Here is a 60948-nt window from a genome sequence, read left to right on the forward strand (position 1 = left end):
CCCAGGCCGCCACACAAACACACAGTGACAGAGCAGCGAGTAGGAGAGGTGGGGAGAGGTGGTGGCCCAGGCTGGTGGCACATCTGTGGAGTCCAGCAAAAAGAGGGAGTGTCCCATCAGGCATGAGGGAGTGTAGGATTCTGTAGACTGGGGTGGAAAAAGAGTCATTCAGGCAAACAGCTGGTATCAGTTAAGCTGGGGAACTCCAGGCCAGAGGAATGCAAAGATTGGGGTAGATGGGAGAATAGACTAGCATTGAACATCTGTTTTCTACAACATTTATAAAAGGAAGCATTATTAAACACTCCTATTCTTTTTTGGAGGAAGGAAGAAATTGTGGCTCACAGAACCTAGAGGTCTAAGACCAGGTCTGAGAACTGAGCAGGAACCAAAGCTGGCTCTCAGGCAGGGAGAAGAATTCAGAAGCCAGGTGCCTTTCTAGAAGTGAGCACAAGGGAGAAACAGACTGGCAGAAAGAGGACTCAGGTTGACAGGTGCTGGGGTCTTGGAGCCTGGGTGGGGCTAATCCTGAAGGTGGGGGTTAAGGAAGTTCATTTTGAGACTGAAGAGATGGGGATAAGGAAAGTGCAGTCAGGACATCATAACACCGGGGCCAAGATTAAAGGCACTATTGTCATCATGGAACAAAGGAAATCTCCTGGATCACCTGAAGTCTCAACAGATTGTGATCTTACTGGGGCTGAGTGCCAAACTATTGAACTAACCAGACTACCCAAGGCTACAGAGTACAAAGCTCACGTGGAGAGAGCAGGAAAGGATTCTGGGGTCAGAGTGAACATTAACCTGTAGCGATGTCACAGTACAAAGCCTTTGTTTAAATAGGAAAAAGCATAACAGAAGGGAGCCCTTAACCCTCTTCTTTATATTGCAGAGAATGCAGTCCACATCAAGTTTCCCACTTAAGACCAATAGCACAGATGAAGAGTCTCAGGGGAAAGAGAAGAGAGGCAATAGTATCAGTGGTGATGATAAAAAAAAAAAAAAAAAAAAAAAAAAAAAGACCAGGGAACAAGGTTGTGGTGAATTTCTACCATGGTGAGCCCTCTTATACAGAGGTTAGGGGTTGGCTGTTCTCCCAACTAAATGGACACATGTTTCTGGGGAAAGTGTGAGCCAGGCATACATAGGATATGCCCATAGGGCAGAGCACTGAGACCCAAGCAGTGGACACCTGCCTGTTCCACTTAGATCAGAAACTCTCCTACATCAGAGCCGCATTTGAACATGCCATGCCTCCACTGAAGCACACTGAAGCTTTGTGAGGGGCCCCACGGCATGCACCTTTCTGTTCCCATCACACCAAGCTGAGGATCCCAGAAGAGCTGGCGTTTCAATCCATCTGTGTTAAATGAACTCCACCTATACTCATGGACTGGGCACAACAACCTCTCAGAGGACACAGAGTGACAGCCACGTTTCAGCCTTCACATCAGTATGACAGCACTCTTGAGGGTCCTCCTCAGATTTTACATAGCACCTGTAATTCAACTTGCATCCCCAGCTGCCTGGTGGTCTCTGCTCTCTCCAAAGCACCACACCGCCATCTGCTGTCAGATGCACAGGAGGTGCAGCGGGGCCCACTCTGCAGGAGTGCTTTGGATCTCCAGCGCCTCATTCCCTGAGCTAGCCTTCTTCACCCCCGCCTGTGAGGCTGTCAGCTTTGGAAACCCCAAGTTCCCTTCCTTATTGTTCTCCCAGCATCTCCCAGAACTCATTTCTCCTTTCCTCAAAAATCTGTATCTTGTTCATAAATGCATGTCCTCCACTACCCCACCTAGGCGTATTGTGGGCCCTTCTAAGGCTCACGTGAACAAGAGCGAGCCTGGGATACTGGAATAATAAGCCAGACACCTCTCTTTCCACGACTCAGCCCACCTCCACTTTATTAAACTACATGAATTGTATGGCATGTGAATTTTATCTCAATAAAGCTGCAATTAATTTTTCTTTTTCATGTCTTGGCTTAGGTTGGAAGACATGGACATAAAGAGCTAACATTCAAGAATACTATCTACCTGAGCTCTCTCATTGAGCCTCACAATCAGGCAAGGGGGAGAAACCACAACCACCCTCACAATAAGAGAAGGAGAGGGGAGTTCAGAGAGGTAGTGGTGCCCAGAGACTCATAGCTGGTATACAGTGCCATCTGCTTTGGAACCATGTTTCTAACCACCATAATACTCTCCTTTAGCATGTTATTTCTATAATGGAAAAAATAATATTGAATTTTCCTTAGTAAGAAAATAAAACTTTTTGACTTAAAATATTGGAATGCTGATATAATGTAACTTGGTGGTGGAGTATTTGGCTGGCACATGCAAGGCCTTGGGTAAAATCCACATGTGTGTGTGTGTGTGTGTGTGTGTGTGTGTATATATATATATATATATATATAGAGAGAGAGAGAGAGAGAGAGAGAGAGAGAGAGAGAGATCTCACACATGTGCATGCACACACACACACACATATATATGTTATGATAGAAAGCAACCAAGATTTCCTTCAATAGGTGAATGTATACACAAACTGGTATATCTATACACTGGAATATTATTCAGTAATTTAAAAAAAATAAGCTATCAAGCCAAGAAAAGATGAATTTTAAATATATATCACTATATAAGAGAAGCCAGTCTAAAAATCTACATGCTGTGTGATTCCAATTATATGACACCTGGAAAATACAAAATTATAAAGAGTAAAAAGATAAGTGGTTGCCAGGAACTTTCAGGAAAACAGGGAGGAGACTTGTACAGGTAAAATTCAGGGGATTTTTTTTTTAAGTTGGTGAAACTATTCTGTATGACATTATAATTGTGAACAGGGAACACTCTTCATTTATAAAAACCCACAGAACCTTACAGCATGAAGAATAAAACTCAGTATGCACAATTTAAAAATAAAAGCATTTGGGGGTTGAAGGAAGCCCAAGAGGGAATGCAGAATGTGACCTAACTCTATTAAAGCATATGAAACAATCTCACTGAAGAGAGAGAGGAGAAAAGGAATTGACCTCAGCAATTTAGGAAATAAGTCCATGGAATCTGAAAAAAAAAACAAAGCAAAACCAAGTGCACGTAAGCACATGTCCTTCCTGGAGTCCTCAGAACCTTGCACCTAACACCCAGGTACTAAAGTGAGCAAGTCAGTCAGGGGCTGAGGATGTGGCTCAAGCAGTAGCGTGCTCGTCTGGCACGCGTGCGGCCCGGGTTCGATCCTCAGCACCACATACAAACAACGATGTTGTATCCGCCGATAACTAAAAAATAAATATTGAAAAAATTTTCTCCCTCTATCACTCTCTCTTAAAAAAAATAAATAAATAAAGTGAGCAAGTCAGAAAAACAAACTCAGTTTCCTTGTAGTTATTCTATAATTTATCATAAGCCTGTTTCCCCACTCCATACTATCTTGTCATTTATTTAAAAATGAAGAATAATTCTTTTGACCCACGTTTTTATCCTGCCATCTTCCCTCTGATCTCTGGAACATTTGAGTTTCATTCTGGTTCACAATCATTATGAGACCATCTTGTCCACTTGAGGTCTCTTGGACTTAATGCTAAGACAAGGCAGCCCAGGCAGGAAGCCAAGCACCTGGTACCTGTTAGCTCTGCCTCTCAGGCTGGAACCAATTAAATCCAACTGCTCTGAGGCTGCCTTGGGAAGTGACAGGCTTAACAGTCTGATGAGCAAACAGTGGAGATGCCGTCACACTTGAATTATGGTCTGTTTCAACTCCAAGTCAACTGCGATTCACAGCTCCCATTTCCTTGGAGAGAAGCTTTCAGGACATCAGAGGAGATGACAGCCTGAGTCCTAGGGGGAGGCCTCCTGGCTTCCACAGGGATGACAGATGAGAAACATGAGCAACACATTCTACCATTTGGGGAGAGATTTCTTTTTAAAGTCCAACCTTACAGTACGTATTAGAAATATGAGCAAGCACGAACAAAAGACATTTGAGAATTGAATCTTCAGGGGATCAAAACGTATCCTGTTATTGGGAGGCTCTATTTCTATGCTTCGCTGACCTCACTACAAATATAACCTAAGAAGCAGTAGCATGTCCTGCTTCCTCCCACACAGCACATTGGAATCAAGGATTCTTGAATAAGAAAATATACAAAAAAAAACTGTTGGCCAGTTTGTTTTTAAGTATTCTCTGATCTTAGGCTCACCCTACTAGTAAAATTTTCCTGCTGCTTCTCAATGGTAAGTATAAATTGGATCTTTTATTTTCCACTCCCTCAACTGGAAAAGTAATGAACAATGCAACCATGTGCTGATTAGTGGCCATAGTATACTCGTATTTATTCATCAGTCAAAGCATTCAAATTAAAGATATGGTGTAAGATTCTGGGAAGGTGGCAAAGTAGGAAGCACCAAGAATCTGTCTCCGTACCTGAACAGTAATTGTTCTGGCAGAATCTGTCTGTTTTAACTACTTGGCACCTCTCTGAAGGCTTGCAACTTCCAGGGAAAAGCTGACAGTAAATTGAGGTTAATTTTGGTCAATTTCAGCTCTTAGCACTACCACAGCAAGAAAACCTCACTTCTAGCTCTTGGCAGGCAGCTGTGCATACACCCCTGAAGCAACATGCACAGAACTTGGGGGGGGGGGGAGGGTTGTGTGGGCAAAAAGACCTTGCCAAATATAGGGGACGTGTGCTCTGATTGCTGGTCACTGCTTCTAATCACAGAGATACAGATGTGGACATCTATTGTCATACCTCCCTGTGGATAGATGCCCTCCTCTATCCAGCTAAAGCCACTAACATCCAAAGGACTGAAAAGACCAGTATTCTTTGAACTTCCTTCATTTTTCTTTTTCCCTTTTTGGGAGCCAGGCATTACAGACAAAAACATTTAAAAACAATTGTGTACACAGGGGAAATGAGAAAGTGACACACTTGCCTAGGAAAAGGCTCAGATTCAGAAAAGAACTGAAAAGACCTTAATTTTTTTTACCACAAACTGATATTTGGCATAAAGATCACTACAACAATAAAATAATAATAATCAGTAACAAAATAAATAAACTCCAGGAAAGCATGTGATTTGCAGAGTTACCACATTATTAATTTTCAACAAAAATTCACAAGACAGTGAAGTGAGGTTGTGGCTCAGTGGTAGAGCACTTGCCTAGCATGTATAAGGCACTGGATTCAATTTTCAGCACCACATATAAATAAATGAATAAAATAAAAGGTCCACCAACAAATAAAAGATATTTTTAAAAATTCAGAAGACAAATAAAGAAACAGGAAAGTACCATCCATTAAAAGGAAAAACAAATCAACAGAAACTATTCCTGAAAAAAAAGCTGACAGGAGATATACAATGACTTTAAAACAACTATCTTAAAGATGCTCAGAAAGCTAAAGGGAAATGTGTAGAAAGTCAAGAAAATCATATTGTGACAAAATAAAAATAACAGTAGAAAAAAAACTAAAAAGAAATCATGAAGCCAAAAAGTATAGTAACTGAGATGAAAATTTCACTAGAGGAATTCAAAGACAGGCAGAAGAGTTGATAAACTTAAGACAGAACAACAGAAATCATCAAGCCTAAGGAACAGAGAGAAAAAAGTTAAAGTGAACAGAGTATAGGGACTTGGGGGATACCATCCAGCAGACCAACATACACAACTGGCAGTCCCAGAAAGAACAGTGCACACACTGTTTCAGGACAAAGAAGTGGAGAGAATGTTTGAAGAAATAATGGCTAGAAAATCCCCAAATTTGATAAAAGACATGAATATAAAATCCAAGTTCAATAAATTTCAGAAAGACTCACACCGAGACACATTATAGCCAAATTTTTAGAAATCAAAAACAAAGACACTTGAGGGCAGCAAGGGAAAAGTGATTTATCACAAACAAGGGATCTTCAATAAGATGATCTCAGATTTCATATCAGACACTTCTGAGGCCAGAAGGCAGTGGGGCTGAAATATCCAAAGTGCTAAAAGATAAAAACTGTCAACTAAGAAGCCTGTATCTGGAAAAACTGTTCTTCAAAAGTGAGGGGAAAATTAGGACATTTTCAAAAAACAAAATCTGAGGAAGATCATCAACAGTGCACTTACCCTGCCATAAATGTTTAAGGGTTCCTAAAATGTGAAATGAAAGGACAAAAGACAATAACTTGGAATCATATAAAGAAATAAAGACCTGAATAAAGGTAAATACATGGGCAATTACAAAAGCTCCTGTTTTAACAATGGTCTGTAAGTCCATTTTGTTTTCTACTTTTACTTTTAAAAGACCTGTACTTTTTAAAAAAAAATTATTCTAAAAGTTAACATCATAAAAGAGAAATTTAATCAGACCAGTTTTTAAAAGAAGAGTCATACTAAGGACTAGTCATTAAAAATAACTAGGTATATATGTATCAATATGCAAAAAAATTGAATATATTGCCAAGTTAAAAAAGCAACTGTATAATAGGTATAGAATGATCCAATATTTGCACATGCGGAATACATGTTCAAGTGTATGCACATATATCCTTTTATAAATACATATATACAGATTCAATATTTTGTTAAATGATGAATACAAAGAAGTTGGCAAAAATATGTAGCAGACAGTAGTGGTTATACTTAAGGATTATATCTTCGGGTTCCTAAAGAGAATGCATTTGGGGGGAATACTAGGAAACACTAATGGGAGACAGGGAAAAAAGACACAGAAGTGAAAGAAGAAAACACTGAGTCTATTACTGAACAAGTTACTCCTGTGGGGCACCTGAGACTCAATGCACCAGGGACATCCAGAAAAAATGTAGGACAATATCCCAGCCAAGGGATGAGGAAGTCTGTCTGCCCCTAACTATGATAGTGTGAAGTCACGGGAACACTAACTCTAGGCCCATGGGGCTTTCTCCACATGTGCATCAAGAGAAAGTCAAGGGACACTGATGTAAAATGCTATCTACAAATAATGGGATGATGAGAACTGTGGCTCTGTAAACATGAATGAGATAAATGAGATGCAGCAACTCCTATAGGACAGATTAGGGAAGACCGTCACTTCTGACATAATTATTATTGTTTTCTTTTATGTTCATATCAATGACACATTTAAAAAATTTTTAATGAGATAATAAAAATACCAAAATACTAGGTTTTCTAGAGGAAAGAAAAAATAAAATAAATGGTCACAATTAAGGCAGAAAATATGCAGCGAGGCCAGGGGTCTCTCCTAAAGGGGCCTCCACCTGGAAAACCATGCCTCAGAGGCCAGCAGCCCTGGCAATCAGCTTGTGACATGTAGCAGGCAGCACCCTGAGGAAAGAAGACAGCTGAGACAGAGCAGAGATCTGACATTTTTATTCACTGATCATAAATATAGTCCCATGAACATCAAAGTGATCATGAATGATGGACTAGCACCTGGAACATGACCATCATGGAGCCCTCGATGATTCGCCATCACTGGCCAGAGAGCTCAGGGTGTCTCCCCTTCACTGAGTCTTCAGCTTAGTGGGGACCCTCTTTCTGGGGTAGCAATTTTATTCCTGGCTCATTCTCAACAATTAAAAAGTCATAAAAGACTGTTTTCAAGAAAATATCAAAGAAGAAGATTTTCAGTTCTTCTTAGAGTCTAAAAGTAAAAAGGGGAGTTAGGCAAGGAGAAGAGGAAAGGGGAAATATGTCAGGGGTCTGCCAAGTTTCTTCTTTCCCCAGAGAATTTTACAAAAAATAAAACCAGGGAGGTATTAATGCTGTTTGGAGATGGGTTGCGTCTCTCTGATGAGCCACTCCAGAGCTTCCTGTCTGCCCTGTTTCTGCAGTTCCTTCCCGATCACATCTCTGCAGGTCAGGTGGTAATTGTTGAGCCAGTCACACTGCAGGGAGGAGAAGAAGGACACCGTCATTACACTATTACCAAAAAGCTATAGAGACCAAAGGTGACGGACTCACGAACTGAGAGCATAAGCTGGGGGTCAAGGTGCACAAAACCCTTTCTTCCTGCTGACAGACAGCAATTCCTCATGCCTATTTCCCTGGAAATAGATGGGACCAGCTACAGTGCTTATGGTGAAAACACTCCCTGAAGAGTCTATCCTATGGACTGACACTGTCTGCAAGGGAACCCCAAATACCTGGTGGTAAGTCATGGCTTTGGGCTTCCCTGAGTGTGGTGCAACTTGTAATAGGCAGTCCCCTACTGGAAACGCCCCAGAAGTGATACCTACAGGCCTTTACAAAGAGAGATGGAGCAGGGGCCACTAAGCTGTAGCTGCTGCACCCACCCATGTGGACACATTCTCTTTCATCTCGGCTGTCCTGAGGAGGTAGAAAACTCCTGCTAAGAGATGTGCCCAAAGCTGTCCTGCCGATACAGTGGGTTTCCCATCCCATATCTACTAACAGAGCTGAATAAACTAGATCGGCAAAGCCCAAGTGGGTCATGTGTGTGGCTGTCTAGATGATCCAAAATGTGCCACCACACCAGAAGATTAAAAAAAAAGAAAGAAAAAAAAGATTACAAGGAAGAAGGTGCTGAGGGAACTAGGTGCCTGGGTGGGGACTGATCCACTAGAAATGAGAGAGGGGGAAAACTCTGTGGCAGGTAAAAGGGTGAAATCTCCCTCTTGGTGGGGGTGCAGGAGAAGATGAAATGAAGCAAATTTTGCTCTCTCCACATCCCAGGGTGTACACCTAGCTATAGCAAGGTGGACAGGACCCCACTGCCACTGGAGTGGCTGTAAGAAATGAGCCACACTCATTCGTGGAGGCAGTGGTATTATTACAAAGGAGCTGGCTTCAGGGAATATAGTCAGGACCAGGTTCCAAAGCCCAGCTGAGGAGACAAGAAAGCAGAGAAATGGGGGTATGACATAGCCAGGGCCCTGCTCCCAATAAGAGCCACCAGCCCTACTGGGAATTAAGGAAAGCAGGGCAGGGGCAAGAGCAAGTGAACCACTGTCTTCCCTTCAAAAAGCCAGATGGATGGTGGGACCTCTTGCCACTTCACATGCCAGGTTGTTTTCTTGTGTTGTATGAAATCTTAAGGACATGAGAAACAAAGAGAGGCCAGGCAAGGTTACAAAGCTGCCATCCAAAACAACTCACAGTGAAGGTGGTGGTGGCCTGAGGAACCCTGGGGTCCCAGGGACACTCACAAAAGTCCTTTGCTAATGGGGGTAAGGAATAGGAGATACAGATAGCCTCAGAGGGGCCTGAGCAACATCCCAAGGCTCCATCACTGCAGCTGCCCAAATTCACTTCTAAGGTCCTCTGGTGCCATCTGGTGACAAATGATAGAACGCAGACCAAACTGGAAAACTTCAAGGCGACTGCTAAAGAAACAACTGGGAGAAGTAGCAGGCAATGGCCAGGTATTTTAAAAGTCCAATGGACAAAATCTTGTTGCAGGATTTGATTGTCCCTTCAGCCAGAATGAAGCCCCAGACTTACAAAGAAGTATGTAGAAAAGGGAACTTTTGCCAAAATATAATAAACGAAATACTACTCAGGATGTTAAATATTTTTGCATGCTGTTATTTGCAGAAATTGGTTTATGATCCCCAGAATAAGAAGACATTATTTGGGGGCAGGGGATCAGTGGCAGAGCACTTGCCTAACACATGTGAGACACTGGGTTTGATCCTTAGCACTGCATAAAAATATAAACAAAACAAAGGCATGCTGTCCATCTATAACTACAGAAAAAAAATTTAAATATATTATCTGAACTACAAAGCATAATCAGCAAAATAATTTTTCGATGATTCTGCTAGACCAGGTGCTAAGGTGGGATCTGGATAAGATTGATCCCACTGGTCTATGTCCAGTATCCTGGGGAAATACAGGTCACAGGTTGACAAAGCTTTCTCCTTCAAGGAAAAGCGGCCTTGCTTAACACACTGCTTTCCTAAGTAGAACATCATATGAGGCAGATGCCTCCTGATTCATACATTTTGTGTAGACAGGAAGGACTGCATGTCACAGAATTAGTTGATAAGAAGCCATAGCCTTGGGCTTCCAAGAATGCAAAGTGATGTATCACTGGAGAATCTCTTGCTAAGACCCTGGAAGCTGTGCCCAAGGGTCATTGTAAGAGACACTGGTTCCTAGTGGGCACAGGAGTCCTAACCAGGATTGGCTCCTAAGTGGCCCATGACTGCCCCAAATGAAAAATCTCTCATTCCTAGGTATCCTGCCACACTTATCCTGCCTTTGGCTTCCACCAGTCATCTGATCCCCAGCCTTGCTCTGGAATTTGTGTCTGGCTTCTGGCTTCCTGGTGTGAGAACTGGTTTGTCTGTCAGGTGCTAACTGCTCCTGCCATGTTTCTTTCTACTCTGATCTTAATCACCTGTCTGATCCCTCAAGCCTGACTCCAAGTCCCCTAGCCTGCCACCTCACCTGGCCTCAAGAGCTGGGAATTCCTCCACAATTTAAAAGGTATTTATAACCTGTAATCCACCAATACTATCATATCTCAGGTATTATGAAGGGCTTCATAGCCCCAGAGTGACCACAAAAGTCACAGAAAGGCTGGTACCATCTCTCCTGATCTGGGTGATGCTGGGCATATAATAGACTTTGTTTCTCATGTCCTTAAAGTTTCATACAACACAAGAAAACAATCTGGCATGTGAAGTGGCCAAGAGGTCCCATGATCCATCTGGCTTTCTGCAGGGAAGACAAATAAACCCATGTTTGCTAAACACATCTCAGTGCATCTATGGCAGAACAGTACAGCTATTTCCTCTAGAAAAGCAATGGCTACTATTCCTACACACAAATTCTAGAGCCCTGCATGGCTGAGAGAACAGGATTGCCTCTGCCTGGAGACTCAACAAATACAGGAAAAGCTCCTAGGTCCTCAGGGGACTTCTCAATTAAAAAGTGAGAATGAACCAGAGAATTTAGGGAAGCTCTCATCTCCAACTACTAACACTTCGCCCCCTCACCAACACTTCCCCATTACCTCTTTGTCTGTAAGAGAATCCACATCTATCATTTTGGTCTGGATCGGAACCAAAGTTAGAGGCTCAAAGGTCAGGCTTCCCCGGTTATTGAAATTATACTGTGGGAGAAGGAAGAAACAGCAGCTTTCAGCCCTCTTTACCACCATGAACTTGCCATGAGGGCTCTCCAAGCCCTGCACCTCTCAGAACCAAATGTAACTGGGAGCTGAAAAGTGCTTGGCTGGTGACCATTTCTAATAGTTACATGAGGCACAAGAACATATTTTCTAAGAGTGGCCCCAATGGGTATGTGGCTATGTCATCAGGAATAGCCAAGCCACAAACACTGAGGGGCTCTCAAACAGCAGGTCCATAAGGTTGATGTCCTCTGTGATGGAGGAAGCAGGGATAGGGCGTGGGGTGTCTGCACTGAGTAGCACTTCTGGTTTTGGTTCTCAAGGTTCTGCTAGGGTGTAGGCTCTCAGAATCATAGTTTAACAGTCATCTGTGTGACTGCCTTGACCCATCAGGTGACAACAAGGTTGTCCATCAGGGCACACAAGAGCATACTGGGACTCTGTTCACTGGTGACACTTCCAAGAATAGTGACTTCTGCAAGCAGAGAGATCCCCAAGGTCAACCTCCTAGCAGACTTAGGAGGCTACTTCCCCCTGGCTATTCATCTGCATAAACATCAAAGGGGGAGGCACAAACAGACCGGTGGGGTGGAGCCTTGTACCTAAAATCCTGCAGCCTCTTAGTAACTCCAAAGGGGAGAAAGTGAAGTGCCTGTGTCTCATATTGCCTGGAGCCCTAACCCACCCTATAACTCAGGATTCCTCCAAGGATTCCTGGGGGTGTAGTGAAATCATAGCTTCCAGTTTCTGGCTTCCAGTAGGAACAAGCAGAGGGGACTTCACCACAAGCCACCTCTAGTAAACTCAAGCTTAAAACCACATCAAGCGGGGGCCAGCTTGGGAGGCCATGAGTTCTAGACCCAGTTCATTAGTGAGTAGGTTTTCTTACTAGCTTGGAAGGGGAGCAGAGTGACCTCCAATAAAACACCCTGGTATGAGGGAAGAAAGCTCCATTTGGACCCCAGAATGGCATATTCTTGACTCCAAAAGCCAAAAGTCTTCATCTTCCTACATTAAGGAACAGGAAGTTTTTATATTAGCAGACTCTCACCTTGGTCTTCATGGGAACCACCAGGACCACATTCTCAATGCGGATCCCAAAAGCCCCATCTTCATAATATCCTGGCTCTAAAACAAACAAAGCCAGGATGAGAAGCAGCCCACAGTGAAGATGCACAGAGAGAAACACACCAGAGATGGCCGCCCCACCTCAAGAGAAGGTCCAAAGGTACCACCTTCTCCCACAAGACCACAGTATTACAGGCACTGGAAATGCAGGAGGATAGGCTCTGAAGTTGTGGAAACTGGCTACAGGTGGGGAGTACAATAACAGGAGATCTGCCAAATGAAACATGATGCATGTTCCCAGGACACAATGATACGGACATTAAAATATGTTCACAAAGATTTGCCAATGACAAGGGAAAAGACAACAATATTAAATAAAAAGCAGAATAAAATATGTCCGGTATGATCAATAATAAACTATGTGTGCATATATGTATGTGTTTTTATATGTGTGTGTATAGATATCTATGTAGATAGATAGATAGATATAGATATTTCTACCTACATAAAACACAAAAAACTAACACAGCTAAATATTAAGTCATGTCTTCCCTGGGCAGTGGGATAGCAAATGATTTTTGATTTCTTTCTACACTCTTCCACAATCTCACTTACTCTTAAAATAAACCTGTATCACTTTTATAATCAGAAAAGTTTGTTGATGTTATTGTTAATCAAAGTGACAGGAGGGAGAAATTGACTTTAAATTAAAAAATAGGAAACAACAAAGAACCAGCAAAAAGACTCAAGGATCTATGCATGCCCTATATGTTAGGGACACCTACCATCAGTGACAATCATGCCTGCCTCCAAGGGCTCATCAGAGAAAGTTTTATAACTAATGCCGCACGGACCCTCATGAACATTCAGAAAAGATCCAACACCATGTCCTGTTCCATGCAGGTAATCCAGGCCAGAATCCCATAAAGCTGAACGGGCAAAAGAGTCCAGAAGGTGGCCTGAAAGACATATAAAGAACCACTTAATGATATTTGTACAGCACTTTAGAGATTAGGTTTATTATGTTTGGCTCCAGAAAATGAGACAGAAACCAACAGGTAAAAGTTCAGACTGCAGCACAAAGAAGAACTTCCTAATATTCAAAGCTCCTCAGGAGCCAGTCAGAGCTCAGTCTGAAGCTAGGGGATCATTTGTCCAGGATACTGTAAGGGGACAGACCCCAACTGCAAACCAAGGCTGTATTAGGAGACACAGATATTCCTCTCCCACCTCAGGAACCTTAAGATCTCAGAAACTCTAACCAGACTGCAAGCAGAAAGGCAGGCATGAAAGATTGGAAATGGAGGCTCAGGAAAGATGAGTACCCGCCTATGTAACCAGACTCGAGGTCCAGGCCTTGTGAGTCTCCTGTCCCATCCACCAGTCCTCTAGCAAAGCAGTAAAGTCAGGATCCCAGTAAAATAAATTCCAACAGGATCATTAAAGGAAGTGCTGGCCCAGTACTTCAACAAGAGTTGCACCTAATCCCAGTGGGACTGGAGGTCTCTCCCTGACTGGTCTGCCCTTGCCAAGAGCCACCCACACATGTTGTCCATGCTGTAAGTGGTTGAGAGAGCAACCACAACCAACATCAGGCCCAATTCTTAGCAAGGCTCTCTGGGACACAGGGTCACCTAAGCTCAGCCAGTAAGTCCAGGAGACTCACCCTGCTGGACCTGGCTGGCCCTTAGCTGTACAACAGACTGACATGCAAAGGGAAGGATATGTTTTTCTAGTCAAATCTAAGACACATTAGATCCCTGAACAAGAAAGAGCCAACCATAGGATAGAAGGAACCACCTACCTTTGGTTCCAGTCGGGAAAATGGCTGCACTCACAGCTATATGGCCCTTGAGGACATATGTGAAGCATTCCTGCCAAAGAGAACCTAGGGTCACATTGTTGCAGAAGAGGGACATTCAGATCCTATAGTTTTCTACTAGTTCAGGGGAAAAAAAAAAAAAAAACATGCCTGTTAAAGTTATTAGCAACACCACAGAGAAAACTTAAATGAAAAGACAAAAACAAATAAACAAAAATCTGGCAGAAAAGAGAATGGCCGTGGACCAATTTTCCAGAAATCTTAAAATTAAATTTAGTAAAAGCACTATCAGAGAGACAACCCACAGGACTTACTACATAATGCACATTCTGATACACTGTGTCACATAAGCCTTAGAAAGACTGGGAAAAGTCACAAAAGGTGCTGAGGGTCCAAGCTAGGTTGACAGTGCCAGGCACTATACTAAGGACTATACATTCACAGTGCTCACTGCAGAGCCACTATTATCACCTTCACTTACAGGAGTGAGCAGCAAGCCAGGTCACACAGGCCCCCAGGTGGCAGCATCTGACCTCACAGCCAGGCAGTCTGGCTTTGACATCTGGCCTCCTCACCTCCATGCTATCCTTGGGGTCATCCCTACTGCCCAGATAAGAAAAATGCTACTTGGAAGGTAATGGCTTCCCAGTGAAGAGCAGAAACTCTGCACTCCCCAATCTCATCTGTGCTCTTTCCATGTACAAAAGAGTCACATCAAAGGGATCCTTGACCACAGGTGCAAATGCTCCTAAAGTGTGGTGCCTAAAAATGGACAAGGACAGGCACCAAGACTAGGCAATCTTTCCAGTGCATCACATAAAACCCTCTTCCTTGGATAATCTTCCTGTAGAAGCTCCCTCAGCCAGACGCATTCTCTCAGAGATTGAACCAATACTCCCTGAGCAGAGACTATAACCTGGGAACTCACTGGCTCATGGAGCTTCACACAGCCAGTCTAGGAGGTGGGTACTGCTACCCCATTTTTATGGGTGGTAAATACTCTGTTCAAGGTCAAGGAGCCAGTAAACAGCAGAGAAGATCTGAAGCCAGGACTCCAGACCCCTGGCACACATATCTGTGCCTCATGGCTCTATTTCTACTATCCATACCAAGTCACACCAGAAACAGGACAACATCTGTCATTTCAAAAAGTTCCTTGAGAGGTGAGCCTGCAAATAGAAATCCTGAACTTGAAAAAGAAAGGGGATAGCTTTTACAATCAAAACTAGAGGTGGCTTGGAAAGCAGACCTTCCACTATTCCCCCATCCCCAAGGAGATTTCCTGACTCCAGAGAAGACCAGAGGTACTTAAACTTGAACCTGAGCTGCCTTGACCTTACAGAATGCTTTTAAAACTCTCCAAATGTTTTTACCCTCCAATAATTAATTAAATAGTCTTCATAAATCAGATAAGCCTGACTTCACAAAAATGAACAATTTTACTATCCAACATATAATTTATATTTACATACACAGTCCCTTTTCACAAAAGCAATGCTCTTCTTAAGAGAGCAGAAAGAGCCTTACCCTCCACCTTACCTTCTCATAGGCTGTAGGGGTCCCAAAATGCATGGTCCTGGTCACATCTGTGGTTCCATCCCTTTTGAAAATAGAAGAAAAAAAATAGCTTTCTCTCAATATGAGGCAGGCAAACATGAGGAGAAATTAGAACCTTCACACACTGCTGAAGGGTATGTAAAATGAAGTCATTTGAAAAAACAGTTCATCATTCTTAAAGGTTGTATGGAGTTACCACATGACCCAGTAATCCCACTCCAAAGTACATATGCCCAAGAGACCTGAAAACAAGTCTACACAAAATTCTGCACAGGAATATTCATAGCAGTATTATTCACAATAGCCAAAAAGTGGAAACAACTCAAAGGTCCATCAACTGATGAGTGGATAAACAAAACGTGGCATATACATACAATGGAATATTATTCGGCCATGTAATGGAATGAAGTACTGGTGATATATGCCACAACATGGCTGAATCTTGAAAGCATTATGCAAAGTAAGATAAAACCAGACAGAGAGGTCATATATTATATAATTCCAATTTACATGAAATGTCCAGAATAGGTAATCCACTCCCCTTTTACTCTACTATGGGTTCTTCGGGGAAGAATAAAGGGGGAATTGACTGCTAATGGGGATAAGGTTTCCTTCCAGGGTGAAAGTGTTCTAAAACTGATTGTGGTGATGGCTATGCAACACTGTGCATGTACCATAAAAAAAAAAAAAATCAGTTTTACATTTTGAGTGGATCGTATGGTACATGAATTATATCTCAATACAAGACAAAGTGTAAGTGTAAAAATGGCCTGATAAATGGGAGTGAACTTGACCCTGAAACACATTCTTGGTCTACAGTATGAAGACTATTCTGTGAGAGACACCATCACTAAGATAATGAGAAATACACAGGCGTCTACTTGTAGCATAAGAGGGCCAATTCAATTCCTCATTAGGAAGGCAAGGAATTTATTGGACAAAGACATTAGAAATGCCCAAATGCATCTCTTAATACACCCTAGCCTACATCCCTGGCACAGAAAAGATAACTCTAGGAATCTTGCTAAAACTTGAAAGTGAACAGGTTATACCATTTTTAAGCCATCCTAGAGCCCTTGGCATAAGGCTGATACACCAGCCCTCATGTTCCAAGGCCAGGCTATGGTTATCCTATAACTGGCTGAGCTCCTTTGATAACTAGCCTTTCCATCCTAACTGCTGTGATGAATGGAGCACTCCAAGTCCTCGATTGTGAGATCTCTGATTAGACAGCATCTATTCTCACTCCTCCTCAAAGTTCCATGTGGACACCCAGCCAAATGTTAGGATCCCCTCTGAGAAACTATGTGGAGCAGATGACCATGAAAGCAGCAAGACAGAAAGAAGAAAATTCAGAAATTTAGGGGCATTCATTCATTCAAAATTAACCCTTACTTCCTAAGACCCAGGAGAAGCTACAAGTCTGGGGGGCTGGCAGACAATTCTATGGGCTAGGGCAGAAAACTTCCCAGGGGTGTCAAAAGCTTGGTTCATTTCACAGTTATTTATTTAGTACTTTAACAACTTCTAGCCAAGAACTAAACATTTTCTATCAGTCGTTTGTGGGAAGAGAGTCACAACTGGGCTATTTCAACTAGAGGTGAGAAAAAGGACAAGACAGGAACAATTCTATCAGTGGCAGCACAGAATGAGATCCGCAGCTGAGCACTCTTGACTGGAGTACGGCTTATCCACCCACTTAACTGCCTTGAACCTACAGGGTCAAGTTCTGTGGCAGCCCTGGTCCAGTTCACTTACTTGTATTGAGCGCCTGAGTCAATGAGGTACACCTCATCCAGTGACAAGGTCCTATTCGTCTCAGGGACCGGCCTAACAAAATTAATTAAAAATTAGTTATTCCACAAATGTAAACTCTTGATGAATCTGAGAGAAGGGCACATAGGGTTTCTTGTTCTATTCTTAAACTTAAGTATGAAATTATATCAAAAGAAACTTACCCAATAAATTTATTGTTCCAACTAGTATTTTTTAAAATATTTTTTAGTTGTAGATGGACACAATATCTTTATTTATTAATTTTTATGTGGTGCTGAAGATTAAACCCAATGCCTCACATGTACGAAGTAAGTGCTCTACCACTGAGCTACAGCCTGAGCCCCTCTAACTAGTATTAAACTTATACTATTCAAAGAATCACTCAAAACTATCTCCCCAACTAGATAAAGAGTTCAAGAGGAAGGAAAAATAACACATTTATCTATATCTACCTGTGTTTGTGCTGGAACAAAACCAGCATTTAAAAGAAGTGACTCATAAAAGCCATAGAAACAAGGATCCATGGCAGCAGGAGGACTAAGCTAGAGCCATGGGAATGGGTCACTGGCAGCCTCACTAGTTTCTGGGGACCCTAGGACTTGCCACAGCTTCCGGGTCCCTCCTTTAGTCCTGACCCCCTCATGTGCCTCCCTACTCACTTCTGAGACCATCAGACAGGCAGAGGTGCGGGGGTTGTGAATGTCTCCATTTGAGAGAAACACTGAAGGGATTTTGCTGGGAAAGGAATGGATCACAATACTTTTAAGCTAGAGCACTTTTCTCCAGATGAATGTGAGGTATTTTAAAAAGTGGTCTGGTCTCCCTAGGCCATTTTCCAGGCAATATCACTGATGGGAAATGCCCAAAAGAATAAGAGCATTCCATGCCTGGCTCTGCAGGCACCAACCCCTCTCCAGCAATAAGGGCACCAGTAGGCACATGAGCTGCACAACCAACCCAAAGACAACCAGATGTGTACCCAGCCTTCAAGCACACTGCCTCGAAACAGGCTTCTGACAGCCTGCAATGAAGAATGCCACAGGAGAAGCAAATTTCTCCCCACTTGGTTTAAAAACTTTTAATGCTTTAATCACATGAAAAATTCCAGGGTAACTTCGAGCCAGAAAATTCATCATCTGAATTAAACTGAAATCCCTTTGATATTTTTATGTTGGAACAGAAGGATTAATGTGAGAGAACTGTACTGTCACATCTGTGACTATCTCCCACACAGCTTCAAAATGTGCCCCGAGACTAAAAACTCTAAATGTGATTATTAAAAGGGGGCGGAGGGATCATACTCAAGTACAGCCAGGGAGACAGACCAGGGAGACCTTTTCTGAACATAGCAGATAGAGACACACAGGACTCAAGATGCCCAGTGCAAAGTGAAGGCTGAGCTGAGTGACACTGAAGCTGAAGCCCTTGGCCACACCCAGGGTGACATTTCCCTTCATCTCCACAAGCAACTCTGCCAATCCTAAGCCTATCAGTGCCCCTCTGTCTCACAGATTAAGGAGGCTCTGCTCTGGGTCCTTGGGCTCTCAAAGATCATGTGATACAAACTCCCACAGACCAGGCTGCAAGCCCAAGGGATGGGGGAGAGGGCTCTGTTATCTCTATCCAAAACAGGCTGCATATCACCTAGTGCTGTTTTTTTGGTATGGAGGTGATGGAACTCACAGGATGGATGAACTAGGACACCAAATAAGACCGTTACTATGAAAAAAGAAAAGCACTCAGAAATTCCAGTCATCGAGAGGCAAGAGCAATGGACAGTTTCTGCAGCCTCAAACATGAAAGCAGTGTCATCTGCACTGTGGAATGCCACACTGCACCTAAAAGGAGACCTCCAAAGGGTAGAGGCTGGGGAATTCAGAGAAAGTAAGACCTCTGAGGTCTTATTTCCCTGAATTTTATAGTCTCAACAGACATACAGAGGTGGGCACAGGGGCCTGTGGTAAAATAATGTCTCTCCCCTGCTCAGGCTCCTGTGCAGAAGCAGCAGCAAAGCCAGGCCATGTGCTCCTCCGCATGCCTTACGCGTAGTGAATGATGGCGCCGTTGGGTCCCGTACTGGAAATTGTGGGGAAGCTCAGGTCCACAAAGTCAGCCTGTTGCCTGGAAAAGACACAGAGGGCAAAGCTGCTCAAACATTTTGGACTGTGCTGAGAATCAGGACTTTTCCAGCCTCATTTACCTTGCCAGGCAACTCAGCATACAGTTCACTGATCTCCCAAATGGAACCTCACCTGCGGAATTCCTCAGCTTTGTCAGCAGCTGAGATCTCTGTCACGCCACCTTTGGGAACCTGCAAGAAAAGTGCTTATAAATCATCCATGTTAAGAAGGTACATTAAAAGCTTGCTTCTTCCTCAATTCCCAGTATTAGCTGTCTAATCTACAAGACACAACTGTCTGCTCTTTAACAGGAAGGGAATTTCCAGAGGTTCTCACCAAAGCTATCTAAAGCAGAAGCATTTCTATTTGTTTAATTTTTCACCCTTTTTAGGAAATCATCCTAAAGAAATAAAAAGGATAAATGCAAAGATATCATTGCAGAGTTACTGAAAATAGAAAAATATTAAAAACAAATGAAACAATCAAAAATAGGAGGAATGGGTAAGTAAATCAGTCTTCCCATTAGATGCAGTCTCTATTTAGATCCTTTCTTAAGGCCTCAAAGCACATGGAAAATGTTCATGTTCATGATCCTAAGTGAAGAAAATAAAATACAAAATTATGTCTATATACTGAAAGACATACAAAATTATTTATATCTTGAAAAACAGAAATCATTTGAAAAAATATAAATACAGACAAATAAAACCATGGAGAAAAATAGTGGGAAATAAGGATATTTCCTTTTTCCAATTAAAGAGTTGTTTATAACATAAAATTTAAAGGGGACACAATATTGTTTAATAAAGAAGTTGCATTCTTGTCAACTACAGGGATGGATAGGCAAGAAATTAATGGCTGATCCAATTTAATACAAAAAGTTTTATGGCTTAAAGTTCAAAATGTACACAAAGAGGGCTGGGGTTGTGGCTCAGCAGCAGAGTGCTCACCTAGCACATTCGAGGCCCTGGGTTTGATCCTCAGCACCACATTAAAAATAAATAAATAAATAAAGTAAAGGTATTGTGTCCAACTACAACTAAAAAAAAATATTTAAAAAAATGTACACAAAGGTCTGTTTTCTCCAAGTATAATCAAATCGCCTATAATAATAAGGGTCATTTTTCCTATTCTACTTTTCCTTAAATTCCACTTAGTATGTCTTCCTAATCCAAAAAGGATCCACTGTGTTAGAGAATTTTTCTTCTTCCTTGCTACTATGTTCTATAATTAAAAATTTTAAAATATGCATATACACACCAAAGTTAGAGAAAAAGTTACTAAAAGAGATCACTAAAATTAGACCACATGATCAACAGAGCCCAGAGGAAGCCACAGTTAGAGATCCCATGTAGGTATTTCGGAATCATTTATATCCATGTGTTCAATGATGTCTAAGAACCAACCTCTTTCTCCAACCAGTTAAAGAGTTCACAGAGGGCAACAGCATCTTTAATCTGTACAAACACAGAGACATTTTTTAAATTATTACTGAAAGTTAGAGGGCCAAATTCAGAGGGCCACCCCTAAAACAATCCAGAAAGAGTAGCACCTATCGGATCACCAACCACCAGCAATCAGGGTTTTACAGGCAGACATTTCCTGGAAGCTAGTTGGCAGCAATTCCTATTAACAGAGAACAGGCTCCTCTGCTAGCAGTAATTGAGGAACAGGCAAGAAGGGTCCTCAAAGCGTGGGCAGTTCCCCAAGGCTGAACTCCTGCCCTACAGGAGCCAGGAAAGACAAGACACTGCTCCAAAGCTGTCTCTGATACCAGATCTTTCTGGGCACCCCCCACCCCACCTTGAAACACAATCCAGCCCCTTTTCTTCATCACCTTCACATCTTCACCATCCTCCAATCCACCATCTTTACAAAGTATAAGGCTGTGCCTTATACTTTGTAAAGACCTAACCCATTGAGTGTTTTATTTCATTCTCTAATCATCTCTGGAAGGTCCAGAAGACTGAGGCTGAGAGAGTCCAACTTGTGCCAGGCCCAGGACCACTCAGCAGGTAAGGGATTGAACCTTCTGGCCCCTCCCAGCCCATCTTCTGCTCTGGCTGCTCTACTCACATGAGCCCGCCTCATGCCTTCTGACTCGGCTGCATTCTTCACAGCTTTGGCAATGCAGATGGGGGTGTAAGGCATACAGCAGCGGTGATCCTGGGGGCACAGGGCAGTAGAATGGGAAACAGGGCCTGCTCCACCTGCCCTGACCATGTAGTCACCCCTTCACCAAACAAAACACACTTGAGGATTTCCACTCAGGCCACACCAGCCCCCTGGGGCCTGGAGACCCCCCACTTTGGTTGATGACCCTGAGCATGATAAAAGGAGTTTGAGTTCATTTGAAAGTTCATTTGGACGTCCTCCTCCATCCCTGCCCCACAGCTCAGAGGCCGCAGGCTGCTACCCTGGGCAAGATACCCCTTTCCAAGCCTCAGCAGCTGTGGTCAGAGTTCACTACCTGCTCATCAAGGATGAGAATAAGTTAAAACTTAGCCCTAGGAAGGGGGCCTCGGAGCACCTGGCATATAATTTCTCATACTGCTTTTCTTTCCCCTCTCTCCCACTCTCTCATACCCACACACACACACACCCCTAATGAAACATGGAAGGCAAGAGTGATCACTACTTGGATAAAGAAAGTAAAGCTCTTCGTGACTGAGTGGCTTGCCAGAGGTCACACACAGTATGACAGTGGCAGGGATGCAATGACAAGCTGTGTCTAGAGAACCAGGCCTCGGCTTCTCCCAGAATGGTGGGACCACTGCTCAGTGGAGGAGAGGACAATGCTGAGCCTGCCACAGGCCACTTGACAACCAGAAGCCCAGGGCACGACAGAAGAAAAGCTTCCTTCTAAAGAGGCCTAGATTCCAGTCCTGTCCCAGACTCCACCTAAAATGAGGCAACAGGTACCCACTGCTTAGCATCATTGCCCAGAAAGAGCTGTTGTTATGATCGTTTGATCTTTGACAAATGCCCTCAAAGGCCTCAAGTTCCTAGGCTAAAACAGTAGGTGGAAGACAGGGTGTACACAGAAGGTGTTCTCACCCCATCTGCACCCTTATTTACTTAGCATTCTGTCCTAAATAATTTTCACAACATCAAAGCCCCATACGCTATTTATATTTTTTTCTCATACACACTAAATGCTGAAACAAACACGTTTAAATAAACCTAAGTATTAATGTGTGCCACCTAAGACCATCTTTCATGCCACACTCTGGCTGACACAGGCCTCAATGAGCTCGAAGGGCCTCAGACCTCAATATAGCTCCAGCTCTAAGTCTGATTGAGAAAGACAACAGCACAGACCCCACAGCCTCTGCTCCAAAAACAGGTATATAGGATGCCAGAACTAGAGGGGCTAGCAGGGTTCAGGCAGGCCAGAGTGGGACCACCAACCTTAGGGATGGCCTCGCTCACGGCATAGCTGGCCTTGTCGCTGATCCACACCTTCTCCCTCGGGGAGAGGTCGGCACACAGGGACTTGAGCTGGCTCAGGATGGACTTGTAAGGAAGCACCTGGATTCTGTATTCAGCCTCCAGGCCCAAGTCAAGAAGCAAGTGCTCCTTCACACTGGGGGCATCTATGCGGTCCCCATCGATGAAGAGCCTGCATAAGGGTCAGAGGTGGGTGACAGAAAAAGGAGGGCACATGAGTAAGGGGGTAAGAAAATACACACACACACAGACACACACACAAAATGGGTTCTTTCTGCCAGGAACCAAATCCAAGCAGCTTTTCCTCCCTTCCACTGCCTCCATGAATCTTGCCCTCCCAACTGTGTTCCCATCCCGGTGTATGCGGTTATCATCCACCAACTACCCAAGCCAGAAGCCTGGGCACTGTCCTCCCTGACACCTCTCCTCTCCTCCATTAAGATCCTGGAACCTACAGCCAAGTGCCCATCACATCTGTCCAGCTCTGTTTACAGCCTGGCCAGTTGCCACCCTGGCTTGGGCCACCACCTCTCAGCTTCCAAGTCTGGCCCCATCCATTCTATTTTTCAGTCATTACATTCTTTACAATTTATAAGACTGATCATGTGGTTCCCTCTGAACAGCTCATTCAGTAGCTCCCTGTTGTTCTCAGGACAAGAGCATGAGCTCCTAAGCTTGGCCCACAGGCCTTTCTTTTCTGTGGCCCCTGCTTACCTTCTGGCCACACTCTGGCTCTGACCACATTGAACCACTGTGGGTCCTCCACATGCGCTGCTAACTCCTGCTGGGGCCTCTGAAAATGCTGTTCCCTCCACCTGGATCACATTGCGCACTACTCCTCACCCTGCCATTCACCAGCTAATTCACACTTACCCATAATCTTTGCCCAATATTACTTTCCCTAAGAGTGGCCTCTGACCCCCAAGTCTAGTCTAGGCCCCTGCTAGAAGTTGTTCGTACCCCCTGACAGGCTGGGGCCCACTTACATGCCTGAATCCCTCAGGCAGAAGAGACACTTATCTTCCCAACTCTAACCCAAGATTGTCTGTTGTCATTCACCCTAACACCTAACACAGGCCCCCAGCACACAGAGCAGGCACTCAATAAATGTACTGTACAAATGAAGAAAGCCATCCAGTAGAAGAACAATGACAGGAAGGCCACAAACAAGGCTTTGAAAAGATAAACTGACAATTTAACAAAGCACAGTTCAGGGGACTTTCTCAGACCTTAAAATGATCATTTCTGACCTTCAAAATGACTGCGTTTATTTGCATTGTGGACCCAGCATGGCATAATTAAACCTATACATGTTTATATCCCTTTGCACTGGCTGCTATAAACCTGGAATCAAATATGCAGCTCGAACAAGACCTTGCAGCAGGAATGTTGTGAACTAACCTCACTCCAGCTTTGTCCAAATATCCTCACCTACTTATTTCTTAATCTCATGGTACTATAAATGCTTTCATAGATTTCAAGTCATATGAGGGGTTAAAGGAGAGGCAGGATATAAATAAGCACCTAGGGTAAGGAAGACAAGAAGAGAAAAGGGGAAAGGGCAGGAGAAAGGAAGCACATCAGCAAAATGTCAGGCTGGGACCTGAAAGGGAGCCTGAGGCTCCGAAGAGCTGCGGGGAAGCTGTCCAAGTGGGGGTTAAACACTCACATGATCGTCTCTAGTCCTATGATTGCATAGGAGAAAAATACTGGATTGTGCTCCACATCTGATCCTCGGAGATTGAACAGCCCTAAAAAAGGAAAGCAAAGTCCCTGTCACCTGCCTGGCTTCCAAGTCATGCTTTAAGAGGTAGCCTATAGGGGAGGGAAAGGCTTTCATGTGGACTCCAATGACTATTAAAGGACTCAAACATCACTCAAAAAGCAAGAACCTCAGTCCTGGCTCCACCTCTGAGTTGCAACTGCTGGTGTCTGCCACCTGATGGCACCAGAACTGTTTCTTAGGCCATTGTGTCACTGTCCCGAGACGGGAACAGAAGAATTCTTAGTCAGAAAATATGAGAAATGCCCACCAAATGGTTGAAATGACCCGCCTAGCAGTGACCTGCCTGGCTTGGCTTTCCTGCACACAAACCTCTAGCACTCCCAAATAAAAGGGGAGAGCCAAGCACTCTCTCCTTCCTGAGAAAAATAGCCAGGGGTAGAAAAACTAGGACCCACCCACAAGGGAGGCCAAATGAGGACCCCTCTGAGCCCCTGGAAGCACAGCTTCCCGTCAGAAGCAGAAGAAAAGCAGTGAGTCATGAGGCTGTGGCCCATGAATGAAACCAGAGCCTGCAGGCCACCCACGGTCTGCTGTTACCAAGATGGGTGGAGGACCCGCCTGCAGCCAGGGTCTGGGGTCTAGTGAGGTCACTGAGCATTTGAGAAACTAGAGACCAGCAGAGAGCACAGCTCTACTCCCAGGGCTTCCGGCTCCCAAATGCTTGCTCTCGGGAGGACCAAAGGGCAAAAAGGCCCCAGCACAAAAAATGCTGCCTCCATTTTAACATAACAGCCTCTTGAAGCAAAACGGTGAGACCATAGTTTTTGCCTATCATTAGCCTTTTTTAAAAAATGACAGCATCTGGGGCTGGTGAGGGGTGAAAAAGATGGGTCAAAAGTTCTACCATACACATACCAACACCACCCCAAAGCCAAAGAAATAGAAAGAAGAAAATTATCAGAAACCAAGATATGGATTTATGAGCCAAGATTTGGGTGGTAGCATTATAATAAATTGTGGGAAAACTGGAAATAACCCAAAGGTCATCCATAGGGAGATGGCTATGCAAATTTTATAGCATAGCCATTTAATGGAATGCTTAATACTTAAAATATGCTTGTATACACTTAGAGCACACTGATATATTTTAAAAAACAGGCTATAAAAATTGACATGTGCATAGAAATATTACCACTGTCTCTAGCTCACAGGATTATAAGTGATTTTTGTCTTCCTTCTACTTCCTCCACACTCTCCAGCTTTTCCAAAATGGAAATGTGTTTCTGTTACACTCAAGAGGAGAAACTAGCCTTGTATGTTTTTTTCTCTGATGGTGGAATTATTAAGCTAATTAGGGACATAAATCACTGACACATTTGACAAGTTTAGGGGATTAAAGAGATGAGATGGGACTGAAAAGACAGGACACTTGTGTGCAGTAGGGTCTCTTTTTCCAGGGAGGAGGTAAAAAGATAAAGCAGTGCCCTCTGGGTCAACCTGGGTGAAATCCAGCCAGAAAATAGGAGACAGGAGAGGAAGTTTCAACCAGATTCCTTCAGGTTCTAGAAGACAATAGAAGGTTCTAAACAATTGCAAGGAAGCAGTTTAAGATCTAAGGACTGAGAAACTGCTACTGTATCAAAGGGCCTGAGAGGAACTTTCAGTCCCTGAGTTTACTGAGGTAGAAATGTTTCTAGACCATTCTCACTGAGAAGACTTTGGAAAACCATAGGAAAAGTATAAAGAAAAAAAAATATCTCTTAAAATCCCACTCCTACAGCTATAAGAGGCTGACAGACAGGAAATATTTGGAGGAAATGCCCTTCCTCAGAGGAGCCACAGTCCCAAGAAGTGGGCATCACCCATGGATTCATCAGGAGCCCCCTGGCTATAATAAGGCTCCAGGTGAGGCTACAGGCCCTCCCCCACACGCTGTCATTCTTTCTCCTTCATCCTAACTGACATCTCCTATACCCATTTGGTGACACAGTCACCAAAAGGCTTATTCCCTGGCCACTCAGAAAGCTGAATGGCATGAACACACAGATTCCCAAAGACCCAAAAGAAGAGATCGGGTTACACTCCCAAGCAGGGAAACCAAGGCACTCACAGGCAATCTCATCCAGGGCAGTGACCACAAACCACACAATGTTCCTCTCCGCCATTTTCAACCGAAGGTCTGCAATCTTGTCCTTCCAGGAAATGCCTATAGAAAACAAACATGCTTGTGACTCCAATTCTGATCCCAGGAAGCAAGAGAAGTCAAGTGAAAAATCCCATCCCAAACACTTAGCAACCACCATAACTTACAGGAAGCATGATGCTTGCACAGGCAGGAGGCCCAGATGCAAGTCCTGTGCAAGAGGCATGACTCTGACAAGCCACCTGCCCATCAAGAGCCCTGACTGCCTCACCAGCAAAATTTATTCATTTGTTCATATGACAAATGCCTATGAAGCACCTACACTTACTGTAGATGCCAGAGCTCTCTACCATGCTGGTCACTGGCTGCAGTTACAGCCCTGGACTAGACCCAGACCCTGTCCTGATGGGGTTTATAATCTAGAAAAGAGGACAATTAAATCAGCAATTAATTACACTACTGTCTAAAGACCAATGCAACAGGGAATACCAAGAAAACTATGTGAACACACCACAAAGCAGAGAAAAGTGACCCCCGTCTCACAGGATAGGAATATCACTTTACATTCCTGAGGCCTCGAGAATTGCTTTCAATGTTAAGACCTAGGAATTCCCTGTGCCTGTGACTACCCCTTGCAACTCACACTCACTCCACTCAACACAATGAAGGCCTCCCTGCTGCTCCCAGGATGAAAGTGCAGCCTAGAGGAATTCACCCCATAGTCACCCAACTATCCCACCACAGGGGCATTGGTAACTAAAGTTACAGTCACCTGTATCTAGGATAAACATCTCTTATTTACCCAGCACCTAGCACAGTGCCCTGCACATAATAAACACACAAATGTTTGTAAAATGAAAGTTTACCAGCAATACTTGTTTTCCTTTCTCCTACAACAATACGTCAGAGCCTCTGCTTTAGTAAAAATTAAAAAATTAAAAATTCAAACCATGCTGATGGAAAATATTTAGCTGACCCTGGACCCATCCTCCCCAATGTGTGATACTCTCTGGTGAGGTGTCACACAGGAAAGCAAGCTGGGGGCTGCCCCACCACCAATGGTTGTTTTGAAGATCAGCTCAAGAATGCTATTTAAAATTTGGCAGAGAGACTAGGCTGTAATGTTTTCTTCCCAGACCCCTCTGGGCAATCTGCCTACATTCCAGACATCCCCCAAGCACCTCTGTTTCTACAGCAAGACTCCCTCTCCTCTGTAACTCCACCTCCCAGTTCTCTCCCTCTACCCCTTCACTGCTGTTATAGATCCACACTTTTGTCTCCTACAAACAGTGCACAGAACATGCTGCTCATTCACCACTACCACACAGGCCAATAAACACCCACACCCAGACAGAAGGTAAAGATGGAGGTGGGCCTCGAAGGTAAACCTACAAACCCTAACGTCAGAAAAGGAAATAAATCCTAGAAACTGCTAAGTTCTGTTTCTAGTATTAGACAGTAGAGAATCAGTTAGCAGGTAAAAGGTGAAAAATTAAGTCTTCTCAGTAGTATCCAAAAAGCCACCCAGAAGAGTTTTACAAAAACAAATCAAGCCAAAGTGAGTGGCAAGTTGATGGCAACAGTGGAGACCAACAGAGCCCCTGCTTTTGTCAAATGTGCTGCTAGTCCACAGTGGGCGGTCCTCTGGGCAGCTCAGATTCGACTGATTCAGATGGCAGCAAGTATGCGAGGTGGGGGACAGAAGCTGGGCCTGCTAGACACAGCATGGTTCTCACCTGTATAATCCAAGCCCAGTGTGAGGAGGGGCTTACAGGGGCGCTCAGGACGGTCTGTCCAGATTTTATCGACAAGGTTCTCCTTCACAGGAATGAGGTGGTGGCCAGCACTTCGCAGGACCTTGGCCATCTTCTTCCAGTAATCTGAAAAGACATGCATATGGCCAGCCATGAATTGGACACCATTTCATCTTAGGTAGGCAGCAGGGCCCTGCAAGCCAGGCACCCACTGAAGGGCCACCCTCTCAGGGCCCAGTGAGAGGTGAGTAAGGTAAGGAACTGTCAGAGGACGCCTTCACCACTGATGGCTTTCCCCTGCTCTGTCCCAGAACTCTTCTCCCATCTTGACCTCTATTATGACACCAAATCATGCTGAGCCACATTCCACACACAAACAAGGATCAAGAGGAGTCTAGAAGTCACTTCCTTACCCATGCTGGAAGGGACTGAGGTCACTCACCTGTAGGAATGATGAGTGGGTCTACACCCACCCTGGATCCTTCAGGAAGCACACTCACCAGCCAGTCTTCCTGAGTTGGAGTGTCCTTCAGACCTAGGGAAGGAGAACTAATAAGAAAAGATTTCCAGATAGTGCAACTCATCCACACCAGGACAGCAGCAGGTTCCTATATTAAGGACATTCTTTAAGGTGGACTGGCAGCATTTAGAAAATCTGAACCAGGATTGAGATCCTGGAAAGATACAGAAAGAGTGGGAAGAGCACGAGACCAAAGGGAGAAAAAGCATGACTGTCATTCAACTCCTGGCAAAATGTCCTCCTGGGATCACCGCAACACAGGTACATGGCTGTGTTGTTGCAAAAAATCACCTCAATCAGCATTTAGTCACTTCCCATCACTATTCACCTGACAAGAACCCAAGCAGTGATCTGGTCAAGGCCAGGTGCTGGGATCCTTCCCTCACATCACACTGCAGAGCAAGGAACAACATTTTACCAGTTCCTTCCCCTCATCTACAAGGTCAAGGTCACAGAGAAAAGGCCCCCGGTCCACTTGAGAGTTGAGCACAGTCTTGGTCACAAAGAAATCTTTCAAAGATTACAGAGGGCACAAAGGAGCCTGCTGTCATGGCAGTCAGCACAGTCCTGGGCTTCCCAATTCCTGAGAGAGACAGCCCTTTCTTCTTGTTTCTACTAAATAAACTTCAAAGGGGAACTATAATTTTTACAATCCAGTTTTTCTTTAATAAAGTCCTATCTTCTCTATCTATACCTTTTTGAAACAGATTTTTACTAAGCAATTAATATTCAGGTAAAATATATGCAGAGTAAAAGCTCACATTTTCTGAAACAGTCCTTATCCTTACTGTTTTCTCTACTGACTCTTGGTATAACCACATAACCACAAAAGGGAAATTCAAAGGTTTATAAAGAAATGAGCTCATGAATCCCAATTCTAAAAAACTGCCTGGAGGCTGGCATGGAGTTTTATTTTGCTATTTGATTCTTTCCTATTTTTTTACAAGCCACTAAACAAACCACTTTATTAACGAAGTTTTTGTTAGGGCCCCTAGTGTAACTTCTACAGGATGAAGTCACATCATTTCCTAGCAGATAAGTCTTTGGCAAAACACCTGTGGTGAATCACTCACTGGCCAACAAAACCCACTATAATCTTCCTAACACAGGGGACACACCTGAGAAAAAATAGATTTAGAGACAGACAGCAAACCAGAGGGGCTTGAAAGGGAGACTGACATACCTGCTAGCCCCAAGCTACTTTAACAAACAGACAGTATTTGCCCCTTTGCCATTTTGACCCCAAAGTGCTAATAGACATTACACCTTGAGCTTGTGGACCCCAAAGAGAGAAGCCTTCAATTTCCCCTCTGTAAAATGACTACCCTGAATCACACCCCTCCAAAATTGAATGTGCAATGGTACAGATTTGAAGGAATGCCAATTTCTTGGTTTTCCTTAAATACTCAAAAGGGTCCATGATGTGATAAAAGATTAAGATCCAAGAGTCCCAAAGAGCTGGTCATGTCCCAGATCAGGTCAACTAACGTGAGGCTAACCATGCCTCTACCCACCCATCTTCATGAGTGTCCAGTTGCTATCCATCTGCTTGGCAGCCTGCAGAAAGTAGCGCCCATCGGTCCACATGGCTGCATGCTCCTCAGTGATGATGGCTGTGCCTGTAGTAGAGAAGCAAATAAAAGAGAAAGGTTTCTGACCACATCCAGAAGTTCCACAAAATGGCAGCAGGCAAGTGACAGCTGTGAAAGGACAGTCCCAGTGGGGCAGGTGTGTTCTTGACTCAGGCAAGAAAGCAATAACACTAAAGAACCAGCTGTGGGTCAAGCTCTGAAGGAAGCAGCCGTGAGGTCTAGGCTGCTGGGGCACTGCCTCTGAGCAGAAAGGATCCCACATGTGCCACAGAGGTTAAGGCAAGAAGAACTGAGAACTGTGGGCCTATAGCCAAAATGGTCTTCTAACCAATGACAATTTTTGCCTAGTGGTCACTGCCATTCCTCTGCTCTATCAGACACTCCAAAGGAGGCGTTTCACCCTTTCCACCCTGAGTGTTCCCAGTGACTCACCAGTCAACAGTTAGGAGTCTATGCCTCCTAACTCTACCTGCCCTTGATTCCCACAGGCCCGGGGGCTTTCAGCAAGTGACAGCCAAAACCAATCCTAATAGGCCAACTAACACAAGGACTTCCACCAAAGAAAGCAGTGTGCTACCCACAGGGGGAGAGGGGCTCACCCTATGTCCAGCTCACTTAAGGCCTGGGAGCCTGAAGAAAACCACCTGAAATACCCAAGGGTACAACAGTTTTGGAAAAGTTAGGAAAAATGAAGCTCAACATTATTTAAGTTAACAGAGAAAACAAAAGCCAAGCACCTGGAGAATTATGCAGGACCAATAAGTCAAGACAGGAGTCCTATGGTGCCATTGAAGTCCCATTTCTTGTTTGAAGTGACAGTTACACAGGCACATTCAGTTTAATTGATACTGTTTTCTGTGTGTAGGCCATGTTCAATAAGAAGTTTAAAATTTAAAAAAGTTTTTAGGAAAAAAAAAAAACTTTGAAACTAAAAACTCAAAGAACAACAAAAAGGTCACCAAAAGGTGATTTCATTGAGCTGGGAGGAGGCTCACACAGAGGCTCAAAGGGGACCTCTGGTTGCATTTTCTTTTTGGTTCTATATCACAGGCTGAAACTTGGTTCAGTTATTTGGGGGAGGTGAACAAAAGTAAAAGAAGAAAGACAATTCAGCCACTCACCCGCAGAGCCATCAAATCCAGAGACAAAGGCCCGCCGACAGTCACATGGAGCAATATACTCGCTCTGGAAAACAGATGACAACACATCACTACAAGCCTTGCTCGGGGCCAGTGGGAACTACAAAGGTCAGGGAATCCTTGGCACCTCCCCAGAGAAGCCAATGGTCTAGTTAAAAAAGCAAGTTGAACTTTTTATTTTTTTAAATTACCACACACCACACAAGGCTAATTAAGGGCTGAAAGAGTTATCTCCTCTACCCCCTTTCTTAATTTGGAAAACAAAGCAAGTGAAGAGAAACAGATAAAAATTGCTCTTTCCTCAATAGCCTTCTCCCCTCCCTTGTCACTGACATTTAGGCATCTGTTATTTTTCTGAAAAGTAGAGCTGAATTTCTGTTTTAAGCGCTAATAATTCTCTAACTTGTTTCTGAACTTCCTGTTTGCATCCCCTCCAAGGTAGCGTCACCAGTCTCTCCCACGCAGGCCCTGTCCCTTCCTGTCAGGGAATGAGCGGAAACGCTTCCTCCAACCCAGGAGGCTTCAGCAAAAGAAAACAAGTCCAAAACCAGGTCCTCCCCACTGAGAACCCCCTTGACTCTGAGTGGAGGGGCGAGCTGGTGAAGAAAATAAAACCTGGCTAGGGGACAGGAGGCATAAGAATAACTTATGGTAATAGCCACAGAGGCACAGGGAGCTTAAGGAACTTGCCTCAGGCCAACAGCAGATATAGGACTTGAACCCAAGCAGTCAGCTCCAGGGCCTCAACTGTGCCTGCCTACCCATACATGGCACCTCTCTCTGACCTTTATGACAACTCTCAGGATAAGACAAATAGCAAGTAAGAAAAACAAGGTTCAAAGAGACAATCTTTAAGTAACGTGCCCACTGACAGGGTGATGGTGGGCCAGGATCCAAGATCAGCTCTGCTCACATCCAGAGCTGCTTCATGTTAATGGGTTTCTCCCACACCAAAGGACTCAGCAAGATTAAGAATCCTTAGGGTGGGGTATGAGGCTGCTGGCCAGAGCCCAAGGCATTTTGGGGACAGTCAACATGATATGGGGGGGGGGGGGGGGAATACATGCCCATGTTCCACTACTGCCTTGTGGGTGAGAATTGGCCCTTTCACCAAGGCATCCACATTACACCCTAAAACTAGCCCAGGACCCCTCCAAGGAGATGCTGGAAGGGCCAGCAGATAAAACTCCAATGCAGCAGGAAGGTGCTCTGGGTCACACCCACTTCCCACCCAGCCCAGCTGCATGGCCTGCCACAAGGCCTCAGCTTCTCTTCTCTAAAACTGGTCATTTCATGCTACATGCACCTGCAGGCACATGTTTTATCCCCAAAACATATGACTATTTCATAGAGTCCTAAGGAAACAGAAAGGGCTTCAGCATCACTTATGAACTAGAGAATCCTTATAAGATTTAGGGGGTTGTGGGAGAGGCACTGGGGGCACTAGGAGAGCTCTACCATTAGAGCTACACACCCACTACTTTTTACTTTTTGAGTCTAAGTTGGTGAGGCTAGCCTCAAATTTGTGATCCTCCTGCCTCAGTCCTCTTTAGTTGCTGGGATCACAGGCATGCACCACTGTACCCAGCTAGAATCCTTGTTTATTAACCCAGGGATCACTGGGTACAAAACTTTTTTTTAAAAAAGGGGGCTTGGGATATAACTCAGTTGGTAGAATGCTTGCCTTACATGCTCTGGATTCGATTCCTAGCACCACTAAATAATAATAATAACAAAAGGGGCTAGAGTTGTGGCTCGGTGGTAGAGAGCTTGCCTTGCACGTATGAGGCACTGGGTTCGATAATAAACACCACATATAAATAAGTAAAGATATTGTGTCCATCTACAACTAAAAAACAGTTTTCTTTACATTTTTTTAAATAATAATAATAAAAGTACTAACAGGACAGTAAGTTAATGTCTCAAAACTTGCCTGAAACCTGTAAGTGCTACATGGATGCCACAGACGAAATAACTAATCTCTTTTCCTGAACAGTGAGAAAGTCTCTTAGAGACTGGGGCGACAACACTAACAAAAATAACTTGTGCTAAAAAATCACTGCACACACGGGGAATACACAGTGAGAACTCATCTCAACTGACGACATGACTCCACGGACTTGGGCCCTCCTCCCTGTGTCACAGAGTGAGGAGGCTCTACAGCTGCCAGAGAAGGCAATGCTTATCTCATCTAGTGGACCATTTTTGCTCAGGGGCACAGTTCTTCAGGAAGCCAGCCCCCTTGGCTGGACAAGTCTGAGAGTGGGGACAGGCAACCCAGAGGGTTTATCCAGACTTCCCATCAGAAAGGCAGGGGAAGGATTTCTCTGAAGGGACGCAGAATTAACACCAGATGCACAGTTCAGTTTGGGATTCAGACAAGGTCTGAGGCAAGAACCAGACATGACCTAAGTGGTCAACATGCCAGGAAGACATGGCTGAAGACGCTGGCCGCAGCCTCACCTCCACACCAACAGACTACACAGAACCCAGGCAAGCATGGGGCCTGGGTCTCCATTCTTCCCCAGCCACAAAGCTGGCAGGGTGTGGGACATTCTTCCCAGAGCACTGCAAAGGGCCTATGGCATGCTCAGAAAAAGACACAAAGAAACATAGCTGGTGGCACTTCTCCAAAATTTCTCACTTCTATCTCTGATAACAGGACTCAGTCCAAACCTCCATCATCTCTACCTGAATCACTGCCCTTATAATACATTTTTTACACACAAAGGGAGTCTTTCAGAAATACACACACACACACACACACATATTTACATTAGATCATATTAGCATCTTCCCTAAAACCCTCTAATGGCTTCCTAGCACATTTAAGATATAGTCCAAAGCCTGGCCTGGTCCCCAAGGCACCACTGGATGTGGCCCTATTTTTCTCAGGGACTCTCACTCCCTTTCACAATGCTCCAACCACCCCAGCCTCCTTTCCGTTCTCTCCACATCCTGAACTCCGAGATGCTTCAGGGCCTTTGTCTATGCTCTTTCCTGTTTCTATAAAGAGCCCTCTCTTTGATCATGGCATGGCCAGCTCCTTCTCACTTTATATTTCAGATCCACTGTCGCCAACTCAGAGACACCGGCCTGAACTACCCAGCTAATGTAGCCACCTGGCCACTTTGAACTCTCTGTATAGAACATTTTCTAGATTTTTCTCCTCTTAGTTAAGAATTTACATTTTTACTGTATTGTTCCTCCCATAATATAAGCTCCATGACATCACAGTGGTTGTCACTGTGCCTATACACAGTACAGGTGACATGCTGCATGTCCTCAAACCATACTTACAGAATAAATGAACAAGAGGAGGAAAGCTGAATCTTTTCACTCTGGCCAGTTAAAACCTTAACCATCTCTGTGAAGATGGAAGAAGGAGTCATGAGCCAAGGAGTAAAGGTCACCCCTAGGAGCTGGAAAAGGCAGAGAAGTGGGTCCTCCTCTGGAGCCTCAGAAGCAATGCAGCCCTAGTGACCACTGTAGACTTCAGACCCACTAGAAATATGAGGGAACAAATTTGCACTGTTTTAAGCATTACATTTGTGGTACTTGATTATGGCAGTGGCAGAAAACTAATAAAGGGGAAAGATCTGAAGGGATTTTAACTGGAATTTCAAACTCCAATACCTCAGGCATGTAAGCCAAACAAGTCAAGCAAGACAAGAGGTATCTTTTCTAAAGAGAGAAGCCCTTACTCGGCTCTCATTCTTGTCTTGCTGGGACTCAGGTCACATGTCGTCAACCTTCAATATTTCAGAAGAAGATAGAAGTATATGTGTTCATGAGAAATCACCTAAGTTTTAAACGCTGGCATCTAATTCAAACATCATAAATAAAACACAGCTAAATAAAGCACATCTATAAACTACTGGGAAGGAAAAAAGAAAAAGCCATAGTCCTCTCTCAAAATCTAGCTCAAACACATGGTCTTCCACGAAGCTTTCTAACCAACTCCAGCTTTCAGAGACCTCCCACATCTCTGAATTTCACAGGACCATCCACGTGGTATTTATCCACACTGTGCCTTGAATGATAACAATACTTGCTAAAATATTCGGCTGAACACCTGTTAGTTGCCAATAACTATATATTCATTTCCTCTATTCTAACCCACAGCAGCTCTGGAAGGATCCATCCTTCTACCTACCCATGAAAAGAAAAAAAAAAAGAAGAAGAAGAAGAAGAAGCAGCAACAGCCCAGAGGAGAAAATTACTTACTTCCCCAAGGAACCCCCACTGTAAATGGCAGGGTCAGGATCCAACTTCCGGTCCAACTAATAAAAGTCCCCACCCAGGGTGTAGTTCAGTGGTAGAGCACTTGCCTAGCATGCACCAAGCTCTGGGTTTGATCCCCAGAACAATAAAAAAAAAAAAAAAAAAAAAAAAAAAACAAGTTCCCATCCATGCTAGGCTGTCAAGTCACCTCTTCTAATCTCAGAGGTTGCGTACATCTACTTTCACAATTAGATTATAAACTCCCATGGAACAAGGAATACAAATCATGTTTCACACTTGCCTCTACAGTCATCAACCATGCAATATCGCCTACAAGTAGGAATCAGACCCACATTCAAGCCTGGCTCTCAGTTTATGAGCTGGGCATATGTTGGGTTCAACTTGCCCATGTGTAAAACAAGGAAGATGAGAAAACCCACAGCAAAGGGTAAGGTGTGATGTAAGCAGAGAGCACACGCTCAGCACTGATGGACTGTAGCATATATTACTCTGCATCAGGCAATGAGCTAGACTCCGTAGGAAACAATGAAATATCTTCTTAGAGCAGACAATCCGGCCAGCAAAATAAGAGAGTTATTGCATGAAATGTCAGCAGTAATGCACAACCACATAAACTATGCTGAACAGGCAATACAAAATTTGCTACAGTTTTCAGGGCCGGGGTTGTGGCTCAGTGGTAGAATGCTTGCTTAGCATGCATAAGGCACTAGGTTTGTTCCCCGGCACCACATAAAAATAAAAACAAATAAAATAAAGGTATTGTGTCCATCTACACCTAAAAAAAAATACATTTTTAAAAAATTTGCTACAGTTTTAAGGATATAGAGATTTGCCTTAAATCCATCAGGACAAGCTCAGAGGTTTGACCCAGGCCACCATGGACAGGTGAGGAAGAGCAAGAGAACAATGTAGAGAGAAGGAAAGGTGTGAGAAGGCCAAGAAGCAAGAGGCAAGGTCTGGGGGAGGCTGGCGATAAATGCTGGGTTCACAAAAATCTCACTATTCCAATAACTTACGAAAATGGGGGAAGAAAGCACACAAACGTACAGAAATAACCTCTCCAAAATCTGTGATGGCTCTCCGACCTTAAGGATTCATGGAAAGAGAGAGAATCACTGGAATTCTTTATTCTTATATAGGGGACACACAAGGGGAGGTTCCATGGAACATTCTATCCCAAAAAGGGCAAAGGGATAGGATTACAAAGGAACAAGTGAGTGTAACTCAACCCCACCGGGTGATATCTACTTGTGGAGCCACACCTCATTATCGGAGCAGAGGTAAGGCCCAAGTTATTGTGGGGCGTAGTAATTGTTTACTATCTCTTGCTGAGGACTTAAGGGCATGTATTTCCAGAGCAACTCCCACAGGAGGCAGCAAGCCTACTGGCCTAACAGGGCAGGAAGTTCAAGGAAGCAGCAGAGATTTCTGGCAAGGCCGTCTGAAGACAAGGTCAAAAACATCAACCCTTACCCTAAGCTTGAACTTTATCCTGCAAGTTCTAGACAGACACTTAAAGACCAGAGCTGGGATTTTAAAAGAGTGGTCACCATGGCCACATGCATACGGAACAGGGCAAGGAAGACTGATGGCTGAGTGATGACTGAGGTTACCAGAGCACCTACCGGGATGACACCTTCCCCTCCCTGACCCTCCACTCCCATACGCCTAGCACATGCCTCAAACATAGGAGGTTCTCAATGAAAACAAAATTGAATGAATAAATGGTTGACTGTCCACAGGAAGTACCAGAGTGTAAATTGTGAATGAAGACATGGATTCCTTGTGCCCAGATATTTAGATAACTCCCAGTCTTTGGAAATTTCCTATTCTCTCCTAAATGGAACCAAGTCGAGGTATGTAGTGAAAACAAATAGTTGTCCAAAGATTCATATTCCTACCTTAGTGTAGAAGAGTCACTGAAAAGTGTCTGTCCAACCAGGACTTCATTTCCTAGGCCCTCTTGTATCTAGGTGATGTCATGTAACCAGGTCTTACCAATAGAATGTGTATGGGAAGTGATGTCTGGGTCAGGGCACTTAAATATGAGTGTTCCCTCTCCATACTCCTTTCTGGGGTAGGGGTGAATAGGATGGAAAGAGCCTGGATCCTACCCAGGAAATCCACTCTTGTACTTGAAGATAAAAGCCTTCACAGTATCAAGCCACTGACACTTTAAGATGGGTTACTACTGCTGGCATTACCCTAGTTCACAAAGTTGCCAAAATCACTACCCCTCCTAGGAAAAAGCCTCTTAAAGCACAAAACAAACAAACCAGGAAGCTGGAGGAACAGAAAAGCGTTCAAAGAGTTTAGGAAAATCTGATTTGTATCTTCCAGAAGAAGGAACCATAAACACAGTGAAATATATTGGCAGAGTCTCTGACAAATATGACCCTTTTATAAGCCAAGCCCAAGAATTTAATATGGATCCTTTCAGATGGGGAGGATGAGGAACTGGGATTTCTAAAAGGAAGTACTTACACAGCTCTGGGCCCAACCAATGATTCTCCTGATTTGAAGCCAATGGTGCCCACAAATCCCAATGTTTCACTTAAGACACTACATGAAAGCCTCCAGATTACCAGAGAAAAAGGACAAGTCCTCACTGTAAAAGTCCCCTTGGGCCTAAATTCATTATACCACAACCTTTGTTCTGAGTTTTAAAAAAAGAAATCCTCAGAGGGGTAGAGGACAGAGAGCAGCAGACCACTGGAGTGCCAAGTCCTTGAGTAATTGTGCAATTGGGGTACGTTTCTCTGTAGTAGGGAACAGTGTGTGGGTGTGTGTATTTGTGTTTTGGAAAATACACAAAGGATAGAATTAAAGATTCCCCTTCACTTCTCCAACACCCTCCCTTCCCCACCCCAAAAGAGAAATTCCATCAACCTTGAATCAAGCCTGAAATGAAACAATGAGGAGCAAGAGTCACAGAGAACAGAGCCTCTCTATTGCTGAAGAGGCTGCTGTGCAGGTCACACACAAAGCCAACCCTTCCTTCTTGTTCTCACAGTCTTGGCAAGGACCCAGAAACCCACTTAATAGAGTCACCCCAACGATGCCCCTGCTCTCCACAGCAACTGAAACAAAGCCTATTTCTTTTTATTGATGGCACCACAAATACCCTGGGCCCCAAAATTCCCAATCCTCTCTGCCTCCTGCATATGAAGCCCACATGTAATCCAGGTTCTACTACTTCTCTTCCCAGTTCCTCTTCTCTGCTCTGCTCCTAATGCTGGACCCAAGTCCAGGCCCTCTTTTCCCAGATTCTGGGATCCTGAAATAGCCTCTGAACATGTTTCTCAATTCCCAGTGTGTGCCTTCTCTCTGTTCCCCTCGTCTCAAAGATTTTTCATGGTGTATCTTCTATGCCTATCTCTCTCTCCATACATCCAAATTCTACCTCTTCACATTCCAATGTAAATGGTACTTCCCCCATGAAGTCTTCTTTGACCCTGGCTGGCTTAAAATATTCTCTCTCACCTATGAATGCCTTCTACACTTTATATAAACCTATGCTGTCCATTACAGCAGCCACCAGTCACATGCAGCTACTGAGCATTTGAAATGTAGCTGATATGATTGAAAAACAGAACATTTCATTTTAATTAATTGAAATAAAACTGACACTCAAGATTAAATTATTGGAAAATTTTTAAGTATGTTTAGAACAACTTGGGTGTGTGGGTCTATTTTTTCAACTTTAAATTTAATGAATAAATTTAACTATTAATTTAAATACAAAAAAAATTTAAATACAGATCAAAAATTTATGTTGAAAATTACATATCCAAATTGAGATGACTTTAAATGTAAAATACCATACTTGAAAACTCAGTATGAAAAAAAAATAAATATAAACTGTCCTATTCTAATTTTTATATTAATATGTCAAAATTATAATATTTTGGACATACTAGGGTAAACAAAATATATTATTAATTTGATTTAACTGATTCTTTTACTTTGATGTTGCTATAAGAAGATTTAAAATTACATAAATGGCTCATATATTTCTACTAGACAGTGCTGATTGAGTTCTTTCCTATGACATTTGCCAGTTTCCAACTGTGTTAGCACTTTTTTTTTAAAGAGAGAGTGAGAGAGAATTTTTTATATTTATTTTTTAGTTCTCGGCGGACACAACATCTTTGTTGGTATGTGGTGCTGAGGATCGAACCCGGGCCGCACGCATGCCAGGCGAGCGCGCTACCGCTTGAGCCACATCCCCAGCCCTGTGTTAGCATTTTTAACTGTGACTTATCTACTCTGTGATCTTCTTAAGGGAAATCTCATTCATTTCTATAATAGAAATAATAATAATAATAAGGTATTATTATATAAGACAACTCATTAGGAGACGGACAAGCTTTAAGCATCTGCATCTATTAATCCCAAGTTAATTTAGTCCTATGAGGTAGGTACTATCATTATCCCCCCACACACACACCTTTTACAGGTAGAGAGACCCAGAGAGTTCAACATAATCATTAAAAATGTGAAGTAATTTACTCAATGTCAAGCAACTAGGAAGTGGCAACTCTGGCATCTGAACCCAAATAGATTGCTAACCTCCTGCCTCAGCATGTGCCCAGCACCAGGCGCTGACAAGGCAGACAGAAGAGATACACAAATTCCCCCATATATGCAGGACAGAGAGCTAAGCTACAGAAAGGCCAGTTAGAGATTAGAAAAGAAAAACAGGGTGGCGAAAATGGGAGAACAGCCAGAGTACAGAATGTAAGTTTGTGAAGTCTAAACAGCAACTTCTGCAATAAGTGACAATTAATACCAAGCAAGCTTGACTTTTTATTTTCAGAATGCTGCTGGAAAGACATGTTTGTCTGGGATTAGAGCCTTGTTCTCCTCATCTAAGGAAAAGCCATCTAATTCTATATTCCAGGATCATTAGTAGGAGATAAAGAGCTGAGGGGAGCCTGGAACAGCCCCTGTGGTTTGGCCAGCCTCACTGCCGTTCCCAAAAGTAATTGTTTTGGATATATCAGGCCACACCTAATGTCAGACACAGAAAATGTTTTAAATTCCCATAAAACAAGTAATCCAATTAAAAACAGGATAAAGAACTAAACAGATACTTCTCAAAAGAAGATATACAGATGGCCAACAAGTTGAAAAATGTTCAACATCTAATCATCAGGAAAATGCAAGTCAAAACCACAATGAGATATCACCTCACTCCAGTTAAAATAGCTATTATCCAAAAGACAAAAAAAAAAAGCTAATGAGAATGAAGAGAAAGGGGGAGAAAAGGGAACTCTCATACCTGCTGGTGGAAATTTAAATTAGTGCAGATGGTATGGAGATCCCTTGGGAAAAAAAAAATGAAAACAAAAAATAGAACCACCATATGATCCATCAATTTCACTACTGGATATATATCTAAAGAAGAAGAAATCATTATACCAAAAAGATATTTATAGCCAGACATCTGGCACAGACCTGGGAGGCTGAAGCAGGAGGATCACAGATTTGAGGTCAGCCTCAGCACTTAGCAAGATCCTGTCTCAAAATAAAAAAATTCAAAAGAAAAAAAAAGGTCTGGAAATGTACCTCAGTGGGTAAAGCACCCCAGGTTCAATCCTCAATCAAAATAAAAAAAATAAAAAAATAAAAAAAAAAAGATACTTGCATTCCCATGGTTATTGCAGCACTATTTACAACAGCTAGAGTATGGAATCAACCCAGATGCCTACCAGTAGATAAATGGATAAAGAAATGTTATCTATACATAATGGAATATTATAGGCATAAAGAAGAATGAAATTTCATCCTTTGTAGCAGCACAGATGGAATTGTAGGTCGCTAATGTTAAGTGAAATAAGCCAGACACAGAGCAATACATGTTCACTCATTTGTGGGACTATTAAGTCAATCCCATAGAAGAGCGGAACGGAATAGTGGTCACTAGAGACTGGGGGTGGGGGATAGAAAGAACTTCAGTAAGGAGCAACAAACCACAGTTACAGAGGATGAATTCATTCTGGTTTTCTATAGAACAATAGGGTAACTATTGGTTAAAACAATCTATGATGGATTCCAAAGTGACTAGAAGAATATGAAATTCCCAACACACAATGTTTGAAGAAATGGAAACGCTTATTACCCTTATTTTTATCAAATTACCATAATGTAACCCATAAAGATATACAAAATAAAATCTCAATTTTAAAAAAGACCAAAAAGAAAAAAGAAAAAAAAAAAACTCACTCCATCAGGCTATTTAAAAACCAGTTTCATAATGACCAAAAAAAAAAAAAAAAAAGCTGCTAGGGAACAGTACCCAAGACTAAGAACATCAAGATAAACTTGGCTTAGCTTGGTTACAGGAATGTTCCTGACTAGTAAACACACAGATTGCACAGATCATATCCTAACCCCAGGCAAAATGAAACTGAAACACAAAACGACAAAACCTCTGAATACCCCCTTAACCAGAAGCCTTCAGCCTTTCATTTAGTGGCCCTCGCAGGTCAATCTTCCCACACAATTAGGCCTCCCCTATTTTATTAGGTTCACCAATAATTGAAAGTTATCAAGAGTCTTTATCTGGGACTCCATGACAGACTGTGAAACTCCTTTCAGAAGAGATCCCCAATTTCAAACAGCGCAAGGGACGTCCAGAACATCCCCAAACAACTGCTACATGACAGGCTCAGCAGCAGCCGCACCATTCTGCCCAGTCCTGAGGCAGGACGGCTGAGGTCAAACCAGCCTTGGCAAACAGCCCAATGCGTGAAGGCAGAAAATGCACAACACCCTTGGCATACTCCAGAGAATTCATGGGCCTCTGGTTCCAAGTGCAAAGGCCAATGCCTAGGACTGATGGGAAACAGCAAAGAGCCCAAGCACAAGGAAAAAGAAATTCCTAGAAGGAAAAGCCAAGGTCTGCCCTTCTTAAATGGTGATGTGCCCAGCTCAACTATTTACTCATTCATTCCTTGGTGAAGATGAAAATGTGGTGAATCTTGACTATCTCTTCTAGTGAACACAGATGGATGGAAGGATTCCATTACAAAACTCAATTCTAAAATCCAAATCTAAAATTCCCCAGGCTAGCCTCACCTCCCCTCTGCCTACTAAAGCTAGTAACATTATCATACCAGCTCTATGGCTTCCTCACAGGCCACCAACCCTCTTTCTAGTTTGATCATCTACTTTTCCAATACATGACTAGGCTCAAAAGCCAGTATTCCCTCAACATTCCTCAGGCTTGCTCAGCACCCCCCTCTCATCTACCTCTACATCGTCAGTGGCCTCTCCTCTCCACGCATGGATCTTTCCATCCTCTCACTTCAAGGAGCAAGTTCTAATCCATCATGGCATGAAAAGTGCTACTGTGGATCAACAAAAGTATTTCATGAGACACTAGAATATCCCCCTCCACCCCTGAGATGACTACAGGAATTTCCATAATCATTTAAGTCTGGGGAAATGCTGAATATTTTACCCTCTTCTTAGAGTTAGTTATGCAAGGTATATCAACATATGAAAGATCCTGAGAAGTCCTGAAGTTAAGAAACTGTCAAATAATTTGGACGTAATGGTTCATGTCTGTAATACCAGCTACTCAGAAGGCTGAGGTAGAAACATTACAGGTTCAAGATTAGCCTGGGCAACTTAATGAAATTCTTGTCTCAAAATAAAATAAAATAAAGCACTGAGAATGTGGATCAGTGGTAGAGCACTTGCCTAGCATGTGTGAGGTCCTGGGTTCAATTTAAAAAAATTTTTTTTAACTTTGAGTTACCACCTCACTCCTGTCAGTCACTGTCATATGCAGATAAACCTTGAGGATATTGTGCTAAGTGAAATAAGCTAGTTACAAAAAAGACAAATATCTGAAGTATGAAGTATCTGAAGTAGACAAACTCTTAGAAATAGAAAGTAGAATGGTGGTTACCAGGGGTAGGGAGGAGAGGGAGAACAGGGATTTGTCAATTAAAAGGTCTAGAGTTGAGCTGGGGATGTGGCTCAAGCGGTAGCGCGCTCGCCTGGCATGCGTGCGGCCCAGGTTCAATCCTCAGCACCACATACAAACAAAGATGTTGTGTCCGCCGAGAACTAAAAAAAAATAAATAAATATTTTTAAAAAAAGAAGGTCAGAAAAATAAATAAATAAATAAAATAAAAGGTCTAGAGTTTTGGTTTTGCAAGATGAAAAAACTTCTAGTGTACTATTGCATAACAATATATGTATACATTAACACTACAGTACTATACCTTTTTTAATGGTTACCATGGTGAATTTCAAGTTATGTATTTACTACAATAAAAGAAATGTTCAGTTCATTGCACTATTGCAGAACATCTTACAAGACACAACAGGAATGCTGTCAAACACGGTTTGGGGAACACTTCTAAATATCAAGGTATCCTAATCTTTAGGCTGTTGTTTTAAATCATTCAATTGCTCTGTTTATTCAGTTCAGATTTTCACTTGCTCCTGAGGCCAGGAAATTCCAGCTCTCCAGGCAAGGGTCTAATATTGAGGCTGCCCCAAGTTATCACAAGTCTGACCCTGTCACAGCCATATGAGCCAGGACTTTGGGGAAGGCAGAAAGGAGGTCAGCCAGACTGTTTATCTTTTGAGATCTTTGCTCAGCTGACCGTAATACCCTTACCTGCCTCAGCTACCCGCTCCAATCAAGTAGACCCCCACCTCTTATATTTGTTCCACGTGGTATCTCTCTCTTAAATACACACATGCAAAGAAATCAGAACAAAGGGTTTATGCCCATCATGTTCTCATTAGGGACTCTAGATTTGGGATTAAGGTTCTAGCTCAATCTGGCATCTTAAAAGTAAGAAAGAAAGATATACAAACCAGAGTTGTCTAGTTTATACCACCTGTCCTGCTGGCCAGAAAAACAGATGTGCACTAAGAGTCAAATCCTCCACCCAGTTCTTGCTCAGAGTCAGCTAGGTTCCTATCCTCAGGACCAGACACCTACAAGAGGCCCTGGCAAGCATACTCCAGGCCCCGCCACACACACACACACACACACACACACACACACACACACACACATACACACAGAGCCTCAAGTGTTGCCAATTCAGTGCTTCCACCCCTAAGCCCTCACAAGGCATTCCATTTCTCAAGGTGCCTCAAGGCAGTTTCTGTTATCTGCACAAGAATCCTAAAACACCGGGCTTATTTTTCATTATTACTTTTTACTCCCCTGGGTTCTAGTTGGAGAAACTTACCACACTGTATCTGGCAAGCGCTTGAAGCTTCCTGTTTCTCTGCCTTTGTTCCTATAAATCCTCCTACCTAGAATTCTTTCACTCCACCTCACCCCAATTCTATTTATCCAAACTCCACCCATCAGTCCTTCAAGGTCTAGTGGTCTAGCTCAAATGCCTCTCTTGCTTTGTGAATCTCTTCATCAAAATTCCAAGGCCCACTGTCCAAATTTTCTTGATAGCATTTACCACGTTCTTCCTTGCAATACAGATACATATGTATACAACGTAACTCCATTACTAAACTGAAGTCTAGAGACCAGGAGTAATTGTCACCTTTGTAACATGTATAATACCTAAGATAGTTCCTTGCACATAAGCAAAGGCTGGAAAAAATACTTAGATGAGGGGCTGGAGTTGTGGTTCAGAGGAAGAGCACTTGCCTAGCATGGGGGAAGCACTGGGTTCGATCCTCAGCACCACATAAAAATAAAGATATTGTGTCCACCTATAAGTAAAAAAAAAATTATTAAGGAAAAAAATACTTAGGGGCTAGGGTTGTGGCTCAGTGGCAGAGCGCTCACCTAGCATGTGCGAGGCCCTGGGTTCAATCCTCAGCACCACAATAAAATAAATAAATAAATAAAGATATTGTGTCCAGCAACAACTAAAAAATAAATAATTAAAAAATATTTAAATGACTCTAAGGAAGAAGAGCACTTTGTATATTTTTCCATCTCCCACTAAAAACTATAACCACAGTGAGGGAAGAAATTCAATCTTAAATTCATCTTCATAACCCAACATTACCATGATCATGATACTTGCATGATAACCTGCTACCTGTCCTTCAGGGAAGACAATTCTGCTAGGGGCAGGGCGTGACAGAAGAGATGGGTGGACTGTATCAGTAACAGAAAGGTCCAAGACTTCCACCACTTAATTTGTCCACTTATTCTTTCACAGTTTATTGAAAGCTGGCTAAATTCATTGAAAACAAAGAAAAGAGGGTGAAATCTATGAGTATTCAGCAAGACCCTACTGGACACATGTCCCTATATCAAGCTCTAGAGGACGTGCTTGGTTGTGAGTTAACAAATGAAATTCTACAAATACCTTAGAGTTGGGCAAAAGACACAAAAGGGAAGACTGATGTGTTCTGTCCCCATCCACTGCCACTCTGTACCTGGTGGGCATCCCCCGACGGGATGATATAGGCCTGGATTGGTTCTGTCACGTACTCCAAATTCCTCATGGCTTGTCTCAGCTGCCGAAGCAGCTCTGAAGTCACCTTTGGAGCCATTCTGCAACCTGCAATGATGGAGAATTGGTTCCAAAACCAGCCTGCACCCTGCAATTCAGTGACTGGTTCAAAGCAAGCCATCGGGCCTGCCATGTTCTGCCCCTCCCCAGCAGCATCTTCTGCTGACCCCACCACCAGAACAAGCCCAAAGCTGCCAGAAACACTAATGGGTACAGATTCTAAACATGTTCAAATGGTAATTATGTGGCAAGAAAGTTTTAGCTACTAATACTCATTTCCAAATTGGCTACCTTTTTCACTTTTAGTACTTTATTCTAAGGAGATAAGCAATTACACAAAAATATGTGTTGATGTCTATTCATGGAAGTAAAAAATAAATGGGAAAAACATGATTGGTTAAACTTAAACACATATAACAGTTCACTAAGCAACCATTAAAAACTACACAAAACTAGAAAAATACTATATAGATCTACATTTCACTTGGAAAGATGGCTAGACAACACTGGTGAGTGATTAAAAAACAAATTTTAAAGAATACCTATAGATTATTCTTATTTTAAATTATATATGTATATATGCATAGAGGAGTTTCTAGGAGAGTTGCCCAAGTGTTAAGAGTAGCTACTTTGGGATAAGTTTAGAATGATTATCATTTTTTCTTCTGATGCTTTTCTGCTTCTTAAATTTGAGTGCTTTAAAAGAAGTTGCTTTATAAACCTTTTTTTTTTTTTCAGTCAACTAACAAACCATAGATTTGGAGTAGAAAGCCCAGTCCACCAGGAATCAAGCCTTAAGTGCAGGCTGGGGCTATAGGGTGGCAGAGTTCTTACTGAGCATACCTGAAGCCCTGGGTTCAAAACAGTCTTCAAGTCTTCTGCTCTAGGGATGACCAGCTACCAACCAGCTATGCAACCTTAGGGAGAAGAGGACCAGGGCCTCAGTGCTGTGTTCTCCTCTCTAAAGCCCCAAGGTTTCAAACTGAGCCCCAAGAAGTCTCAGGGGCCCAGAGGAGCCTATCAGCCCAACAAAATCAGAGCTGGAGTCACCAGCTCTAGAAAACACAAAATATGAATAGAAAAATAAAAGTCATTAAAAAGAAATAAGGACATTGACTGTGGTCCCACTAGAAATTCTGAAGCTTTTACAAATATGTGAGTATCAAAATCAAAAGAACACTGCTTCCAATGAATACTACACACAGAAACTCCATTTCTATGTGACGAAGGCACAGATGACAGAAATGACTGAGCTGGATCTTCAAAAAGACCCTCTCAACAAATACAGGTAACAGTTAACAATTCTTAAACATTATAGTGGTAGTTTCATGTAACAAAATGACCTTGCAACTAGCCCACACAGACAAGGGGTCATGCACATTTTACTACATCCCATAGGTTACTAACAAAAAACTATACAACTCAAAGTAGAATAATGAGTTTTTCCAATTCTTTTTTTAATAGACCTTATACAGGTTCACAGCAAAATTAAGCACAGAGTTCCCACGTGACAAATGCCCTAACCTGCACACAGCCTCTCCCACTACCAGCATTCCCCCATCAGACTGGCACATTTTTAACAATCAGTGAACCTACAAAGACACATCACTATCACCCAAAGTCCACAGCTTACTCTTCCGTTCACTCTTGGTGTTGTACATTCTATGAGTTTTGACAAATACATAATGATACATCCAACATTATGGTACCATACAAAGTATTACCACTGTAAAAATCCTGTGCTCAACCTATTTATTCATTCCTCCCTCTCCTCCAGCCCTTGGCGATAACTGATCTTTCTGTCTCCATAGCTTTGTGTTTTCTAGAATGTCATACAGTTAGAATCATACAATAGGTAGTTGACTATGACCTCATAAGATTGCCAGTGTTTGAAAATTTGACTCTGTTCCCTATAAGGAGCTTCAAAATAGATTTATCATATTTTCAAACTACATTTCTGAGCAAGATAACATTTTTTAAAAAGGGTCAAACAAAAATGCTTTAGTGGTTCAACCTTGACTGCACATGAAAACCACCTGGGGGGACTTCTGATTTAATTGATCTGGAGTGCAGCCTTTGCATCTGGAATTTTAATTTTATCAGCAAGTGTCTGATAAAGAGTCCAATATAGTTTCTTTCAAGATCATTAATTTCCTTATGTTTGGCTTCTGATTCAGGCACATTCTAACTTCAGGATTTTTTTTTTTTTTTTTTCACCAGGGATTGAACCCAGAGGCACTTAACCACTGAGCAACATCCCAAACCCTTTTTTATATTTTATTTAGAGACAAGGTCTCACTGAGTTGCTTAGTACCTTCTAAGTTGCTGAGGCTGGCTTTGAACTCCTGATCTCCTGCCTCATGACTGCATTCCTCCTCTGGATTGGCATACTAGGCCTTCTCAGATTCAGCAGCAGCCTTGTCTCATTCCACCACAGTGCATATTTACTTCCTCCAAAGTGTTACTTGTCTCCATCACCACTCTCAACACTCCCCCTCTTTCTTCTTTCCTATCCCTTCAAGCCCAACACATTTGGTTGGTGTCCTGGGTCAAAGGCAACCACTTCTTTGCCACCTGTGTCAGACCCAATGAGAGAACTCCCAATAACACATTGACAGTGAGGATATAGTTAGGGGCGCTTGTGGCAAGAGTAAATGTAGAGAGGACATCAACGAGCAATGGCTAAAGTCATAGGCCACAGCAGCAGGGACAGCTACCAGTCAGGTGAGTATAATAGGCAACTGTGGTTGGGGCAGCTATAGCCATAAAACAACAGGGCCTTGAAAGGGATTGAATGGTGGAAGAAGCCAGAGCTAAGGAAAGGATAAGACGTCACAATTATAAACCTCAGCCAATAAGGTAGCAGCAGTCAAAAAGGCAGCAAAGATGGAGGAGGTAAGACTAGTATTGTAGCTCAGTGGTAAGTGCTTACCTGGCATGTATGAGGCTCTGGGTTCAATCCTCAGCACCACAAAAAAATAAATAAAGATACTGTGTTCATCTACAACTAAAAAAAATTAATAAATAAAAAATAAAGGTATTGTGTCCATCTTCAATTAAAAATATTTTTAAAAAAAGATGGAGGAGGTAAAAGTCATAGGGTAATTTTTATGAGGATTAAATTAATTACTCTATGTGAAGCACTTAAGAGTACCTGGTACAAAATAAATGTTACATTAGTATTTACAATCATTAAAGCTAAATACACAACTAACTATAAATGCAATGTGATAATAGTATAGCAGGTTTGTATACTGCTTCTCCCTGAAGCAGAAAACTTGTCATTTCTGTATCCATGTATCCAGCTCAGCACCTAACACACCTAAACTCACCCCAAGAGGGCTAAAAGAGTGTCACAACTTTGTGTCTATGATCTTTTCAAAATCAATATAACAAATGGTAATAAATCTTCAGTGAAAGAAGAAAGCTAGGAACTTAGAAGATACTGTATTATAACATCTGCTCATTCCATATTCTCTTATTTTTCAGAAATGTTAGAAGCAGCCAAGAGCTAACAGGCCTAATCCATGATGTAACATTAGCCCATACACTGCCAGGTATTTTTAAATTGTAACTTAAAGAGAGTGACTCATGGAAAGGTCTCTTGTGCATGTGGCTCTGCTTTTAGAAATAAGCTCCCAAATCTTCAGTTTTTATCACGAACACAACTCTTCACTGCTTTCACACGACAGCCCTCCATATTTACCTCCCTGGGTGCTAGGAGAATTAAACATGATAATGTGTGTGAAAGTACGTACTAATACAGCAATGCATTCATTCATTGCTGAAGCTTAAGAACTATTTGAACCTGGACTAAAGCACCATCTGGGATTCCCACCCCTCTTGTTATAAGAATAGAAAAGGCTAGTTCTTCCCATTTCAGCATCTTAATGCTTGCACAGATGCTCTTCCAGCATCAATAGCTTTTGAGGTGGTAGTGGTTTCCTTGTGGCATGGCTGAGGGAAGGCTGAGGGCTTTCATACGTTAGTGGTGAATTCTCACAGTAATCCTCCTAGGATTTTACACAGAAAGGAACAGGAGTTGGAAGGAGTTAAATAGTTGCCCAAATCAGCTGGATCATCATAAACCAGGACACAAAATGTATCCAATTCTCAAGTCCATGCTCCATTACCACCATATTACCTAGGGGACTTAAAAAGAGGCTAAAGCATTCTAAGACCAGCAGAATCAAAACATGCGAACACTATTAACCAGCTGGCATCTACAACCCCAAACAACTTAAGTTTCCTGAAACTATTTCTTCATATGTAGTAAAGAGAAGAGGGGCTGGCTTGTGGCTCAGCAGTAGAGCGCTCATCTAGCACGTGCGAGGCACTGGGTTCAATCCTCAGCACCACACAAAATTAATAAATAAAATTAAAATATTGGGTCCAACTACAATTAAAAAAGAGAAGTCTTCTTCCAGTTCTGATGAATCTATCCCTTTTCCCCTTTCTTTACTTCCTCTTTTTCATACTTCTCCTTCCTCTTTCCTTTCCTATTTCCTAATATTTCCCAAAATGTGCTGGATAGATATATCTATATTTTTAAATAAAAAAAGACCTAAAATTTCAATCATAGCGATCATAGCTCTGCTGTTCCAAGGGAAATTAGATAGTCAACAGTTTTTATGCACTTCAAGGGCTGAATTCTTCAGTCAACTAGGAGGAAACACTGAGATTCTCCACAGAAAAGCACTGGCTTATCTGGGATAGGAATATAGTAATGTATCCCTTTCAGAATCCAGGTTTCTGTCAACCCCTCATACAACTAACAAGCGCAGGGAAGAAAGGATGGTCCCAGAAATTTCTTCCCAAAAAGATTTTCCTAAAGGTATAATTTTAATTTATAAAGCACAATAATATATTTTCTCATTTCAGAATTTGATGAAAGGTTGAAAGCTAATTTCTAAGGTAAATCAATAAAGGACTATATTAAAAATAAAGAACAAGATTAGAAAAATAAAAATAATATATTTTCAATTATAGCCTATCTCTATTACCATTACCGCCCATCCCCACAAGAATGGGAAATGAAAACCACTACAATTCTCAGATTTGCTAACCAAAGAAAGTGGTAAATAAATAAAAACAGTAACCAACCACACTCAAGAAGCCAAAAAACAAAATGATTTTTAATTTCTAGATCCTCAACCCCAGTCATGACCAATTATTAATTTGTTATCCTCTCTTCTCACCCAATTTGGGATTGGGATGAAGATATCTAAAATCCTTTTGAGATGCACCATCTAATTTATAGACAAAATTATTATTACCTGTTTTCCCACCTGTGTCTCCTAAGTGTATCACCTCGTTAGGTTCAATTATTCTTAGATTTCTCAGCTGAAAATCCTGGTGATTCGCCCTTAAATAGAGAAAGAACAGGATGTTGTAGACTTTGACCAGTAAACGTGGCAAAGCTCAGTCAAAGACATCAAGTCAACTTAGCAGTTTTCTTCCATGAGTCAGAAGAACTCTCACCCCAATATCAGTGATGGAATAAACAAAAGCTTTAGATAAACTTGCAGGTGTGTAAAACATCACTATGGCAGGCTAACCTCAGTTAGAGTTTCCACTGCATGAATTCTCTTCACTATGTCTTATATTCTATATGGCCAGACTAAGAAGATTTTATTTTCAAACATTTTATTTTATTTTATTTTTTCACTTGTACAGTTCTATTTGGTCCTCTTTCACATTTGTGGGGTTTGGGGGGTTTTGTTTTGGTTTGGTTTTAGTACAGGGGATTGAACTCAGGGGCACTCAACCACTCAAGCCACATCTCCAACCCTATTTTTTTTTTTTTTTTAATTTAGAGACAGGGTCTCACTGAGTTGCTTAGTGCCTCACCATTGCAGAGGCTGGCTTTGAACTCCCAATTCTCCTGTCTCAGCCTCCTGAGCCATTGGGATTACAGGTGTGCGCCACTGCGCCTGGTTTGGGCTTTTTTTTTTCTTTATGGTATACTATTTTTTTCTACTCTGGTTTCTATTTCTTCTCTTCGCAATTTAACCATTTTAGGTTCTTATTTTATAGTTCCTTTCAGACTTTCCATTTGGGATATCAATCCTCCCAATTGCTGCATCTGCAGCCTCTTGCTAGTGGTGGCTCATACCTGTATGCTTTGTAATCTTCTATTAAGAGCTCTCGTCAGTAGATACTGCCTGTGAGAATGAGATGTGTCCTGGTTCTTACAAGTATTACTTCCACTGTTGTGTGCTTCTGCTTCTAGTACAACTGTCACATTAATATCTTGGCTAGAAGATTTGCCCATGAGTCTCCTATTCCTATATAGGGCAGTATGATGCCCCAGACTCCTGGCATAAAGGTCTCTCATTGCATTGGATAAACTTCCCGGGCTCAGTTTAACAGTGTACCATTCAGGTTCTAAGTTCTCTCTAAATTTCTGGTACCTGAGGATTTCTCTTTCAAGTCTACACAAGCAAATATCTACTGAGAATCTTTCAAAAGCTAGTCCATATTCTAGACACAACTGTAAACGAAAAAAGACAATATATCTGACTTCAAGAAGTGTACATGGGATGGAGCAGGGGAATGGGAGACATGTTCTATGAAAAAAATAAAATAAAAAGGAAAGCTGGGAAAGGGAAAGAGGGTGTTTAGGCAATAAGTAGAAGGTTGTTTCATATGAAGTAGCCAGGGAAGGAGTCTCTGATAACAGCTGACATTTTGGCAGAGGCCTAAAAATAAGTGAAGGGGTAAACCACATTAATATCTAGTGGAATAACATTCCAGAAAAGGAGAACAGCAAATAATAAGGCACATGAGGCAGAAGTATGGCTAGTGTGCCTGAGGAAAAGCAGGAGGCCAGCACCTTTGGGGGGTTGGGGGGATGCATGAAGGTAAGTGGTTAGGAGGTAAGACCAGAAAGGCACCAGGGGCCTACTATAGGGATTTAGGATTTTACTTTTATTTTCAGCTATGAACATAAAGACAATTAGGTAATAGTTTGACCAAAGTGTTTCTAGAGACAGGTCCACATTAACTCAGTCTATCACATGGCCAGAACTAAAGACCAGACATTTTCACCAGTCACTCCAGGCCTGCTTTCATATGGCTGCTACTTTAGTTTCACAGGGCAGAATACTCTTAATTTCTTTTTGGTGAATTCTTCAGGATTTTCTATATTATTTTGGCTATTGTCGGTCTCTTGCATTTCCTTATTTTAGAGAGAACCAGGTATCTTCCATAAAAAAAAAAAAAAAGACACCAGGTCAGGAGTGTGGCTCAGTGGTAGAACACTTGCCTAGCAAGCACAAGGCCCTGGTTTCAATCCCCAATACCATACACATTACATAACACACACACACACACTCATAAATGCAAATATTCTCAACAAAATACCAGCAAATTGAATTCAGTAGCTATAAAGAGGATCATACAGCATTACAAAATGGATTTTATCTCAGGAAGACAAGGTTAGTGCAACATATGAAAGTCAATTAATGTGACACCATATCAACAGAATAAAAAACACAAACTACATGATCATCTCAAGAGACATGGGAAAAGCTTTTGACAAAATCCAAAACCCTTTAATGATAAAGTACTCAAAAAACGAAAAGAGAAGTTCCTCAACCTGAGAAATAATATTTCAAAACCCACAGCTAATAATATTCGTAATGCTGAAAGACTAAATGCTTTTCCCTATGATCAGGAATAAGACAGGGCTGACTACTCTTGTCACTTCTATTCAACACTGTATTAGAAGTCCTACACAGGGCCATTAGCCAAGAAAAAAAAACAAAATGCATCTAGTAAAGAAGTGAAACTCTTTCCTTTTAATGACATTATCTTAAATATAGATAATCCTGAAGAATTCACCAAAAAGAAATTAAGAGTAAAAAAATTCATCAAGAATGCAGGATACAAAACCATACAAAAATCTGTTTTATTTCCATATCTTTGCAATGAACAAACAATGAAACTTAAGAATTAAGTCTATTTATAATAGCATCAAAAACAACAACTACTGAAGAATAAATTTAGCAAAATAAATACAATATGTATACTAAGGAAAGTACAAAAGATTACTGAAATAAATAAGACCTAAGTAGAAAGATATTCCATGTTCATGGATTGGAAGGTTTAATATTAAGATGGCAATATTCCCCAAACAAATCTTCAAACTCAACACATTCTCTATCAAAATTCTAGCAGATTTCAATGCAGAAATGTGGGCAAGCAGATCCTAAAATAAGGAAATTCAAGAGACCGACAATAGCCAAAATAATCTTGAAAAAGAACTCACCCCTCCTGATTTCAAAACTTAATACAAAACTATGGTAATCAAGATAAGAGGATAGACTTATAGATCAATAAAATAGAATTGAAGAGCCCAAAAATAAACCCTCAAATTTACTGTCAAATGACTTCTGACAAGGGTTACCAAGACCATTCAATGGAAAAAGAATAGTCTCTTCAACTAATGGTACTGGAACAATCATCACCATTGCAAATGAATTAAATTGGACCCACCTCACACCATGTACAAAAATTAATTCAAAATAGGTCATGGATATAAAATAGAAGCTAAACTATAAAACCCTTAAAAGAAAATATTGGCATAAGTCCACCTGACTTGGAATCTGGCAATGATTTCTAAAGATACAACATCAAAAACACTAGCAACAAAAGAACACATACACCAGACTTCATCAAAATAAAAACTATGTGGTTCAAAAGATACCATATCAAGAAACTGTAAGAACAACCCACTAATAAGAGAAAATATTTGCAAATGCGGTTAAGAGTCTAGTATCCTAAATGTATAAAGAACTATTACAACAACAATGAAAGATAAATAACCTAATTTAAAATGGGAAAAGAATCCGAATAGACATTTTTCTAATGAAAAGATGCTCAACATCATTAGTCATTAGTCAAAACCACAATAGCATTTCACATCCACCAAGAAGGTAATAATCAAAAAAGACAGATAATAACAAGTATGGACAAAGGTGTGAAAAATTATAACCCTCAAACGTTGCTGGTGGAAATGTAAAATGATGGTGTGGCTTGATAGTTCCTTAAAAGATGAAACACAGAGTTAGCATACAATCCAAGCAATTCCACTCCCAGTTATATATTCAAGAAAACTGAAAACATATATCCTCATCAAAACTTGTACATAGAGCTAGGGCTATAAATCAGTGGTAGAGCCCATGCCTCGCATGTGTGAGGTTTTGGGTTTGATTCCCAGTGCTGTAGAAAAATAAAATGTATACACAAATGTTCACAGCTTCATTGTTTGTAATAGCCAAAAAGCAAAAACAATCCAAAGCCCATTAACTTATAGATGGACAAATAAAATTGTTCTAACCATACAATGGACTGTTACTTGGCAATAACAAACCATACTTACAACATAGGTAAACCTTGAAAACATTACACTAAGGGTTTAAACCTCTCACAGAAGACCACAAACTATATGATTCCATTTATATAAAATGACCCAAATAAGCAAATCCATAGGGGCAGAAAGCAGATTAGTGGTTGCCAAAGACTGGGGGTAGTGAAGAGTGATTACTAAGTGGTACAATATTTTTGGGGGAGAATGATAAATGCCCTAAAAATCGACTGTGGTAATGACCATAAAACTTGGTAAATATACTAGTAACTAGTGTACTGTACACTTTAGCAGATGAATTGTTTCATGCATGATACAATAAAGTTGTTAAATAATGCTGTTGAATTTTTAAACAAAGACACTTCTTTTTGTTGAGCAGGGGTACATTCTCAACCAATTTCTCATAACTTTATATGTAAATTTCCAAGATGTTGAGGGAAAGAAGTCAGTAGCTCTTATCTATCTATGGATAGCTGGTCCCAATGACTGGTTTAGACACAGGACTAGACAGACAGGAGGAGGTTATCCAGAGGTAGTCCTATCATTCAGGAGAAGTAACAAAGATAAAAGAGACCATACACCTCCATAGTTGCAAAGTAATGAGCCAAAACCAGGTGTGACAGGCAGGCTCAAGCTCTCCAGGTAAACATCACCAACTTGAACTCTCTCAGGATCTCTGGAGCCACAAGCAGGTAAACAATACAGTTGCCTTGCTCTTGTAGTACTGTGGTCTCTGTAGACTCCAAGACCCATCTTCCCTTCACTTATTTTGCCAGACACATTTACAAACTATCAAAGCAGGACCATCATTAAATGTTAGAGCTAAGGGGCTGTACCTCAGGGACCACCTAATTCAACTCCCTCCTCTAGACAAAGAAACTGGAAAAGATTAAATGACTTGCTCAAAGGCTCAGAGCAATTTAGTGATAGAACCAGAACCAGAGTCCAGACCTTTCAACTCTTGAGTTCAGTGCTCTTCCCCCTTCCCAGGACATCTTTAGCCTCCACCTTCCCAGAGTCATGATGAGCCACAGCAGGGATAAAAGGAATGGAGGTATGCAGGGCACTTTCCTGTCTAACCTTTGTGCAAGATAGTTATGGCCAGAACTACTAACAACCACACATTTTTCTCCCTCTTTAAAAAAAAAAAATCCCAATGGGGTTCTAGGTACCCTCTCCCAACACTACCCCTAGTCCATGATGAGAATCATACATGTCTACTGCTCAGGACAGGGCAAAACAAGAACCATGATGCTCAATCATCCCTAGTAAGAAGAGATAAAGGCAAACTAGAATGGTTCTTAGGGTGGGGAAATGTTGTCTTTGTCTACCAGAATCTCTCCCTCCTCCTTTGAATGATCACCTTGGTTTTCCTTTTGAGAACATCCCTTCTCCATTTCAGTCCAAGGGACTGGAATGAGTATCACCCACTCACCCACCAGGTTCTGGGTCCCAGGTCAATCCATCCCTCTGGCAATAATGACTGATTCAGGGATGAACATAAGAATGAAGTCAACCAGTGAGAATCAGATCTGGACCTTCTGTTCTGACTACCAGGAAAGATAATACTATTTCTGCTGGGGCTGTTAGCCTACAGCTCTCATAACCTGCCATAAGAAGATGGTCTGCCTGAGAATGAGGCCAACATTGAAATCAGAGAAAAGAAACAAGAGGTCAAAAGAGTGAGTGTGGGTGCTTCTGGACTCAGCTGCACTAGAAAGCAGTCCAACCTTTTTTACCTGAGTCAATGTGAGTTCAGTTTCTATCACCCAAATTGAAAGAAGTCCTCACTTTTACATTGGATAGCACCGAAATTCTACTACTTATGGAAAAGGCCTGGGGCAAGTGGCCTCCCCTCTTTCAGGCTACCATCTTGACTCTTCTGCTTCTAAAATATTGTCATTCTATGAATCCAGCAATGACTACCTGGTCCTCAAAGGCTTCCTTCCAGTCTAGAGCCTTACTCATCATTTCATTATCAACTTACCTGGCCTCACTTCCAGTACTAACTTAGATCTCTCCACAGTGAAGTTCATCACACCCTTCCATAATGCAGGTCTGGATCTCAGCTCACTCCTAAATGTGGCAAGACCAATCAAGTCAAGGTCAAGGTAGGCTTGTAATCTGTCCACTCACAAGCTCTGATCTGAATTTGGCAGGTAAGCCTGGCCATACTGCCATGATGAGTTCCTTCAAATCTCATATGTTTAGAGGGTGAGTGACCTCTGGGAATTATCAGAAAGTTTGGATTCTGACCTTTGTGTACTTTGATGGACTCTCTTGGTCTCCCACTTTGTTAGTAAGTGTACCCTCATTGTTGGGGAAAATAAACTAAGACATATTTCACTCGAAGCAGAGGGATTATCCTTCTCATCTCTTTGTGCCCAAGAACCCCCCACGGCAGGTAACTGGTGGGATTTTCTTAAACGTTATGCCAAAATATTGCCCTGAAAACACTTGAGTGGGGAGGGCCCAGAAGTGCCTATCTTTGTGGTGGTGAGGTTCTGTAAAATGAAATGCAGGTATCAGAAGTGTCAGGTGAAAACTTTAAGATCAGATGGCTGGGGAAGAGAGGCGAGGGCATGGGATCGCCCACCTCTCTGTACCCAGGGAGAATCCAAGACCAGGCAACTTCCTGCAATTGCTGGGCCTCGCGGCGGGGCCACGGGGTGGAGGGCGGTGACCCCCACCGCGCCCTCGGGTCCAGCGGGCAGGTCTTCTAGCACACTAGGCCGGGACAGGCTCAGGCTGCTCTGGGGCGCCGGTGGCCCCGCCGGAAACCAACCGGATCTTGCCCAGCTGCATGGCTCAGTCCCTTGGCTCCCTCTCAAGAGACTCTGGCAGCTTCGGCCCTCGCCCGACTGCGGCTGGCCCACCGCGGCTTACCCTCTCGGCCCTGCCTTCCAGGCTGCAGCACGCGCGAACCGACAGGGCAGCCGCGCGTTGCCCGGACGCCGGCTCCCCGGTAGAGTCCCCTCACCTTACTCGCGGTGGCTTTCTGGAGGCTGCCATTCGATGGTGACGTGCCCCGGCCCACGTCAGGGGAGCGCAGACCAGCTGATCACCCCCGGAAAGGCAGGAAGAGGGAGGTGCGCGAACAGGCCGGCGGGCGTGCGCGCTCAGCGAGCCACGCCCCCTCTGTGGCGTACCCGGCCTCGGCCCCGCCCACCCCAGGCCCCGCCCAGCTCCGGGCTGGGGCCTCTCCGCCCCTCGCGAGGCTGGAGGCCGCCGCCGCCGAACCCGCCTTTCTTCCTGCAAGGTTGTGCCTCGCTGCCGGCAGCGCCTCCGGAAAGGACGCCGTGCGGGGCGCGTCATCATTACTGTTTATTTTTATCATCTTTCCCGAAAGAGGAAAGAGAAGGGCTTTGAGGGTTAAAGGGGTGCCACCAGGGATGTTCCCGCTTTTAGGAGAGCTGAGAGGAGGGGACATGGCCAGTTCTGGAGGACCCTCGACAGGCGCCCCAAGGTTTTGTAGCAGCGCCTCACTTTCTAAGGCTTTACAGATAGATGCCCCCAAATTGATTTCTCCAGAGAGCTTCAAAATCCAGCTGCCCACTCCACTTGAATAGCTAATAGTCCCCTGAAGCCTAATGTGTCCGAAGGGAGCTCCTGACCCAATTCACCAGAACAAAACAGAAACGTTCTCCCTCAGTGTTCACCGTCTCAAATGCTACCCCTTCTTTAAGGGCAAGATTTTCTATTCTTTAAGGTCAAAAATCTTTAAATCGTCCCTACCTCTTCTCTTTCCTACCCCACATCCAGTCTGTCAGCACATCCTGTTCGTCCTGTCTTCAAAATCGATCTCCTAATCCGACCATTTCCACCCGCTGCATCTGTCACCCCTCTGGTGTGCATCGCTACCACCTCACAAGTGCGATTATGCCCGCAACTGCACAGTCTAGCCTAAACACAGAAGCTGGAACCATGCTTGGAAGCCTAAGATCAAAATGCTTCTCTACTCAGCACTTGACAGTGGGTCCTCATTTCCTTCAGGATGAAAGCCCTACGTGATCTTCCTGGAACATCATGTCCTACTGTTCCCACCTTGCTGAATCTACTCCAGCTGAACTGGCCTCCTTGATACCCTTAAAAACTGGCACACTTATGCCCTAGGGTCTCTGCATTTGCTCTTGCCCCAAATATCAGGCCTCCCTTCCTCATTTTCCTTCAAATATCACCTTTTTAATGGGGCCTACCCTGACCACCCTATTCAAAGTTGTAAACCCTCTCTGACATACCCAACCCTCCTTACCCTGCTTTATTTTTTTCCATAGCACTTAACATCTTTTTAACATGATAAAAAATTTGATTTATGTGTATTGTACCCCACACACACCCTACACATACAAAACATAACCATCTGTGGAGGGATTGTTTCTGTTACATTTAAAGATGAGAAATAAGTGGCATTTAGTAAATTATCATATATTTTCTGTGGGACTAAAGATCTCCAGAATGTGCACTCCTCAAGAGCAGGGAAAATGGGGCTCTTGTTCTTTTTCTGTCCCTGGTGCTTAGAACAACATCTGACACTAAATCAAAGTGCCTACATTTTTAAGAGGTGATCTGCACTTCCTCCTGCATTGATCCTGGTGAAGGGCCTGATTCACCTATATCAAAATTTTTTTAGCATTTTCTTTAATATTTATTTTATTTATTTATTTTTATGTGGTGCTGAGAATCAAAGCCAGTGCCTCTCACGTGCTAGGCAAGCACTCTACCACTGAGCCACAACTCCAACCCCTACCAAATGGTTTTGCTGCTCACAAGAACTCCGAGTTCTAGTCAGCAGTCAATAAGCACTTGGATAAGCCATGAAAAAACCAAAGATGTGTTGCATCAGAACATCTGTTCCATTTCCCCTGAGTTCATGGAGCCAAGAAGAGAGAAACTAAATAAAATGAGTGGTTCCAGTCCACATCTGAAAGATGGTGGGAAAAATCAAGTGGTAAGCAAGAAAACTTAAGATACCTGAAAGAGATAAGTGAGGACTTAATGGGGACAAGTATTTCATAATCTCTTGCCTTAGAGGAAAGAATTGGCTCAGAATTTAGGGCATTAGCTTTCGGAGAGAGGGAGAAGCACTTGTTGTTCCCTGAACCAGACTTAA

At 42.6% G+C, this 60948-nt stretch overlaps 1 protein-coding gene across 7 annotated transcripts; it reads right to left on the reverse strand.

The window, feature by feature from the left end:
* Nucleotides 1-7339: 7339 nt before the first annotated feature.
* On the reverse strand, nucleotides 7340-58950 carry XPNPEP1 (X-prolyl aminopeptidase 1). Of its 7 annotated transcripts, none has more exons than XM_081266959.1 (21): nucleotides 58819-58950; nucleotides 51757-51833; nucleotides 46392-46516; nucleotides 31736-31799; nucleotides 30537-30641; nucleotides 28945-29037; nucleotides 28485-28628; nucleotides 26716-26811; nucleotides 24549-24630; nucleotides 22841-23051; nucleotides 21506-21595; nucleotides 20836-20886; nucleotides 19562-19620; nucleotides 19353-19430; nucleotides 17292-17363; nucleotides 15516-15576; nucleotides 13959-14028; nucleotides 12940-13113; nucleotides 12138-12214; nucleotides 10970-11068; nucleotides 7340-7874 (listed from the first exon to the last, which is right to left on the reverse strand). In XM_081266959.1, the coding sequence occupies exons 1-21, from the start codon at nucleotides 58848-58850 to the stop codon at nucleotides 7746-7748; spliced, it is 1989 nt and encodes a 662-aa protein (XP_081123085.1). In that variant the 5' UTR covers nucleotides 58851-58950; the 3' UTR covers nucleotides 7340-7745. The 7 variants fall into 7 exon arrangements, with proteins under 7 accessions (XP_081123085.1, XP_081123084.1, XP_081123086.1 ...); XM_081266958.1 differs by having other exon boundaries at nucleotides 51745-51833; XM_081266960.1 differs by having other exon boundaries at nucleotides 51745-51833; nucleotides 58725-58864.
* Nucleotides 58951-60948: the final 1998 nt, after the last annotated feature.

The sequence above is a fragment of the Spermophilus citellus genome (genome assembly GCF_964194105.1).
Source record: "Spermophilus citellus genome assembly, chromosome: 15".
Taxonomy (NCBI): Eukaryota; Metazoa; Chordata; class Mammalia; order Rodentia; family Sciuridae; genus Spermophilus; species Spermophilus citellus.

Excerpts from the sequence above, each read along its gene's own strand:
- XPNPEP1 (XM_081266958.1), bottom strand. The coding sequence starts at position 58,850 with ATGGCAGCCTCCAGAAAGCCACCGCGAGTAAG. Across the intron at positions 28,629-28,944 it reads CCCACTCATCATTCCTACAG|ATTACTGGAAGAAGATGGCC; the intron begins GTGAGTGACCTC and ends ATGTCTTTTCAG. Across the intron at positions 23,052-24,548 it reads ATAGGACTAGAGACGATCAT|GCTCTTCATCGATGGGGACC; the intron begins GTGAGTGTTTAA and ends ACCCTTATGCAG.